The sequence below is a fragment of the Manis pentadactyla genome, chromosome 5 (genome assembly GCF_030020395.1).
Source record: "Manis pentadactyla isolate mManPen7 chromosome 5, mManPen7.hap1, whole genome shotgun sequence".
Taxonomy (NCBI): Eukaryota; Metazoa; Chordata; class Mammalia; order Pholidota; family Manidae; genus Manis; species Manis pentadactyla.
This window is the reverse complement of record NC_080023.1, coordinates 177,704,440-177,770,656: the sequence shown is the minus strand read 5'-3', so window position 1 is coordinate 177,770,656 and position 66,217 is coordinate 177,704,440. Positions and strand designations below refer to the sequence as shown.

The window sequence follows — 66,217 nt, the reverse complement described above, 5'->3', positions numbered from 1 at the left end:
CGCTTTGTTTCTATTTGAATGGTGAACACCCACTTGATACAAAATCCAATGTGAAAAATGTAGAGAAAGGAAGTTTCCTTGGTGTCCAGCCGCACTGTGTACTTCCAGTCTCTGTCGCCGAGTTTTGAACTTGGCATCTCTCAGAAGCCGTTCTCCCCTTCACTCCAGGTGCCTGCTGCTCTTCCTCTTTAACAGGCTGTCTTGGGAAAAACTCCATTTCAGAACATTTGCGATGTCTCCTTCTCCTCCTTGACCTCAGAGCGATCCGCGGCCCGGGGTGGGGCGGCACAGACCCCCTGCGATGGCCCTGGGGTGCACTCGCCTGCCTGCCACGATCAGGACAGGGGCGGCCGGGGGAGGTGCGCTTGTATTTGACCCAGGGCTGCCAGACTGCGGTTGTGGTTCTGGTTTCGACCCCCCACCCAAGTGCAGTGTCCGGTTCTGGGGCACTTAGGGGTCAGAGAGGTGGGAAACACTGTCGTGTATTTCTAATTTGCATTTTCCTCCTAGTGATACAAAATACAATTTTTTTCCAGTTTGTGTTTGGCTATTGATTCTCGTGACTTACCCCCAACCCCCATTAAAGAATCATTCCGTTTAGTGTGGCTGCCTTTCTCGTGGTGTGCGGGGTGTGCTGACCAGCGCCCGCCTGTCGGCCCTGTGAGATGTCAGTGTTTCTCGGTGTCCGTGGTACAAGCATTCCCACCATGGCCACCTTCAAGCCAGCAACCTAAAGCCCAAGCTGAGGAGGGAGGTAAGTCCGTGGGCTCGCGGTTGGGGGGGCAGGTGTCCCTAGAAAGGCATTCTGGGTGCCAAGGTCATGAACAAACACATTCTAGCTTGGTTTCTTCTAGTACTTTTGTGGTTGGGTTTTCTTCATCTTTTCTGCTTAAACCTTTGTCCCATCTGCTATTTTATTGTGGGTTGGTAGACATCCTCTCTCCCCCATCTTCATGATGCTGACCAGTTGCCCTAACAGAATTGTTAGAATTGCAACAGTTCTAACAGAATTTGTTGAATAAACCATCTTTCCCCAATGATCTGAAATGCCACCTTTCATCATGTATGGATGGACGCTCCATTCTGCTGCCTTGACCTGCTTGTCCATCCAGCTTTACAGTGTGTTGTGATATTTGGTAGCACTAGCATCCTATTACTCTTTTAAAATTAATTAATTAAGATAAAATCAACATATAACATCGTGGAAGCTTAATGTGTATTATTGTGTACAAGTATTGGCCTGATGCATCTATATATTGCAATGCGATCGACATCATAGCTAACATCTCTATCATCTCACAAAATGAATACTTATTTGTTGTGATGGTAACAATTAAGATCTTGTCTCTTAGCAACTTTGAAGTTTGTAGTGCAGTGTCGATGATCATAATCGCTGTGCCATGCATCGGGAGTCTGGCTACTCTTGTTTCTTTGATACTAGCTGCTCTGACTGGTGTGAGGTGGTATCTTGCTGAGGCTGTGGTTTGCGTTTCCCTGATTAGCCACGTGGAGCATCTTTTCATGTGCCTGCTGACCATCTGTGTATCTTATTTAGAAACATGTCCATTCAGATCCCCTGCCCATTTCTAAGTTGAATTATTTGCTTTTTTGCTATTGTGTTGAAGAGTTCTTATGTATGCTGGATACTAACCTCTTATTGGATATATGGTTTGAGAATACATTTCCCCATTCTGTAGGCTGCCTTTTCAAACTTCTCATTGGTGGTTTCCTTTGCTGTGCAGTTTGAGGTGGTCCCAATGTTTATTTTAGTGTTTGTTACTGGTGTTTTTGATGTCTTATCCATTGCCAAGAACAAGGTCAGGATCTTTCTCTCCGAGACTTATGGTTTCAGGTCCTATATGTAAGTCTGTGGTCTGTTTGGAGTTAACTTTTTATGAGTGGTGCAAGATAGGGGTCCAGTTTCATTATTTTGCATGAGGCTGGCTGGTTTTCCCAACACCATTTATTGAAGAGACTCTCCTTTCCCCGTTGTGTGTTCTTGGCACCCCTGTCAAAAATTATATGTATGGGTTCATTTCTGGGCTCTCTCTTCTGTTCCCCTGGTCTGCATCTGTATCTATGCCAGTGCCAAACTGTTTTGATCACTATAGCTTTGTATTATAGCTTGAAATCAGGTTGCATGAGGCCCCCAGCTCTGTTCTTCTCTCTCAGGATTGCTTTGGCTTTTGGGTCTTTCATGGTTCCTAATAAAATTTAGAATAGTTTTTTTATCTCTATGAAAAATGCCATTAGCATTTTGATCCAGATGGCACTTTTCTGTAGATCGATTTGGGGAGTATGGACATTGTCACAATATTAATTCTTCCAATCCACGGACATGGAATGACTTTCCATTTATTTGTGTTTTAATATCTTTCATCAGTGCTTAATAGTTTTTAGTGTGCAGGTCTTTTACCTTCTTAGTTAAATTTATTCTTAAAGATCTTATTACTTTCAATGCTATTGTAAATGGGATTGCTTTTTAAATGTCTCTTTCAGATAGTTTGTTAGTATAGAAATACAACTGATTTCTGTACACTGATTTTGTATCCTGCAACTTTACTGAATTCATTTATTCTAAGTTTTTTGGTGGCATCTTTAGGGTTTTCTATAAATCATTTTATCTGCAAACAGATAGCTTTACCTTTTCCTTTCTGATACAGATGCCTTTTATCTCTTTTTCTTGCCTAAGACTGAGAATGCTATGCTGAACAGAAATGTCGGGAGTGGGCACCTCTGCCTTGTTCCTGGGCTTAGAGAACAGGTTTTTAACTCTTCACCGTTGAGAATGGTGTTTGCTCTGGGCTGGTTACATATGGCATTTATTATGTTGTGTTCCTTCTGTACCCAGTTTGTTGAGCATTTTCATCCTGGAAGGATATTGTATTTTGTCAAATGCATTTTCTGCATCTGTTGAGAGGACCAGATTGTATTTATTTTTCACTCTGTTAATGTGTATCCCAGTGACTGGATTTTCAGATGTAGGACCATCCTTGCATTCCCAGGAGAGACACCACTTGATCATATGAGTGTTCCTTTTAATATGCTGTTGAAATTGGTTTGCTAATATTTGAGAATTTTTGCATCAATTCCCATCAGGGACATTGCTCTGTTACTTTCCTTTCTTGCGGTGTCCTCATCTGGCTTTGGGATCAGGGTGATGCCGGCCTCCTAGGAGGAGTTTTGGGGGTTCTCTCCCATTTTCTATTACTCTTCTTTGTAATGAATTCCCTGCGCATTCTTGCTCTTGGATGTTATGATTTTTTTAATGGAATTTAAAATCAGCTTGTCTGCCCCACAGTTCCTCTTAGTATTTTTTTTTTGTTATCATTAATCTACAATTACATGAAGAACATTATGTTTACTAGGGTCCCCCCTTCACCTAGTCCCCCCCACAAACCCCATTATAGTCAGTGTCCATCAGCGTAGTAAGATGCTGTAGAATCACTACTTGTCTTCTCTGTGTTGCACAGCCCTCCCCGTGTCCCCCCACATTATACATGCTAATCGTAAGGCCCCCTTTCTTTTTCCCCGCCCTTATCCCTCCCTTCCCTCCCATCCTCCCCAGCCTCTTTCCCTTTGGTAACTGTTAGTCCATTCTTGGGTTCTGTGATTCTGCTGCTGTTTTGTTCCTTCAGTTTTTCTTTGTTCTTATACTCCACATATGAGTGAAATCATTTGGTACTTGTCTTTCTCTGCCTGGCTTATTTCACTGAGCATAATACCCTCTAGCTCCATCCATGATGTTGCAAATGGTAGGATTTGTTTTCCTCTTATTGCTGAATAATATCCAATTGTGTATATGTACCACATCTTCTTTATCCATTCATCTACTGAGGGACACTTAGGTTGCTTCCATTCCTTGGCTATTGTAAATAGTGCTGCAATAAACATAGGGGTGCAGCTGTCTTTTTCAAACTGGGCTGCTGCATTCTTAGGGTAAATTCCTAAAAGTGGAATTCCTGGGTGAAATGGTATTTCTATTTTGAGCTTTTTGAGGAACCTCCATACTGCTTTCCACAATGGTTGAACTAACTTACATTCCCACCAGCAGTGTAGGAGGGTTCCCCTTTCTCCACAACCTTGCCAACATTTGTTTTTGTTTGTCTTTTGGATGTTGGCGATCCTTACTGGTGTGAGGTGATACCTCATTGTGGTTTTAATTTGCATTTCTCTGATGATTAGGGATGTGGAGCATCTTTTCATGTGTCTGTTGGCTATCTGAATTTCTTTTTTGGAGAACTGTCTGTTCAGTTCCTCTGCCCATTTTTTAATTGGATTATTTGCTTTTTGTTTGTTGAGGTGCTTGAGCTCTTTATATATTTTGGATGTCGAGCCTTTATCGGATCTGTCATTTACGAATATATTCTCCCATACTGTAGGGTACCTTTTTGTTCTATTGATGGTGTCCTTTGCTGTACAGAAGCTTTTCAGCTTGATATAGTCCCACTTGTTCATTTTTGTTTTTGTTTCCCTTGCCCGGGGAGATAGGTTCATGAAGAAGTCGCTCATGTTTATGTCCAAGAGATTTTTGCCTGTTTTTTTCTAAGAGTTTTATGGTTTCATGACTTACATTCAAGTCTTTGATCCATTTCGAATTTACTTTTGTGTATGGGGTTAGACAGTGATCCAGTTTCATTCTCTTACATGTAGCTGTCCAGTTTTGCCAGCACCATCTGTTGAAGAGACTGTCATTTTCCCATTGTATGTCCATGGCTCCTTCATCAAATATTAGTTGACCATATATGTCTGGGTTAATGTCTGGAGTCTCTAATGTGTTCCACTGGTCTGTGGCTCTGTTCTTGTGCCAGTATCAAATTGTCTTGATTACTGTGGCTTTGTAGTAGAGCTTGAAATTGGGGAGTGAGATCCCCCCCACTTTATTCTTCCTTCTCAGGATTGCGTTGGCTATTTGTGGTCTTTGGTGTTTCCATATGAATTTTTGAACTATTTGTTCCAGTTCGTTGAAGAATGCTGTTGGTAATTTGACAGGGATTGAATCAAATCTGTATATTGCTTTGGGCAGGATGGCCATTTTGACGATATTAATTCTTCCTAGCCAAGAGCATGGGATGAGTTTCCATTTGCTAGTGTCCTCTTTAATTTCTCTTAAGAGTGTCTTATAGTTTTCAGGGTATATAGGTCTTTCACTTTGGTTAGGTTTATTCCTAGGTATTTTATTCTTTTTGATGCAATTGTGTATGGAATTGTTTTCCTGATTTCTCTTTCTATTGGTTCATTGTTAGTGTATAGGAAAGCCACAGATTTCTGTGTGTTAATTTTGTATCCTGCAACTTTGCTGTATTCTGATATCACTTCTAGTAGTTTTGGAGTGGATTCTTTAGGGTTTTTTATGTACAATATCATGTCATCTGCAAATAGTGACAATTTAACTTCTTTACCAATGTGGATTCCTTGTATTTCTTTGTTTTGTCTAATTCCTGTGGCTAGGACTTCCAGTAATATGTTGAATAACAGTGGGGAGAGTAGGCATTCCTGCCTTGTTCCTGATCTTAGAGGAAAAGCTTTCAGCTTCTCACTGTTCAGTATGATGTTGGCTGTGGGTTTATCATATATGGCCTTTGTTATGTTGAGGTACTTGCCCTCTATACCCATTTTGTTGAGAGATTTTATTCCTCTTAGTATTTTTATTGGGATGCATTCAACTCATAGATAAATTAGGAAGAATTGGTGCAGTCATGTGGTGTTGAGTCTCATACGAGAATGCGATATGCTGTTCTGTTCTCAGGAGTGTTCTGTGTTTGGGAACACTTCAGCTTTCTTGCAGATTTTTTGTTGAGGTCATCCCTCCGTCTTTTGTTGTATGGTTTTTGGAATGTTTTCCTCTCCGGTCTCCTCTAAAACGACATCTGTGTATCCAGAGGCCCTTGAGTGATCATCAGTGGTGGGCCCAGCCAGCCTCCTCACTCAGACAGGAAGCCCCCATTATTGCCTTTCCCGAGAGGATGCTGACCCGGGGTCCACGTAGTGCATCTCCTTGTTTGAGGAACAGTATCGGTGTGTCAGTTACCTACTGCTGCATGAGAAATCATCCAAACCTTGGTGGCTTAGAAACATAACGAGCATTTATTATGGTTGGGAGTGGCTTAGCTGGTGGCTCAGGCTTGGGGTCTCATGAGGTTGCAGAAGAGCTGGGGCTCCAGGTATCTTGAAGAGGGTCCATTTTTGAAGTGACTCGCACACTTGCCTGACTTCTGGTGCTGTTTCTGGCAGGAGGCCTCGGCTCCATGCGGCGTGGGCCTCTCCCCAGGGCTGCTCGAGCATTCTCACAGCATGGCAGCCTGCCTCCCCAGAGTCAGTGGCCAAAGGGGCAAGGAGGACGCAATGCGAGCCAGAGGGGATTGTCAGGCTGATTTCCACCATCCCCACTGACGTGTTGGGGGTGTTGGGGGTACTCTGCAAGGATGTGAGTCCAGGCAGCAGGGGTCACTGGGGTCAGGTGGATGATGGCAGGGTTGGAGGGGAATTGGGTGCCTTGCTGCTGTCTGGCGGCTGAGCCCCCAAGAGTGACCAAGGGCCTGGGTTTCTTCAGCTGTGGGGCCGAAGGCCATGCGCAGGGAGGGGGCCGGCCACAGTGGTTCTGGCTCCTCCTGCTGCCTAGTGGCTGTATCTTTTCCTGCACAGTCCAGGCCAAACACCTTCGGTGCATTTGAGGGCTTTGGACGTAACATCAGAGGCCCCAGGCAGGACCCTGCCCAGGTGAGAGTCAGGCGCCCTCCCACCCAGACCATTCGGGGCCCTTCCTGCCGTGGGATGGTGCTGACCCGGGGGGGTGGGGGTGCGGGGCTCTCTGCTGTCCTGCTGGTGCCCTACTCTAGGGGAAAGGGCACCGCAGCCACCCCCACCGGCCCTGCAGGGGCACCCGCCACCTTCCTCTGGCCTCCCGCTGTTTCGCCCTCGCCGGCAGCGGTCCGCAGGGTCTGCGCGGTGGCTGCCAGCGGCGGGGTGGGTTCGAATCCCGCGCGGGGCAGTGGTCGCGGGCGCTCCGGGGCGGGAGGAGCTGCCACTGGGGGCGGCGCCGGGGGGCGGGGGCGGGGCGGGGGGGCAGTGAGGTAATTTCCGCGCTCGGGCGTCAGAGGCTTGAGTCACCCCGGGGCAGAATCGAAAGTGATCGCCGGCGCGGGCGGGGCGCGGCGGACCAGCTGCGGGTGAGCGCGGGCCGCGGGGTCTCGCCGCGCGCGGGCCGCTCCGGGCCGGGCCTCCCGGGACCCCCGCGGCTGGGGCGGGGGGCGGCGTCCCGCAGGGCTGCCGCGCGGCGCGGGCCGGTGGTCCAGGGTGCGGGGAGCGGATTCAGCGCCGGGTGGGTGGCGGCTGCCGCCTCGGGGCGCGGGGTGGGCGGCTGGCGGCCCCTGGACCCCTAGTCGCGAAACCTGTCGTCTCGTCCTGGCGCTCGGCTGCCGGTTCCGAAGGCCCACCCGCTTTGGGGTCCAGGTCCCTCCTGGACGTGGACTCAAGTTTCACTCTTTGGAGTGTGCGGCTGGGGGCTGACGCTGCACGGCATCCCGTTAGAGCATCCCTGCCGGGAGCCCCCCACGTTCTCCCTCCAGCCCCCTTGGGACCCACCGGGCTGCGTCTGCAGGAGCGGTTCCCCTCTCCAGCCCCCGCTGGGCGGGGGTTCTCCGCGGCGTCCCCTTTTCCTCCCAAGCTCTGCAGCTCCTGCGGTGGGCCGTGCAGGGCCAGCTTCTGCAAGGTTCCCCGCACCCCTTGCTGTCCTCTTCCTGGCCTCCCCCAGACGGCCGTGGGGTGCACCGTTCCCAGGGGCCAGCTGCCATCTCACAGAGAGGGGCTGTGTCTTTAGACAGGTCAGGAGACCAGGAGCTCGGAGGCCTTTGGAGGGCCTCAGGAGCCCAAGGGTCCCCAGGGCTTCTGCCCGGCCCCCAGGGGTCCTGTTGCCTCATAGGTCCTTTTGAGCAGGGCCAGAGACCCTTCAGAGGGGAGGGGTCTTGGCTGGTCAAGGTTAGTGGGGCCTGACCCCGTAGGACCTGATGACCCCCACCTTGGCCTCTTGCTTGAGGAGGGGCCGTGCGTCGGCGAGTACCCCACCCCCACCCCAGGGCCTCACTGCCCTCCGTCCTACCCCCTCCCCAGACAAGCCTCGTGGGCGAACAGCCCCGGTGGACAGCCGAGCCCTGAGCCTCAGATGCCACCCGGCAGAGCCAGGCCGGCAGCAGACATGGTGTCCCCAGGGTCCGGCCCACCGCCCAGCAGCCCCATGGCCACTGAGCAGCTCCTGGCCCAGCTGTGCGCCCGGGTGGACCTGCGCTTGGGCTGCTCCCGCTGCACCCAGCGAATCAACGAGAGCACCTACCTCCTGCGTGCGGTGGAGCACAGCTGCCCCCACGAGATCCTGCTGGCGCGCCTCAAGCGCACCACCCAGAGTGGGGACTGGCGCAAGGTGGCCCGCCGGCCCAGCTTCCCGCGGCCCGCGCGCTATCAGGTCTGCCGTTACTACAGCCCGGGGCTGGGCTGCCGCCGGCACTGCAACCGGTGTACCTTCGCCTGGAGCCCCGAGGAGGCGCTTGTCTGGACCTTCGAGCGCGAGCGCGGCGTAGGCCGGCTGTGGCTGAAGGCCGCCGTGCAGGGTGGCAGGGCCCAGGGCGAGCCGCACTGCCCCGCGGACGCCATCCGTGCGGAGTTTGGCGGCCACTTCCAGCTGCTCTGTTCCCACTGCTTCCGGCGCTGTCCCCCGCACCTCTGCCCCGTGGACCCCCAGGGACGGTGCCCCAAGCACGGAGCCTGCCCCTCACTCCTGACCCACGTGAGCACGGAGGGGCACCACAAGCAGCAGGTCGTGGAGGTGCGGCCGCAGCCTCGGTATGGTCAGCGGCTGGCGTACTGCAAGTTCCTGGGACGCGGGCGGCCGTGCCGACACGGGGCAGCCCGATGCCAGTATGCACACAGTGCCGTGGAGATGGCCGTGTGGGAGGCCGAGCAGCTGAGTGGGCTCCGGCGGGGGGACCTGCTCACGCCCCTTGCTCCCCCGGGGGATGGGCACACAGCCCCCTGCGGCCAGCTCCCTGGAGTGCAGCTATACTGCCACGCCTGCCTGGTCACCTGCCACTCCCAGGAGGCCTTTGAGAACCACTGCTCATCCCTGGAGCATATGCAGATGGTGGCCTTGGACCAGGTCGTGCTGTGGGAGCACCGCAGCCCACCCACAGGGCTATCCACATTCGAGCTCTGTCCCAGGTGAGGACAGTGGGTGTGGGATGAACCCACCTTCGGCTGGAACCTGGGGATCCCTGTCCCCACTGTGTGACCAGCAGGCACCTTGTCGGCCTCGGAGGGGTGGTGAGGGAGGTCCACTGAGGCCAGGCCTCATCTCATGGGCACCGTAGTGGACAGGACGGAGGTCCCTGTTCCCCCTCCCCGTGCCCCCTGCTTGGACTCTGTCCTGCCCCCCTGACCCATGTCAGTTTTGGGCTGAGGGGTCTCACCCCGTGTGGCCTGTTGGCCCCCCTCCTGCAGGCCTGCACTCTGTGAGTATGGGGATGTGTGCACCAAGGCCCATTCGGAAGCTGAGCTGCAGGAGTGGGTCCAGCGGGCACGGAACACAGAGCTGTGGGAGCAGGCGGCCTGGAGGGAGGGGCTGGTGCCCTACCAGGCGAGGCTGCTGGCCGAGTACCAGCGCAGTAGCAGTGAGGTCCTGGTGGTAAGTGGGGGCTGCGTGAGTGGGCCAGGGTGGGGGTGGGGCCGGGGCTGCCCCGCTGACAGCCAGGCCTCCCCCTGCAGCTGGCTGAGACTGTCAATGGCGTGTCTGTGTCCTGTGGCCAGCCCCTTCTGCACCAGACCCAGAAGAAGAGAACTCAGCACAGCTGGACGTTCACCGTCCATTCCGAGGTGAGGTGAGGGGTCAGCACAGCCCTGAGCTGGCTGGGGTCTGGAGTTAAGCCACTGGCCTGCTCAGCCTCTCACCCATGTCGTGTATCTGGGGCAAGCCCCCACTCTCTTGTGCCCAGCCCTGTGGGGCTATTTTGGGGTGTCTGGCACAGAGAGTGAGGACGAATCTGGTCGCCACCACATACCCCCAGTGTCCCATGCTGCGCCGTCACCTCGCTCAATGTCCACAGGGGCTGTGCGGGCAGGCTCTGTGACCCCACTGTGCAGAGGGGAACCCTGAGGTGCAGAGAGGGTGACCACGCTGCTGGGGTCACAGCTGGGAAGCAAAGGGGAGTACCAACGTGGGCCCTGGTAGGTGGGACAGGATTCGGGGGCCGCCTCACCACCCAGCTTCTCCCCCAGGAGCCCCTGCAGCATGTGGCCCTGCTCAAGCAGGAGCCAGGAGCAGACTTCTCGCTGGTGGCACCCTGCCTCCCACCGGGCCAGCTCTATGCACAGGGAGAGCGCTTCCGTGTGCCCGATTGCCCTGCCGCGTTCCGGGTGGGGGTGCACGTGCAAAGCACCTCCTTCGGCACCTTCGAGCAGTGGGTGGTCTTCGACTTCGGTCGCCGGCCAGCCTTGTTGCGGAAGCTTCAGCTGCAGCTAGGCCAGGCGCCCTGCCTGGGGCTCAGCGAGCAGGCAGCGCCCAGCCACACCCGGGAGCTGGAGCTCTGGAATGCCGGCAACCGCCGCGTGGTGCCTGATGTGGAGCTGACGGCTGAGCAGGCAGCCCTGATGGCCAAGTACAAGGTGCCCGCCCTGGCCCTAGAGTTCAGGCGCGGTGGCCTGGCACCCGGTCCCATCTCCCGTGCCAACTACCGGCAGAGGATGCACCAGTTTCTCTATGAGGAGGAGGCTGCCCAGCAACAGCTGGTGGCCAGGTGAGGGGCCAGCAGGTGGGCAGGGGCTGCAGAGCTGTGGCCCTGCTCAGCTGACCCGTGGACTCTCCAACAGGCTGAACCTCCGGGGCCCAGTGTCCCTGAAGACAGCGGTCCAGACGCCAGCCCTGGGCATGCTCTTCCCGCTGCCGGGAGGCCTGTACGCTGAGGTCCGCATCCCCTCCTCCATGACACCAGACACGGACCAGGGCTTTCTGCTGAGCCGGGCGGTCAGCACAGCCCTTGTGGCCCCTGTGCCCACACCTGATGACACGGTGTTTGAGGTGCGGCTGGAGACACGCGCCAGCTCAGAGGAGAAGTTCTGGCTGCAGTTGCCTGCTCACTGCTGCACGGCCCTGGGGCTGCAGCCCGAGGCCAGCCCAGTCCTGGAGGTGCAGTTCCAGATCGACCCGCTGACCTTCCGCTTCTGGCACCAGGCAGTAGACGCACTGCCCGACGAGCGCCTGGTGGTGCCCGACCTGCAGGCCTGTGCCCTGCCCCGCCCTCAGCCCACCCTGCCCACCCTGCACGGCAACCCCAAGCAGAAGCTGGCCGTGGCCTTCATCATGGGCAGCAGCCCTGGGGGCACACAGCCCGTGGCCCCACTGCTCATCTATGGCCCCTTTGGCACAGGCAAGACCTACACGCTGGCCATGGCCTCCCTGGAGGTCATCCGGCAGCCCCACACCAAGGTGCTCATCTGTACGCACACCAACAGGTTAGCGCACCCCTGCTTCCTGGGCCGGGGTCACCCCGGGAGAGGAAGGGCACCCGGCGCTGGGCTGGGCTGGTCCCCAGGTTCGCTGGAGGCCTAGGTGGCTGGCTCCAGAGTGGCGGAGTGGGGACTGGCTGGGCTCACCGCCTCTGGCTCTGGCACGCTGATCCTCCGGATGGCTGGTCAGTCCTGGGCTGAAAGGGACGGGGACATCTGTGCTTTAGGCCTGGTGTGGGGCGCCCTGTGGTTCAGGGTCTGCTGTTTGGGTGAGGGGCTGTGGGTGCCTCCACAGAGGCCCTGGACCAGGGAGACAGTCTTGGGTGAGGGTGTGGCTTAGCCCGCACGGCACTTCTGGTGGGGGTGCTCAGCTGTGGCTGTGACAACCGTGAGGTTCCCCTTTGGCGGTTTCTTGGTTACCTGCACTGCCTGCCGCTCAGGCACAGGCTCCCTGTCTCTGACTAGGGGGCTGACTGCTGGCTGGTCTGGGGATCCCAGGCCAGGCGGGTCTCTGTGGAGACACCCGTGGCTCTGGCATGTCCCCAGGATGTGCTGCGCCTGGGTATCTGAGGGCAGTGGGGCGAGGCCCTGGCAGCCTCTCTGCCCCTCCACTGAGCTCCTGAGAACTGGCTCCAGATCTTGATGCTTGCCTGCTGACAGCCAACTGGGAGCCAGCTCAAGCCCCCGCACCCTATCCCCCAGCTGCCCTGGGCACGGCCTTGCTGTGTCCTCGTCTGCCTCACCACAGGGCCCAATCCCTCACCTCCTCCAGGGAGCCCTCCCTGACTTCCCCAGATGCCGTGCCCAGGCTGGTGACCTCCCCTAGTTTCTCTGTGTCTATCCCCCCACTGACACTTAAGCCTTGTTGGGCAGGATGTGGGTCGTCTGCCTCATTTGAATTCCTGGCATCCCTGCAGGCTGGGCACACGGTAGGGGCTTCAGCAGACAGCCGCTGGTGCCCCATGCGCCCTTTTCCCATCAGTGCAGCCGACATCTACATCGAGGAGCATTTCCATGGCTACGTCAGCAGCGGCCACCCTGAGGCTGCTCCGCTCCGAGTGATGTACACAGACCGCCCACCCAGCCAGACAGACGCCACCACGCTGCAGTACTGCTGCCTGACCGCGGACCACCGCGCCTTCCGCCCGCCAACGCGGGCCGAGCTGGAGCAGCGCCGCATCGTGGTCGCCACCACGTCCCAGGCCCGCGAGCTCAGGGTGCCCGCCGGCTTCTTCTCGCACATCCTGGTGGACGAGGCCGCCCAGATGCTGGAGTGCGAGGCGCTGACCCCGCTGCGCTACGCCTCGCCCAGCACCCGCGTGGTGCTGGCGGGCGACCACATGCAGGTCTCGCCCCGCCTCTTCAGCGTGGCCAGGGCGCAGGCGGCCGGGCACACGCTGCTGCACCGCATGTTCCGGCACTACCAGCAGCAGCCGCACGAGGCCGCCCGGCGCAGCCGCGTCGTCTTCCACGAGAACTACCGCAGCACCGCGGCCATCATAGGCTTCATCTCGCGCCACTTCTATGTGGCCAAGGGCAACCCCATCCACGCCAGCGGCAAGGTGCCTCGCCACCCCCGGCACTATCCACTCATGTTCTGCCATGTGGCAGGCAAACCCGAGCGCGACATGTCGATGACGTCCTGGCTCAACACAGCAGAGATCGTCCAGGTTGTTGAGAAGGTGCAAGAGGTCTATGACACCTGGCCCCGCTGCTGGGGCACCCGGGAGCAGAGGCATATTTGTGCCGTGTCCCACGGTGCGCAGGTGAGCCGTGGATGTCTGGGACAGCCTTGTTCCTACCCCTGCCAGGGCACCTGGTTGGAGGGTGGGGACTCCCTCTGTGCTCTGGGGACCGCGTGCCCCGACTGGCATCCCACCCTGCTCATGAGCCCTCACGGGCCCTGCTTCTCTGGCTGCATGTCTGCAGGTGAGCGCACTGAGGCAGGAGCTGAGGAAGAGGGACCTGGGCCAGGTGTCTGTGGGCAGCTTTGAGATCTTGCCAGGTGTGTCTCGGCGCTGGGGTCAGGGCAGGGCGGGCCACCCCCAGCCCAGCTGACCGTGTCCCCTCACAGGGCGAGAGTTCCGGGTGGTGGTGCTGAGCACCGTTCACAACCACCAGAGCCTGCAGAGCCGGGGGGCGCCTGCCCTGGAGTTCTTCACTGATGCCCGCGTGCTCAACACCGTCATGACGCGCGCCCAGTCCCAGGTGGTTGCCGTGGGCGACGCTGTAGCCCTGTGTTCCTATGGGGCCTGCAGCAAACTTTGGAAGAGCTACATCCGTGAGTGCGTGGAGCACCACAGTGTGTGCCCCGAGGGCCTGTCGCTGGAGCAAATTGAGCAGGGTGTGGCCCACAGGCGGCGCTGGGCCCACTGCCAGCAGCCTACAGCCCTTCCAGCAGAGGGATCTGTGGCCGCGGTGGCAGGGGACACTGTCCCAGAGGAGAGAGCAGCAGGGGACCCAGCCAAAGAGCATGTGGCCACAGCGAAGGTCGAGCAGGGGGCAGTGGCCAAGGGGTATGCGTTCCTGTCCAGGATCTTGGCGGCAGGGGATGCGGCCGCACCAAAGGCAGAGGTTGGGGACACAGCATCAGCGTCTGTGGCCGCCAGGTGCCCTGCAGTGGGAGAGGCAGCCACAGTGCACGTGGAGGCGGGGGACGCAGCATCAGCAGGGACAGGGAGCACAGCCCCTGCGAACACAACGGCAGAGCTGATGACCCCAGAGAGCAGGGGGCCTGAGGACCCCGAGGACGCTGAGGACTCCGAGTCTGACTTCTGGCCTTCCGACGGGGAGCTGAATGCTGATGACTCTATCCTGCAGGAGCTCCTGGATGAGGCTCAGAAGGTGATGGTGACCGTCCGGGAGGACGGGCTGCTGGACACCATCGCCAGGCCTGCGTCCCCACTCCAGGCCCGGCAGTACGTGAACCTGCCACGGGCCACGCTGCGGCGGCTGCTCCACACACAGCCCGAGCTGTACCACCGCTGTGCCTTCGTGCAGGAGACCTTTGAGCGGGCAACAGCCATCCCGCTGGACAACGTGGGTCCTGGTGCCATCCAGGTTAGGGGCCGCCTGCGCTGCGGAATGGCCTTCACTGGGGACGAGGTGCTGGTGAAGGTCCTTGGTGGCGGCGGTGGCCCTGCAGGGCGGCTGCAGGGCTGCGTGGTGGGTGTGCTCAAGAGGAAGTGCCGCCAGCTGGCATTCGTGTGCCGCATGGACGAGTGGGATCCGCGCATCATGACGCCCCTCGACAGCTCCGTGACCAAGATCTTCGTGGCTGAACTGAAGGACCCCCTCCAAGTGCCCATCTACCGCCTGCTGCAGGGCCGCATGCAGCGCGTGGGGTATGAGCGGCTCACGGCCGAGGCCCGGCACAGCCGGCTCTTCTGGGTGCGCATGGTCCTGTGGCAGGAGCGCTTCTATTACCCCCTGGGCATTGTCCTAGAGGTGCTGCCTGAGGCCACCTCCTGGGAGCAGGGCCTCCGCATCCTGGACCTGGAGTTTGGCCTGAGGGAGCCCTCGCCAGACCCGGCCTTGGTCTCCAAGGCTCTGCAGAAGCAGCTCACAGAGCTCAGCAGGGCACCCGGCTGTCGGGAGGACTGCCGTGGCTTCCTGACCTTCACCGTGGACCCCCAGGGTGCCTGTAACCTTGACGATGCCCTCAGCGTCCGGGACCTGGGCCCCAGGTATGAGGTGGCCGTGCACATAGCCGACGTGGCCACCTCTGTGCCCAGGGACGGGGCACTGGACGTCGAGGCCCGCCGGCAGGGCACCGTGTTCTATGCCCCCAACCGAGAGCCAGTGCCCATGCTGCCAACCGACCTCTGTCAGGACGTGCTCAGCCTCCTACCAGGCCAGGACCGCTTGGCCATCTCCCTCTTTCTCACCGTGGAGAAGAGCAGCGACCAGGTCAAGAGTCTGCGCTTCGCACCCTCTGTAATCCGCTCTGACCGCCAGCTGTCCTATGAGGAGGCCGAGCAGGTGATCAAGGGACACCCAGGTGCCGGCCTTGAGCTGCCAGCCCGCCTGGACTCCATGGATGCCTGCCTTGTGGCCGCATGCCACCTTTCCCGCGTGCTCCGCCGGCGCCGTCTGGAGGCCGACTGCCACTACGAGCAGCCAGATGAGGACAGTGCTCTGGGCTTCCGTGCAGCCCACATCATGGTCAAGGAGTACATGATCCAGTTCAACAGCCTGGTGGCCGAGTTCCTGGTGGGCAGCAAGTCCACCCAGACGGTCACACCCTTGCGGTGTCAGCCGGCACCCAGCGGCCGCCAGCTTGAAGCCCTGTGCAGGAAGCACGGAGAGCTAGTGCCCCTGTCACTGCACCTCCGCCACCACCTGCATGGCTGCGGCCCCGCCAACACGCAGCTCTGCCTCCTGGCCTCCGTGTGGAGGCACCTCCAGCTTGCGGCCCATGCCCAGGACTTGGACTGGCTGGTGGACGTCATCACCTCGGATGACATGCACCCCTCACTGGCTCCTGTGAGCCTTGACTTCCGTAAGGCCCTGGGCCGCTCTGCTTTCAGACGCTCCGCTGAGGGCGAGCAGCAGGCAGCTGGCCACTACTCCCTGCAGGTGGGCTGGTACACGTGGGCGACCTCACCCATTCGCAGGTACCTGGACTTGGTGGTGCAGCGGCAGATGCTGCTGGCTCTGGGCCAAGGGGGCTCCATCTACTCTGCCAGGGAAATTGATGGGCTGTGCCAGGACTTCAGCCACCAGCATGCGCGTGCCCAGAGCTACCAGCGCCAGGCCTGCAGCCTGCACCTGGCTCTACAGCTCAAGGCCCAGCCACACAGCAAGCTGGGCTTCACGGTGGACATGGAGGCGGGCGCCCGCAGCTTCAAGCTGCTCTTCCCAGCCAACCGTGAGAGCCTGCCCGACCCCTGCCCTGTCCACTACCGCTCCCTGCAGCTGGCCGAGCACCCCCAGGACCTGGTGAGCCGGCCGGGCGTGAAGCTCACGTGGCGGCGCCGCATCTACTCGTTGAGGGAAGACGGGCCGTGCCCCCCACTGCCTGGCACCCTACGCGACCCCCATGTCTGGCCTATTGGTGCTGCCCTGTGGCAGCAGCTGCTGGAGCTGGTGGAGGAGCAGCGCTGGCCAGAGGCGGCTGCCCTGGTGCGGGAGCAGGGTGCCACGGGACCCAGGCCATGGGAGCTGGGGCGGGTGTGGCGGAGCCGTTGCGGCCACTTCGTGGAGGTGGCCCGGGAGCTGGGTGGTGGGGACACGCTGCAAGTGCAGCTGAATGCCACTATGCGGAGGGGGTTCCTGGTGCCAGCCCTGCAGCTGTGGACCGTCACACCTGGCCTCAGCCTCTGCCTGGAACACGTGGAGCGGCCAGGCCACTGCTTCTTGGGCTGCACACCCAAGGCCGGGCGGGACCTGTGCCACAACGTGGAGGAGTACATCTGCGTGTGGGGGCCCTTCAGCTGCCTGGAGTCAGCCACCAGCGCAGTTGCTGAGAACGACTCCATCACGCTGCAGCATGTGAGCATGTCCTGGGCAGTGGAGCGGACCACCTCGGGGCAGCTGCAGGGCTCCTTCTGCCTGGAGGCAGCCTTCCTCCGTGAGCACTGCATCGACATCAGTTTTGGCCACTGCTACCTCTGCATCCGGCTTGAGGGGCTGCCGGCCATGCTTGATGGAGGGGGTCCGCCTGCCGGCAAGCCCAGCAACCTCGGCCCTGCCCTGAACATTGACCCTGACACGTACACCTGGGTGGCCCATGGGCTGACAGAGGACAGGGACCCGAAGGAGGGGCGGGCGGACCGGCAGGAGGCCCCCAGGCAGGTACACTTCCTCATTCACCACATGGCTATGGAGAAGGTTCCGGAAGAGGTGCTGAGGCCCGGCAGCCTGTTCACCATTGAGGTGCTGCCCAAGCAGCTTCCTGACATGTGAGTGGCTTCCACGGGATGGGGGCCAACGACGGGCACGGGGTTGGGGGGTGAGAAGTCCCTGGGCCCCCTCTGCTGGGCGGGGGTGTGTGGCTCATGGGGCAGGGTCCTCCCCAGGACAGTCCTGTTGGTGTTCCAACGTCCATCCTCAGTGCCTTATGCCCCAGCCGTAAGGAAGAAGCCGTGCGAAGGCTGAAGTCTGCGTCCTCCCTGGTCATCAGCATCGCCTTGGGCCGGCCCATCCCCCCACCCCGCCACCTCCCTCACCAGAGGGCCCTCCGAAGAGGTAGGTGGGGGCCCTCCTCAGCGACCCCCAGCAGGTTCCTGGAGCTACAGTCCTTTAACATCCCCGGAGGCCGCCACAAGCTGAACCCCAGCCAGAACGGAGCCGTCAGGGAGGCTCTGAAGAAGCAGTTCACGGTCATCCAGGGCCCACCAGGTGGGGCACATGTCAGAGGAGCTGCGGGCTGCCAGGACGAGCAGGTGGGCCTCGGCTCACTCCGTACTCCATCCGCAGGCACCGGGAAGACGGTGGTTGGCTTCCACATTGTGTGGTGGTTTCACAAGTCAAATGAGGAACATGTACCATCCTGCGGCCCCCCCAGCAGGGAGAAGCAGCTGGGGGGTCCCTGCATCTTATACTGTGGCCCCTCTAACAAGTCAGTGGATGTTGTGGCAGGTGCGCTGGGTAGGCTATGTGTGGGCTCTGCCTGGGGATAATGGGCCCCAGGGGACAGTCACTCATGGAATGACTGCCCCCAGGACTGCTCCTGAGCAGGAAGGCAGAGCTGAGGCCCCTTCGAGTGTACAGCGAGCAGGCCGAGGCCACCGAGTTCCCAGTGCCGGGCATGGGCAGCAGGGGCCCCCCTAAGAAGACCCCTCGGGAGGGGAGGCCGAACCAGGCCCTCAGGTGCAGCCTCTCGGCTGTCTGTCTGTCTGTGCTGGGTGGCGGCGAGGGGCCTGACAGCTCTGAGCTGGGTGGGGAGCAGCACAGGGCCTCACTGAGGTCTCTCTCCCAGGAGCATCAGCCTGCACCACCGCATCCGGGGGGCCTGCAACCCCTATGCTCCAGACATCAAGGCATTTGATGCCCGGCTGCGGAAAGGGGAGATCTTCTCCAGCGAGGACCTCAGCTGGTCAGTGGCTGGGGCTGTGAGGGTCTCCTGGTACATGGGGGGTCCTTGCCTGACCAGATAGCATCCCTGCACAGGTACAGGAAAGTCCTGGGGAAGGCACGGAGATTTGAGGTGGACCAGCACCGTGTCATTTTATGCACCTGCTCGTGTGCAGCCTTGGCTGGCCTCAAGAGCCTGGATGTCCGGCAGATCCTCGTTGACGAGGCGGGCATGGCCACAGAGCCTGAGACCCTCATCCCCCTGGTGAACTTCTCTCGGGTGGAAAAGGTGTGTGAGGCCAGTGGTGAGCTGGGAGCCACAGGCAGGTGTCACAGAGTGTGGCTTCTGCTGCGCATGGTGGGTTAATGATGGCTGCAGGGCTGGGTACCTGTGCATCTGGGGGTGTGGGGATAATGCCTACCTGTTCCTCCAGGTGGTTCTGCTTGGAGACCACAAGCAGCTTCGGCCTGTGGTCAAGAATGAGCAGCTGCAGAACCTGGGGCTGGACCGGTCCCTCTTTGAGAGGTATCACCGGGATGCCTACATGCTGGATACACAGTACCGCATGGTAAGGCCATCCCAGCCTCTGCACCTCCACCCGAGGGTGGTCTGGGGGCAGGGACACCAGCGGTGTTGGGCCACTCACCTCCCTCTTTTGTCCACTCTGGCCTTCTCCTGGGGCCACAGTGGTGGCAGGTAGGAGCTCTTGACTCCAGGGCAGGTGGACAGGGGCCTGTCCCTGGCTCATGCCCTTGCTTTGCAGCACGAGGGCATCTGCACCTTCCCCTCCATGGAGTTCTACAAGAACAAGCTGAAGACTTGGCAGGGCCTGAGGAGGCCACCCAGTGTCCTAGGCCATGCTGGCAAAGAGAGCTGCCCTGTCATCTTTGGCCACGTGCAGGGTCATGAGCAGAGCCTGCTGGTGTCCACAGATGAAGGGAATGAGAACTCCAAGGCAAACCTGGAGGAAGTGGCAGAGGTGGTGAGTGTCATGGAGACCCTCCCTGGTGCCCCTTGGTTGGGGAGGGCTTCCTGGGGTGGAGGCAGAGGAGCTGAAGGAACAGGGGCGGCCCGGTGCCCGGGGTGGGGGAGGCAACGGAGCTGGCTTCACGGGCACCCCTCGTCCTCCAGGTCCGCATTGCCAAACAGCTGACCCTGGGCAGGACAGTGAACCCCAAGGACATCGCCATCCTGACACCCTACAATGCGCAGGTTGCTGAGATCAGCAAGAGCCTCGTGCGAGAAGGTGTCACTGGAGTGACAGTGTGCTCCATCACCAAGAGCCAGGGTGAGGCTGGCTCTGGGCCAGGCGACATGAGGGCCGGGGGGTCAGGAGGTGGGCATAGGCCAATCACCATGTCCCCCCTACCAGGGAGCGAGTGGCACTATGTGCTGGTGAGCACCGTGCGCACCTGCCCAGAGAGTGACGTGGACCAGCGCCCGACCAAGAGTTGGCTTAAGAGGTTCCTGGGCTTCCTGGTGGATCCTCACCAAGTGAACGTGGCCATCACCCGGGCCCAGGAGGGGCTCTGCCTCATCGGTGAGGGCTGCCTGGCTGGGTGGGCGGGGTTCCCGGGGGCGGGGATACGGGGCGGGGCTGCTCGGCTGGGCGGGGCCCCACGGGGGCGGGGCTGCTTGGTGGGCGGGGCTCCCGGGGCGGAGCTGCCCGCCCTGCGGGGCTCCCCGGAAACTGGGCTACTGGGCTGCTGGTCTGGGGGCCGGTGGGGCGGGGCTGGGGGCTTGGGGGCCACCGCCGATGCCGCCCTGTCGCAGGAGACCGCCTCCTCCTGCGCTGCTGCCCTCTGTGGCGCCGGCTCCTGGACTTCTGTGAGGCCCAGCAGAGCCTGGTGCCCGCCGACCAGGTGCGGGTCCGGCAGAGGCCAGCCGTGTCTTCCTGAAGACGGGACGGTGGAACAGCCCCAGCCCCGCCCTCCCGGCTGCCGTTGGGGGCCCCGCCCCGCGGAATCCGTGAGCCCTCCCTGGTCACTGCCGGCCCGTGTGGGCAATGACCGGGGGTAACCGCCCTGCTGACGTGCGCACCGGCTCGGGAGGAAGGAGGAAGCCCTGGAGGCGTCCCCACCCTCCCTGCAGGGCTGCCTTGCTGGGACGTTCGGTGCCGCGGGGAGAATCTCAGGTCCTCCGGACCAGCACCACACCTTCCAGGGTCAGGAAGGAAATCCTGCTGGGGCTGCTCTTTGGCTTTGGACACCACCCCCTGACCCTGGGTGCCAGCCACGGAGCTTAGCTTCAGTTCCTGTTTTTAAATAAGCCAGAAGCGGTGTCTTTTTTACTGGACCAGGGTCCTCTGCCCAAACTCAGGGCAAAGAGGCCTCCCAGGAAGAGAGGCCTTTTCTCTGCCGCCACTGCCGGTCTAACTCAGACCCACAGCTGTGTCCCTCAGGGGCAGCCTGCCCTGGCAGGGGAAGGGCAGACCAGAGCCAGTTGCCCCCACAGCCTCACCTAGACCTGCCCTTCCCAAAGGAGCCAGGTCGTGCAATACTGCGGGCGTGTGGGTAGGGGCTGGGGCCACGCCTCCCCTGGGTGGGCTGTCCTGCGCTTCCCCGCCTGATTGCTGCAGCCCTCCTGTGCCCTCAGACCTGCTCCCGGTCAGGGCCTGGGACAACCTGTCCAGGTATGTCTTTCTCTGTAGGGTCAAGGACCTTCACCTCCTCCTCGAGGTGCATTTGTGTCCTGCCTTCTCTGGAAATCTCTTGCCTTGCTACCTGACCTTTGCCCCCAGCCCACCCCTAGGCAGCTCTGACCCTGGATGTCATGCACTTCTGATGTCCCCTTAGCCTGGAGGATGCTGCACACAAGCTGTTAACCCCGGAGGGCTCACCACCTGCGGCTTTGCAGCAGGCCCCTCCGTGGGGTGTCTAGTGGGCCTGATTCTGATGTTTTCTACAAATCAAATTTCTACATTCCAGTTTTTGTATCTTTTCTTGAACTCTGTGTTAAATGATTGAATATTAATTTTATTATAAAGACTACTGAATGATTTTCTCACTTCTGGGTGTTTTGAGGATTAGGAGCAAAAGCGGGGGGTGGGGGCTCCTCTTGCTTTGAGTTGCAAGATGGCTGTTGAGGTCGAGAGGCAGGAGCCCGTTGTAGCTAGATGCTGGACAAGCAAGTGTAGAGAGGGCCGGTGTGCCCACGTCACAGTGGACAGGGCAGCATCGGGCTGAGGGCCTTCTATACCCGCAGAGGAAGCTGGGTGGGGCCAGCGTGACGAGGATGGGCTACTTATGGCTGGTGAACTGTGTCTAGGTGCTGTGGGGGGCACCCAGCCCTCTGAACTCTGACCCAGGCGCTGCTGGCCCCACAGTCCGAAGTCCCAGAGGCTGCTAACCTTGACAGCATCCTGGGTAGCTGGGTCTGAAATTACTTTCCTGGGCTCTTGTCACCTCACACCCACTCCAGGCCAAACTGGGCCGGTAGTATTTGGCTTGTGTTTGGCTGAGGCCCATTGCCTGCGCAGCACCAGCTGTTCAGAGCCTAAGTGCAGATGAGGTTATCAGATGGGTCAGGAGGTCACCCACAGAGACACGCCAGGGAAAAGGGGTCCCCAGGGTCTGCGTGTCCCACGTGCTTGCTGTGAGGTGGTGGAGTGAGTCAGGTGGGCTGGCATAGGGAAGTTTTACAAAGATGATGGTGAAAAGTGCTTGAATAGAGGATGGACAGGTGCCCTGAGACAGGAAGCAGGGAATCTCTTGAGCCTGCAGTCAGGGAGGGCTTCCCAGAGGAAGGGGTGTAAGGGCACACAGAAGCGGCTTGTGGGGCACTTGTGGGGCGCTGGCGGGGCTGGGCCTCGTTGAGGTAGGGTTGCTGGCTCAAGTCAGGGGCGCCAGTGTCCCAGGCAGCGAGAGAGTCCCAGCCAGAGGTAGAAAACGTGCTCGGGGCCACGCAGGCGAGCTGTGGGCGGGCATCAGTACCAAGGAAGCCCCCCGGTGGGTGTGCCCATGTGCCTCCCTAGGTGAACTGCCCGTTGGTGGGATGGGTGTGACCCAGACAAGCCCGACCCCCGGTCCTCTGGCTGGCTCTCGCCCCTCTCTTCTCCCCAGCCCTCTCCACCCGGGGCCTTCCACCCCCAGTCCTTTCTGAGGAGCATGACTCTGCCCCGGAGCCCTGGGAGCCTTGGGGTGACGACCCTGTGTGACACCCAGGAGAGAGTGCCCCACTGTCACAGGATGCTGCGGAGTGGCAGTCCCACTCCATCCCCTCGACGGCACGCAGGCGCTCCCGCCCAGGCAGAGTCCCCCCACTCCCAGAGCACGTGCCCATGGTAGGGGTGGGCTGCCAGGACCTTTCTGACGAATTTGGAGACCCTCTTTTGCTAAGCCCCATCTCTTTCAGTGGGGGAGGGCTCCCTGTTCCTGATCACCCTGCCCTGGCCACAGTTCATCTCCCTGGAGGGCCTGCCACCCCAGTGACCACCAGGAGCGTGTGGCTGTGGATGGGAAGCTGGTTATTGGTGTACTGACAGTGCTCCTGAGCTACAGCCAGGGTGCGAGGTGCTGTCCCTCCTGGGCCTGGACACAGCCAAGCAGCAGACGCCAACCTCCACCAAGAAGTGGACATGTACATGGGAGGGTGCAAGCTGTTGACCTCGCTGGTGATCACATCACCACACCAGAGGGCACGGACAGACTGCCGAGGATCCTACGAGGGGCTGGTCACCCGCATGGAGATGGTTACCCAGAGTTGCTGGGGAGGGACAGTGGGCTGCAGGGAGGGCCACCCGAATAGTAGCTGTGCACCAGGCTGTGTCTTGGGGAGGTCCCTGCCTAGAACCCTCACCCACCCATGAGGGTGCAGGTGAACTTCAGCTTCTTTCAGGAGAAACAAATACTATGTCCTCTTGGCCTTGAGCACCCTGACTCCAGCGAAGCTGGGGCCATAGTACTGCGGCCGTCAGGGGTATCATCCTCTGGGGGAACCCCACTCTAGGAGGCAAGGAAATACAGCCAGAGTGTACCAGGCACATGGCTGGTTGTGATGGAGAGGAGAAGATGGGAGGGACTGGGGTAGAGGCGGCACAGCCCGTCGAGCAGCTCTCATTGGTGGTGGCAGCCATGCCAGGGCTGACACTTCTTGCCTCAGGGGTTGGCTGTCCTGGAAGGTCCACCCTGGGGCTCCCCCTGGAAAAGGGGGCTGGTGCTCATGGGTGGGCTGGGCCGAGTCAGAAAAAACACATGTGACTGTAGGTTTGTTTCTTTAATTGTATGTTTATACTCCTCTTAATTAGTGGATAAATATTAGAAAATCATCGCTCAGAAGGTGTGGTTGGGAATGGGCCCAGCTCGCCCAGCTGACTGGGGGTGGGCCTTTCTGGGGGCCCCGACCCGGTCTGCAGCGTGAGGCTGTCCCGCCAGGGCTCGTACACCAGCATGTAGCCCTCTGCTCTCCTGATGGTGAACTTGTAGGAGCGGCTGGGCAGCAGGTTATAGATGTTGAAGGTGCAGGCAGCCACGGGGATGATGCCACACTGTGTGCACTCCTCCTGTGTCCGTGGGTCCAGCAGCTTAAAACGGAGCTCAAACTGCTCCGGCCCCGCTGGCTGGATGGTGACAAACCAGCGCAGGCTGACCCAGTCCTGGTGGGCCACCGACAATCTGCGGTCAAACATGACGGGCATCTTGGTGCTTAGCATGAGCTGGATGGGTGGGATCTTGGTGGAGCCGACGTCAGACACCAGGTGGTGCTTCATGTGCAGGCGCCCCGGTACCATCATGGCCAAGAAGCTGTCCATGACGGCCAACAGGTCTGCCAGCCGCTGCTCCAACAGCCCCCAGCCTGCCAGGAAGGGCTGTGGGTCAGGCGATTCGAGCAGCGCATCCAGCTCGGCACGGCCTTGGACCAGCTGCTCCAGCAGGTCCGCGAGCAGCAGGAGCTGGATCTTGGTCTGGGCAGTGCCCAGTTTCTTCATGCGCTGGAACCTCCAGGGGTCGATGTGCTGGAACACGGTGTTGGGCACCGCCAGTGGGTTCTGGTCGCCCAGGGCCAGGTGCTTGGGGAGGATCTCGATGTGGTAGGAGCATTTCCTGAGCAGATTCATGCGGGCACGATGGCGCTTGAGCAGATGGGGGCTCAGGTCAGAGCTTAGGAACTCGCGCAGAGCATGGCGGCGCTCCACGTAGGTCCGCCAAGCCTCTGGTTCCAGCAGCTGCTGACCCTCCACCTCTTCCACCTCCTCCTGGTCCGGGAAGGACTGGGGACTGTCCAGCTTCATCTTGTCTAGGCCCAAGCCTGTCACCTGGAAGTTCATGGTCTGGGAGTGGGGGTGGAGTGTGGGGTGTGAGCTGGAGCAGGTAGGCTGGCCTCTGCCACCTGCCCAAGGGCCCACTTGGGACAGTGTTTATGTGTGTGTGTGGGGTGACTTCGAGCCCGCTGTCCCCACGCTGGGCACTCTATCCTCCCCAGGGGGAGAACTGAGTGAGGAGGGCATGTTTGTCTGGGAAGAGGCTGATGGGGGGCAGATCAAGATAAAAGGGATACTGCACGGTAAACACTCTGCTGATGATTGGTTGTGATGACACAGGGCAGGGCTGAGACAGTGGGCTCTGGGGCTGACCAGAACGGCCGGGGCAGGAACCCAGCCACTGACCAACTGTGTGGCCTGGCAAAGGCCTCAGTTTGTCGTCTGAAATGGGGCCGTTGAGTCAGTGTGATCCTGTCTGGGCAGCACCAGGCCCCCTTGGGGACACCATGCCTCCCTGCGGGTGGGGAGCGGTGGGCCAGCGCTCACCCAGACACAAGGTCAGGTGTCCCCAAAGACGAGGCATGGGAAGCAGGGTGGCCCCAGGCTCCAGCTCCAAGGAGTCATCATACTAGCTCCTGTTTGCCCGGCCCCGCTGTACTGGGGGCCTCTGGTGCCCTGAGGCGGCACTGACTCCAGAAGAGAAGCCCACACAGGGGTAAGACCATCACCGCCTCTCACAGCTGGGGTGCCTGAGTCCAATACGCTTCTTAGCTGACTCCCCCAAGCCAGCGTTTGAGGCCAGCCATTGACCCCAGGCACCCTTTCTTTCTGTGCTGCCCCCCACCTGATCCTACCTCTCTCTGGGTGTCAGTGGGAGGGGGCTGTGCACCCCAGCAGGGCACAGCTGTAGTCCGGGGCCTGGCTGGCACACAAGGCCACAGGGCGGGCCCTGTTAGCTTGGGGCTCACTGGAGAAGGGCCCACAGTCTCGGCCACTACCCCAGGCCGCCCCAGCCCTGGGATGGCGAGGAAGACCTGTTGCCGGGATAGTTGTCTTCTCTTGGGAGATGGCAGTTTGGGCCAACAATCCTAGGGTTGCATGAACTGCAGACAGCTGGGAGGTGGAACGAATTGCCCAAGCTTGCACTGCTAAGTGGCACAGTAAGGTGGGGACCCAAGTCTGACTCCTCCCCAAAGGCCAGGCCTTGACATTCCTGGGGCAGAGTCAGACCAGGCCCTGGGCACAGCAGAGAGGGTATCTGGGGTGAAGTGAGACCCTGGGCAAGCAGAGACCCAGGGCTTCCGGCTCAAGTCCTGCTCTGGTCTCTGGGAGGAGCTCCTGCCTCTGGCTCTGGCTGCCCCGTCAGGGATGTTTTCCAGTTGTCAACAGTCTCCCAGTTGGAAAATGGCAGAGGGGCTGCTCCTGAACTCTGGGGAAGGGTCTGCTCGGCCTGCTGGCCTGCCCACCCGGACCTACACCCTCTTCGCCCCTGCACCCCGACCTTATGCACCCTTCACCTCTTGGGGGCCATCTCCCTGACACCTACCCCCACCCTCTGGTCCCCTCCCCAGGCCCTCGCCCAGCCTCGCTGAGCACCCACTTGCCCTCCTTCCGGAGTGGTGAGCTCAGCGGCCCACCGTGCGCCCTGCCCAGAGCAGCGTCCCGCGGGGTTGCCGCGTTGCCCGGTTGCCGTGGGGACCGCGGGCCTCTGTGACGCCCCGCCCGGTGGGGGGGGGCCGCCCTGGATGTGGGAAGACCCCGCCCCTCCGGGCGCCTCCACTCGCGGACTCCAGGGAGACGCTGCCTCGGCCGGTCCTGGGCCCCCGGCCCCGACCCCCGGTCTGGGGAGGACAGGATCCCCGGGCGTGACCCGGCTGCGACCTGGGAACCGCCGAGCGCGCTGCGCGGGAGGCCAGGCCCGGGTGGGGCTCCGCTGAGACTCCACGGAGGCTGCCGCCCTCCGCGCTGGGCCCTGCCCGGGGTCGGTCCGCGGCTGCAGCGCCCCCTCCGGGGGCTTCCGGAAGGGGCCTCCCACCCGGTGCTCCAGGCCCGCGCCGCCGGGGGCTCCTTGGAGGAGCGGAACCGAGAGAGGTGGAAGGTGGTTGATGCCTGTCTCTGCAGCTAGGGGACGGAGAGGAAGGGGACAGAGGGGGGACGACGGGGAAGGGGGGTGCAGCTGGTTCAAGCCGAGGGCCCTGATCTGACAGATGGGGTCTCCGCAGCTCAGGGAGTCTCTCAGAGGGGTCCTGAGCCCTCCAGCCACCCCTGTGACCCCCAGCTAGGCTCAGGACCTCTGAGACCTCTCAGACAGCTTGGGGTCCCGCGCCAGCTGCGGTCAGCGTTTGCCCCATCTTGGGGAGGATGGGGGAGGGAGGGCTGCCTTTGCCATCCCTGTCTCCACCTGCTCGGAGGTCAGTAGTGCGACCCTGCCAGGATGTCTGTCCCTGAGCTACCTTCCGTGTGTGTGCCCAGCTCTCCAGGTGACCCCAACTCCTGAGAGGAGGCTCCCGTGGCTAGGTACCCATTGGCCTGTCCTCGGATCCAGGCCTGGCCCTGGCGCAGGGATCCAGAGGGGTGAACCAGGCAGCGGGTGTGCGTGGGTGGTGGTCCTACCCCTCCCCCTGCCCTGGGCTCTAACTTACAGGGAAAGAGGGGGGGATGCTGTATGAAGGTCGGCGGGGGAGGCTGGCACCTGTGAAGTGGGGAGGGGATGAAATTGATGGAAGAGCCCCTCAAGCCCCCCCACAGAGGGGGCGCAGAGCAGCTCTCCCTGCCACCTCTATGGCCCCACACCCTTTTATTGTATTCTTGTTCCTCAGCTAATTTTTAAAGATTAAACTTTTAATTTTAAAGTGACCATAGATCCGTGTAGTTGTGAGAGATGAGCAATCCCTGTAGCCTTTGCTCTGGCTGCTGCTGGCTGGGCACCAGTGGGTCCCGACACTGGCCACGTGCAGTGCCAGCGCCCAGAACTTGGAAGAGAGAGCTGGGTAAAGAGAGGTGATGGGGGGGTTGGGGGCAGAGGGGTTGGGGGGGCCTGACAGAGGGGTGTCCTGTGGGGGTCCCTTGCAGCGCACTGTGCACTGGGGAGCGGGGGGAGCCTCTCTCCCTTGGGGGAGGGGCCTTCCTTAGACCCTGGGTCCTGGTCACCAGGAGATGGAGTAGGCATTCTTGTGAACCCGGTCCCCGCTGCCCAGCACAGGTTCCTGCTGGAAAATGTCCCTGCTATGAGCTCAGAGAGGGATGGATGCAGCCTGTTTCCTCATCTGTAGGAGGACGAAGACCCCACCCACCGCGGGGGTCTTTGCAGCAGTGGCAGGGTGGGCAGCCTTCTGCGCTGTCCCGATTCACTCTCTGGGCTGTTCTTTGGGTGACAGGAGGCTTGGGGACAGGGTGTGGGGACCGGGCCAGAGACCAAGGAGGATCTCTCCCCACTTGCCTGAGTGCCAGATGGAATGTACTGAGTTCCAGAGGCCAGGACCCTGTGGCTTTGAGGGCCTGGGACTGTCCAGGAGGAATCTGTGTCCAGGGCTCTGAGTGCTTGACCAGAGTGTGATCAGCGCCACAACCTGCAGAGGCTGCCCTGTGGCCACATGGGTCAGAGATGCAGAGTATGGCTTCCTAGTAGGAGAAGCAGTGCTGGTATGGAGGCTTTAAGAAAACCAGTGTGCAAAAACCCAGCCTTGCATGTGTTCGGGAGGAGTGGAGTGGGTGGTGTCTGGGGGAAGCATCAGGGGCCCCCCTGATTCTGTTTGTAAATCTCTCCTCATCAACACCACCCACCAGGATGATGTCAGTTCCACGGAGCCTCAGAGGGCTGATGATGCGGGGCAGCTCACGGTGTCCTGGCCACGTGACAGCTTGTCAGTTGAATGAACTGCTCACCCAGGTGTTGCCCCAGAAAGCCCCTGGGTGACCTCAGGGAGAAGTGACCCGCAGCCCTGGGGCAGGAAGGCAGGTGTGAGGCTTCTCATTGGCTGGGCAACCACTGCACTTGCTCATGGGATGCATTCAACAGCAGAGCATGAACATTCGGGCATCGATCTGGTGTGGGGTTTGGAGGGAGCACCTGCAGCGTTCATAAAAGGGGTTTGGGCTCAAGAAAGACCACTGGGTGCTAAAGGGTTTGGACCCAGACCCCACCCACCCATTTGGATCTGCCCAGCCCATTTGCGCCCAGGAGCAGAGGCCCACCTGGCAGCAGTTCGCCTCAGTGTGCAGGGGTCCTGGTGCTGTTCAGGCAGAAGAGCAAGGTGTACCTCGCCCGCACCCCTTCCCTGCCCCTGGCACCCAGTTCTGAGCCTGCAGCAGCCACGGGGGTCCTGAAGGCATATCGCCTCATCAGCCATGCACCTGTTGTCCCTAAGGCCTGCAATCCTCACCAACGTCCCACTTTATAGCATAAAACCAGGGGGGCAGAGAGCTTACCTCACTCACGAAAGCCTCACGAGCTGAGGGCGGGGTGACCGAGGCTGTGCCCCCTGGGCTTGAAGCCTTTGCTGTGGAGGCTGCAGCTGGCCTGTGTGGCTCTGCCCTGCACAGGGCTTTATGAAGTTAGATTTGGCCAACATTTAAAGAACAAGGTAGTTTTCCTCACAAATCCGGCTCACCACTAGGCAACTGATGGCCGGTGCTGCCCAGTGGCTGTGCCTTCTTGGAACCCGACCCTCTGAGGTCAGGGCTCAGGTGTGCAGTGCTCACACGCGACCCTGGCCTGGAGGGGCCGTCCAGCCCGAGGCCCATTCCCTGGAGGCCCCTCCCCAGGCCTGATCTTCCTGTCCTTCTGAGGCAAGATATGGCCAGAGGGGGTGCAGGATGGCACCCCCCCCCCACATCCCAGTCCCTGACACCGCTGCCCCAGAGCCCTTCAGCCATGCGGTGCCTGCACAGATTTCCAGGGTGCGATGGGACTTTGCAGCGCCGGGTACCCAAGAGCTGAGCATCAGGGACAGGGACAGACTCTAGGTCCTCAGGGAAGAGGGTGACTGTGTCTTCAGTGCAAGACTCTCTGGCCTGCCCAGTGCTGGGCTGGTGCCCATCACTCATGTGGCCAAGGCCACCCCTGAGATGCTCTCAGACCAACCGTGAATACCACGGCTCTGGGGAGTGGGGTGGAGTCTGGGGATTGCATGTCTGTGATCTGTCTGTCCCTCCTCTGTGGCCATGCTTCTCCAGGCCCTGCCCTGCAGCAGTGAGCAAGCACACAGGCATGGTGCATGCAGGTGGCGACTGTGCGCCGACGCTGCCGAGAGGGAAAGAGGCAGTGACTCAGGCAGGAATGGTCCAGCAGAGCTGGAACCTAGCACAGTGGTCTCTCTGAGACCTCCTGATCTCACACAGGTACTCGGCCCTGGCACTCTGGGGGGCTCTCATTCCGATGCTTGCTGAGTGGTCGCTGCCTGGAGGGCCCCAGAGGCAGTCCTGAGTGGGGCAGACACAGCCTCTGTCCTCCCGGAGCTCCCAGTGAGGACGGTGAGCAGAGAAACACCCAGAGGTCTTCTCGTGCTCGAAGGGGGTGAGGTGGTGCTGGGAGGTAGAAGGGGTCAGAGAGAGGCGTGTTCCCTGCTCCCCCCCGTCCACATCTACCCGTTCCCTCCTGCACTGGTCCGGGTATGGGGCAGACATGGCCCTGGCCTTTGGGACTGTTCCCAAAGAACCTTGTTTGGGGAGTGGATAGATGCGGGGAGCCCATCCATTCCCCCACAAAGTGCCCAAGACCCCTACGGCCAGAACAGTCTACAGGTGGGAAGTGGCTGGCACAGTTACCTGGCTGTTTACATGCCAGTCTGCAACCACGGAGTGAAGATGTAGGGTAGAGGCACTCCCAGTGGGCTCCTCAGAGGCGGTGACTTCTCAGCCCCGCCTCAGGGTCCCCAGGACAGGGTAGTCTTCTGGCACAGCTGGCACTGAGCAGGGCCTTGCCTAATCGTGGTGACATGATGCATGGGCCTCGGGTATTTGATGCAAACCCTAGACACGGCCCCTACCTCTCTTTCCCCTGAATGCAGTGAGTCAGCCTGGATGTCACGGTTATTGCAATCCCTCACACCTAGACGGATGGGGCACTGTTTCGGGGACCCTCAGGGGCAGAGATGCCTCTTCCCAGCCCCAGCACGCACAGAGATGGCAGGCTGGGTGAGGGCAGGCCAGAAGCTGGCTGGTGAACCAGGCCTGCAAAGCCAGGCCCCACTGCCCAGACCTGCTCTTGCACCAGCTGGTCCAGGCCTGAGCCCTGGGCATGTCCTCTGCAGGCCACTTCAGGACTCAGCCTCATTCAGGCCACCTCCAGCCTCCCGGGGGGGCCCCTTGGCTCCCACAGCCTCCTGGGGTCTTGCCCGTGGAAGGGGAAGCCTGTGTCATGGGCAGGTGCCTTCTGAGGGGACTCCAGGCCCTGCCCCACGCGGCCTTCTAGGTGCGGTGGGCGGGACCAAGCAGCCATCCTGACAGGGAGGGGCCCAGAGCCACCCCTGGTGTGGGGTGCAGACCTCACGAGCAGCTTCGGGAAGTGGCTGGCGGGGAGGGGCTGTCAGGAGCAAGAGCTGGTGGCGGTTTGCCTGGGCCAGAGGTGGAAGGGCTGACGGGGTGTCGTCAGCCCCAGACGCCGGGTTGGCTGTCCCCTGGGAGGACCCTTGGCCCAACATGAGTCCGCACTGCCCGCAAGCTGTGAGGGCCCCGCCCTGTCACCCTGCTCGCTGCCCCACCCCCCGGGAGCAGCCCCGAGAATGGCCAGGAGGGGCTCCAGTGGAGGTCTGGGGTGGGGAAGACTCCGTTTACCCTCAACCCTCGTAGGAGAAAGGCTGCCCTGGCTGGTGGGTCCCGGAGGGCTGTACCTCTCACTCCCAAACCAGCGTACCCCAAAATGAGTCTGCTTCTCTAGGCCTGGTGCCCAGCTGGGTCTGTCTCGGGATGGCATCCATACCCTCAGCCTCCTGGCCTGTCTGCCAGCTCCACCCCCTCCTGTCCCTCAGGCCTCCGCCCCCCACCTCCGCCCCTTCTACGCTTAGCCCCCTCCAGCCCAGCCCAGCCAGCCCAGCTCTGGCCCTACTGGTTCAGAACCCCTCCCCAGAGCTCCCCGGGGTGTAGCAGAGGCCTCCGTGCTGGGCCCAGGCCTGTCTCTGCCCCCTCCTGCCAGGCCTCTGTGGCACAGCGTGGCTCCCCAGCCCCTTCTTGTTGGGGCCCCGCCTTGTGTCGATCACTTTGAGTCCCACTTGGGTCCCCTGGGGCTCTTGCTGATCCCGCGCCCCCCAGGTGGTCTGAGAGCCGACCCGTGTGGCCCCAGGTCCCTGTGCGCCCACTCAGAGTGGATGAGGGCCATGTTCCCAGGGCTGCTCTCCACTGAGGGGGCAGGCCTCCTGCCACTGGGTCCCCGAAGGTCCAGGAAGCAGGAGGCTCCAGGGTGGAAAGCTAAGCTGTGGGGTTCCCCCACCTGGGCCTTGGGGAGCAGACGGGGTCAGTGGGGTGGGGCTGGGAGCTTTTCCAGTTTCCTCCCAAGAACATGGAGCCGGGGAGCCGCACCTGGCATGACTCAGGCAGACTGCTAGCCAGGATGGGGTGCCAGGTAGGGGAGTCCCAGGTGACGCCCACCACCCCGCCCTGTGCCCCGGTGTGGAGCTCCCGTCTCTGGAACCTGCCCCTGAGCTCAGAGCAGCCTCAGTGTGAGTGGCTTCATGGGGGCACCTCTGTAAGGGCAGAAAGCCCGAGGCTTGGGCCAGCCTGCACTGGGTAGGGCCCCAGAGGTGGACACGATGCTGGGAGCCTCTCCCAGCCTCTTCTGACCTCCTGCCCAGCCTGGCTCAGGCTGCCTCCTCTGGCGTCTTCCCAGCTGCTCCAGGACTCAGGCCTGCTTCTCTCGACCCCTGTTGTTAATCTCCGAGGTATGTGGGCCACGCCCAGCCAGGGGACACCCCTGGTCTTCCATGCCACAGCTGCAGTCCAGCTGGTGCACCTGATGCAGCTCACCAAGGGCCCAGGGTCCCCACAGGCCTCCCCTGTAGCGGCTCAGCAGGGTCCAATTTGGGCGGTCAGCCTGTGGCCAGGGCTGGTTGTTGGCCCATGGCTGGGGCTGGATTGGGGCCCCTGGGGGCTGCGGGGGACCTAGCAAGGCCTGGGTGCACCGGGGGTCCTCCACACTCTGGGCCCAGTCTCAGGGTGACACTCGCTCTCACATGTGTTATATCTCTAGCCTCACCCACCCAGGACATCTACTCCCCGAGCAGGGGCTCCAAGAAGGGACGGCGCCCCAACCCCCACGTCTGCTCCCAGAAGTCAGATGTCTGGTCCTTTGGGGTCCTGCTCTACGGGGGCTTCCCCTACGGCCAATGTCCCTATACAGGTGGGCCCCAAGGCCGCCCAAGGGAGACAGGGTCTCAACCAGGAAGGTGTAGGCTGAGGGTGTGAGATCCAGCCGAGCAAGAAGGCCTCGTCCACCTGGTGGGCACTAACCCTCAAGGGGCAGCAGGGCTCAAGGCTGCCCACTTGGCGGGTCTGGCCAAGGGCTGGGAGGAGGTCTCCTCAGGGGCCCCAGGCCAAAGCAGACAGCCCCGCTCAGCAGCCTCCTCCTGGGGAACGAGCAACCAGGAGATGCCGCAGCAGATCACGTGGTGGTAGCGACTGCCCCACCCCCTGCCTGCCCCCCAAGGTCTAAGCGCTTGAGCTGGGGCGCTGCGAGGACGGCCTTTACTGCGCTACAGGAGGACCTGGGTGCATCCTGCAGTGACCTGTGCCCCACCACGTGGCCCGGGCACTGGACGCCAGGCTGGCTGCTCCCCCTTTTGCTGGGGCGTCCCAGCGGGATGTCTGCCGCCAACATGTATGGGGTGCGTATGGCCCAGGCTGAGGCTCCTCACCACTGACTGCGGGGCCTGCTCATGGGTTGGCACAGAACGGAGCTAGGGCCCTCAAGCCCAGATAAGGGATCCCCCAGGAGGCTCAGATGCTAGAGAACCAGGGCTGGAGCAGTGGGGGGCTTCCTGGAGGGGGCTGTGAGGGGGCTGCAGGCCAGGCACCGCAGAGGGAGGAGGTAGGAACGGGCCCAGGTCACCTGGCTGTGGGTCAGGGCTGAGCAGGTCACAGCGGGAGCCCGTTGTAGTGCTGGATGCCAGGCTGGAGCAGGTCCCAGCCGGGCGGACAGTGAGGGCAGGAGGGCTTGGCCTGAGCCCCTTGGGACCCCTTGGCCGCAGACAGTGCCCCCTCTGTCCCGTCCTGAGAGAGCTGAGGGGCTGCCCCAGTGGGTGGGCCTGACGGTGGGGCTTGGGCTGGTTTCCTCTGGTTCTGGGGGTTCCTGACATGAGCAGCAGCGTGGGGCCAAGGGGCTCTGGTCACCAGGAAGGGCAGCACACCCCTTTGCCTCCCGGAGTTGCGGTGAATGCGGAGCGAGGCTGAGCAGGGGGGCCTTGGAGGGAGCGAAGGTGCCTGTGAGGCGACCAGAGGCAGGTGTGCGTGGGGCCACTGCTGCATTCCTGGGGCCTCTCATCTGCCACCAGCTGAACAAGTGTGGTGCTCCGGGGCTCTGGGAGGGGCTCTGGGTCCCGAAACTCCTGCTTCCTGGTGTGGCTCAGGCAGAGCTCAGCACGTGCGCCCAGCAACCTGCTGGGATCCCCTGGACCCAGGCTTGTGGCTGGCCCCAGGGCTGAGGGGACTGGGGTGTGTTAGGGAGGGGGGAGGGCTGGACACCTCTCGGTGGGGGTGGGGCATGGAGCAGATGCTAAGCTGTCCTCCAAGCAGCCTCCACCACCCCTCCCCTCCTGGTGGGAGCCCAGCTGCTTGTAGGCTGGCGAGCTGTATGCAATTCTGTCTGCAAATGCAAGGCGAGGGCCATTGCTCTGTTTTCAATAAAACAGAAAGTGCCGACATGTGGGTCTAGGATGCGACTCTCCCTGCGGTCGGTCGGTCTGCCCGACACTCCCTGGCACTTTCCTCGGACAGGAAGCTGGGACAGGCCCTGGGCTGGTGGGCAGACCCTGGGTCTGCAGGCCACCCTCCTCACCTCCCAGTTCCCATCTCCCAGTCAGGCTTCTTCCCACGGCGGTCCCCCTGCCCCACCATACTCATACACAGCCGAGCCCCCACCCACCACTAGGGTGGACCCCAGGCGGCCTGTCTGACTGGTTACCCCGTCCTCCCCACGGGGCTCAGGCCTGGCTATGTGGCTGGGGCACACAGTGGCTGCAGGTGGGCAGGAGTGGTGCCCAGGCTCACTGGGTCCTGGGCTGTGGGAGGTCAGGCACAGGCTGCCGGGTCCTCAGGGCAGAGCCAAGGGGCTTGGGGAGGCCGGGGATATCCACCCCACGTGTGGGCGGGGCTGGCCTGGCACCGCACCTTGTCACCAGGAAGTGGGCCTGCTCCTCTGATGGGCGGGGCTGGCCTGCCAGGGTTGGCCTTGCCCTCCCGCTGTACAGGGACAGGTAGCATGGCAGGCCAGGTGCTCCATCCTGCACCTGCATCCACCATGGTGTCCCAGGGCCACGCTCACCTGGGCCCCAAGTACGTGAGCCTCTGGGATTTCGAGGCCTGGACGGATGAGGAGCTGAGCTTCTGGACAGGGGACCTGTTCCACGTGGCCAGGAAGGAGGGGAGTGGTGGTGGGCCATGTGGCTGGATGCGGTGGGCAGGGCCCTGGCTGAAGGCTATGTGCCCCACAACTACCTGGCGGAGGAGACAGTGGAGTCTGAGCCGTAAGTGTCCCTCGACGCTGGGCCATGTGCCCTTGCCCCCTGGGCCCTGCAGCCCCTCAAGCTGAAGGGAGCCATCAGGACAGCTCTGTCCCTCTGCGACTGGGCCAGCCTCCGGGAGGCCGGGGAGGAGGGGGACCCATGGTTGGGGCTGGACCCCACCATCCTGGTTCTGGGAGAGCCAAAGGGCTTCCTCTGTGTGACATCTGGGACGGGGGCCTCAGAGGTGTGTGACCCCTCCCTCCCCTGGGCTCCCCCTCAGCCACTTTGTGGTGCCAGGACCCAGCGAGGGCTCAGCCATCTGCATAGGCTTTGGGGCGGCCAGCCGACAGTAGTGGGGTCTGCTCTGGGGTCTGCGGCAGGGACTGGGCCTTTTGGGGAGCAAAGCTTCACTCCCCTTCCAAACAACAGGAACCAGACATGTGACCTGGTTAGCCTGAGCGGGAGTCGTTGTCACACTGGGCCCCGTGTGGGCACAGCACCCCCACCCTGCTCCCATGGCTGCCCCGTGCTGGCAAGGCACCTGGCCTGACGAGCTCTGGGAACCTGCGGCCACAGGGCGAGCTGGCGCGGCACATCCGCGGAGGAGGCCCCAGCGGGAGGGCCCCGGGACCCTGTGCTGCCTGTGCCCCACAGAGGGGGACACCCCCGAAGCACAGTAGGGGGGTGCCTACTCCACCTTCTGGGTCACTAAGGCCATTCCTGATGTACAGATTTGGGGTCTACGCTGGGCAAAGAAGGGGCTTTGTGTCAGGGCAGCTTTGGGTCAGGGCTGGAAGCACTAGAAGGTGGAGGTCAGGTGAGGGGAGGGGATTCAGGGTGGGCAGTGCGGGGTCAGCACGGGGTCCACGAGGGCTCAGGATCATTCCTGCCCCTGCCCCAGGTGGTTCTTTGGCCACATATCCTGCTCAGAAGCCGGGCACCAGCTGCAGGCCCGTGGCAATGAGCCCGGAGCCCAATCGGGGGCAGCGGGAAGCCAGGCACTGACTACGTCCTCCCCAGCGCAGCTTCCCCGCCCCCCTGCCCCGTCTGCAGCCCTGCCCGCACCTGGCTTCAGGGTTCCTTGCCCCTAACCTCCCTGCATGATGAGAGCCTGGCCCCTGGCTGGTGTGGCTCCGACTGGCCGTGACATCCAGGACACACCCACCCTTCTCCGGGGAGCACGGACCCCTGCTAGTGGGCACAGACCGGCCCACCTGGGCAGCTTGTCCCAGAGCCCCCAGGTCTGGGTTTCCTGGTTCACCGTTGGGAGCGCCGCAGGGCAGGATGTGGGCATGGCACCTGCTCACGTGTGTCCCTCTCACTGCCCCCCATCCCCAAGCTCCCGTGTGCAACAGGCAGGCCGTGCGGCACTATGAGATCTGGCACTGTGCAGGCCGGCTGCACGCCGGCGAGGCTGTGTCCTTCCCCGGCTTGCCCGAGCCTGTGGAGCACAAGGCCCAGGGCCTGTCCATGGCCTGCGGCTGACCTTGCCCCGCGGGAAGGTAGGGCCACCCTGCCCCGCCTGCTCCTGCCCACCTGCAGCCCTCTCTTTTCAATGACACGACCTTCAGCTCATGCAGGGTGGGTATGGGAGACCCGGCCTGCGGACATTGGCCCCATAGATGTGGCAGGGAACACACCAGCCTTTGCTGGGCCACTCTCACCCCTGCGCCGGTGAGAGGTGAGCTGTGCTGTCAGGTCCTCAGTCTCTCTGGGGACAAGGACCATATGCCCCAACTAGCCCCCATGCAGTTTTGTCTAGAGGCACTTAGGCCAGTGCTGCTGGCCCAGAGCAGGAAGTGAGGGTGGTATTTGAAGGACACAGCAGGGACCACCGAGGCCGGGGGCAGCCCCTGGGACCCTCCCAGGCTGAAGGTTGCCCAAACTTGAGGACAGCTTGGGGACTTTGCCTGTGGGGTCAGAAGGGCAGTTCCTGGAAGATGGACTAGGTGATGGGGACAGCACCTCTGCCCTGCGTCCCCTGCCCGTCCCTCCAGCATGAGCCCAAGCCCCTGCCCCACTGTGACGACTGGGTGAGGCCTAAGAGTTCACGCTCTGTAGGAAGGGGGGGTCTAGTTACTTCGGGGAGGTCTTCGAGGGGCTCTGGAAAGACCAGGTCCGAGTGGCCCATTAAGGTGATTGCCCAGGCCGTGAGCTCTGCCTGACGCCACCCCTTCCCTCCAGCCCCACCAATGAAGATGCCTGGCCTCACCGGGAGCTGGATGTATGGGGGGGTAGTGGCCCGGCCTTCTCTACAGGCCACCCCATCGCGGCTGCTGCCCACAGCCAGCCTCCTGCACCAGCACACGCTGCAGGCGGAGATCCAGGCCATGAAGCAGCTTCGGCGTAAGCATGTCTTGGCACTGTAGGCCGTGGTGACTGTGGGGGACCCTGTGGACATCATCATGGAGCTCATGCCCAAGGGGAGCCTGCTGGAGCTGCTGCGGGGTGAGCAGGCCCTCAGACACCCAGGGTAAAGGGGACCCACGCTGACTGGAGGGGGAAGGAACAGGCACAAGGACAGAAAAAGGAGCCCAGACTACCCGAGTCGCTCCGTCACACACACACAGCAGCCAGGGAATTCTGCCTTTGCCAGCCCTTCCTGTTTGAGGAATGATTTGAAACACCTGTGATCCATGTGGCTTCTGTTCCCTGGAGGAATTCAGGCAAGTAGAGGTACATACCAATAAGCAAAGCCACTCAATTCCTATGCCACGTTAATAGGCTGTTTTGCTAAAGCACCAGGCCTAGCCTGCCCCTGCACCCGGAACACACAAGCATGGCTCTCACTTTTCTTGCCATCCCTCCTCCTGGTGTTTCAATGTACACGTATACACCCACCCACACCACGTGCATACATGCTCACAATGCAGGCACACCATCATGCACACTCACATGCTCACAATGCACTCGTATCATTGTGCACTCGCACACACATGCGTTTGTACATACACAGGATGTGTCTCATTGACTCTTAAACCTCATCACCTGTAGCAAGTCCCATTATTTGATTTAAAACCCAAAGACAATCTCTGCCTATTAGCTGAGGTGCCATTGCTTGCAGCTGCAGCCCAATTTGAGATGTTAGATTGGGAAGGAATGTACAATAGGTTAAGTGACATCCAGTACGTGTATGCGTCAATCTGAGCAAACATTTTTATATATGAATGTGTGGAATGCACCAAAGGTAAAATTTTTCACATTGCAAACAGCGTCCCATGCAATAAGCACTCTTCAAGAACGAGGGGTTTGGCGGCCAACATGTCACCTACATGTGCTGTGTCCAATTAGCCAGTTGCCTGATGAACCTTTCTGAGGTATTCAGTCATGTGAAGAAGGCTGTGATGGGCTTCTTTGTACTTTTATCTTTGAGTTCTTACCGCTTTAGTGTAGATTCCCAGGAGATTGTAGGGGTAAAGGGTACGTATGAATCGCGTTTGGGCTCTTGACAATTGCCTTCCTGAAGGGCTGCAGCCAGTCCACTGTTCAACCTTAAATCAGGTCAGCTGCCCTTTGCCCCAGAGGGCTTATCCCCCGGCTGGCCCTGCAGACTGTGATGAGAAAGCCCTGCCCATCTTGGAGCTGGTGGACATTGCATGGCAGGTGGCTGAGGGCATGTGCTACCTGGAATCACACAGTTATGTACACCGGGGCCTAGCAGCCAGGAACATCGTTGAAGGCGAGAACAGCATTTACACTGTCAGGGACTTTGGGCTGGCTGAGCTCAAGGTAGGGACCGAGGAGGTGTGGGGCTGTACGCAGGGCTTCCTCTGCGCAAGGAAGAGAGAAGGGAAGCTGCACGGCCAGAGGCAGGTCAGGTGTGCAGGAGGCAGGGCCAGCAGGCTCAGGGCTCCCATCCTCCCACCCCCCCTGCAGCTCCACCGGGGGAGGGGCCGATGTGGGGTCAGCTCAGGGCAAACTTTCCGGCAGCAAAACCCAGGTTTTTTTAATCACATAGTTTCCAAGCCAGGCGTGCCAAGCCCTGTGCACCCAGCACCAGCCACTGCCCCAGCGCCCACTGCCGCAGCGGGGAACCAAGCCAAGTGCACCTGTGTTCCCTGGGGACCAGTGAGCAGGGCCCTCGCCATTCACACTCGCAGCCCCCCACCCCGAGCTGCTTCCAGACCCTACCGAGTCTGAGGTCATGCCAGTGTGCCTGCCCGTGGGGGACAGTGCTCCCTGCCTGTCCTAACTGCCCCAGGGCTGCCTCCAGATTCAGTGGGGTGGGGCCTATTGGCAGGTTCATGGCACCTCCAGCTGATGGCCAGCGTCCAGGTCCCCTGGCTCACCAGGGTGCTGTTCTGACACTTCTAGAAGGGGCTCACAGCCATTTCCAGCCACCTGTTTTGGCACCTATGAGCCTTAAGTTGGCCCCATCTGTGCGCTCCCCTGCCATGGCAGTCACTCCCTAGTGGCATTCACACCGGCCCACCCTGGCATCCTCTGACATAACCCGGGAGGCCAGGCTTTCCTGACCCTGCCCCCCGCCCCCCCAATCTAACAGAAGTGGAGCCTGGGAGCCCAGGGCCTACCTGGCAGCACCTCTTTGGGGGCCCTGGGAGCAGCTGTGATGGGCACAGCGCCACAACAGCTGCATCAGGGCTGGTGCCCCGGGCATGCCCACGCTGCGGGGTGTGGGAGGGGTGCAGGCGGCCAGCACAGTGTGTCCAATTGCAGGAAGACATCTACCTTTGCTACGACCACAACGTACCCTACAAGTGGACTGCCCGGGAGGCACTCTCCTGAGCGCACTACTCCATCAAGTCTAACAGCTGGTCCTTTGGGGTTCTCCTCCATGAGATTTTCAGCAGGGGTCAGATACCCTATCCAGGGCTGAGCCCCTGGTGTCCTCCGCTGTGGGTAGGGCAGGAGGGAGCCATGGCCAGGATGTGGCACCTGCATCAGAGCGCTCAGGCTGCCTCCCAGCAGTCACGGTCCAGAGTGTAGAGCATGCTCCAAGCGTTCTGGGGGCCGAGGGACGGTGGGCTCCACGACCACGAGGCCTTCCTGAGGGTGGATGCCGGCTACCGCATGCCCTGCCCTGCGGAGTGCCCACCCACCGCATACACCGTACACAAGCTGATGCTCTCCTGCTGGCACAGGGACCCTGAGCAGAGGCCCTGCTTCAAAGCCCTGCAGGAGCAGCTCTCCAGCCTCACCAGGTACAGCCCACTTTGGGTGTGCTAATAAGCACGGCGCCTTTCCTACAGCTGCTGCAGAGGCAGCAGGGCCAGGCCCTGTGGAGAAGGGCCCGGGCAACCCTCTGCTTAACTGACAATTTGCCCAAGAAGACACCCACAGCTTCCAGAATCACGCTGGACCCCCTGGGAAGGCTCTTCAGGCCTCTCTGACCCGCCCCAACCTGGGGCAGAGGGAAGTGCACCTGCCATCTGTGGGCTCAGGCTGCCCCTTCCTAGTACCTGCTCCTGGACAGGCAGGCCCTTTCCAGCTGACCGACGCCAGCACACTCCAGGAGCTAACAGCTCCTTTCCACAGGGAATGAACCTGTTCCCAGGCCTGACCCTCCCTGCATCAAGGAGCATGGTGGGCACCTGAGTTTTGGCCCCTGCTTGGTTCCTGGACTTTGGGCAGGGGGCACAAAATCCTCACTCTGTAGAGACAGGGCCCCCGAGGCGGCCAGGGGATGGCGACCCGCCCTCCCTGGCTGCCGGGGGATTGTGCCCAAAGCTGGGCTGTGTTGGGAAGGCCCCTCACACCCCTCAGCCCGGGGCTGCAGACCTGCCCAGGTGTCCTACAAAGGCCTGGAAGAGGCCCCATTCTTTGGGAAGGTACGAGACAGTGTGGCCTAATACTCATCCCCATCAGCTGTCCCAAGCCAGCTGGGAGGGACGGCTTCATCAGGGCCTTCAAGTAGCAGCACGTTTCCCCAGCTGAGGCCTCCCAAACCCCATAGCCAGAGGCCCAACCTCCCGCAGGGGCCAAGGGCCGTCACTCACTGGTTGCCCTGGAGGCTTCTTGTCCAGCTTCTGGACCGTCTGCCTTCCCAGGCTCCCCAACAGCAAAAACTCCACTCCTCCCCAGGTGCCAGGTGCTGCACCTACCAGAGCATCTCACACATCTGAACCCGGGCCACACTTCAGGGTGGCCACTCAGCCAAGGGCCCCAGGAAGGCCACGGAAAATGGCAGCCCCGCCCCCCGGGGCACTCAGCTCACACACCACCAGGGGTGCTGGCTGCCTGGAGTTTATTTCCACATGGTGCAAGGCACACGGTCATGGGTTATCAGGAAGGCTCATGTGTGGCTTGGATAGTAAAAAGCAGGGTTCCCTTAACTTTCTTTTTGGTGTTTTGCTGTTCTGACATGAAAGGACCCCACTGCTGCAGCCTGCCTGGTCTACGGGGCGGGGCAGGGCTGGGGGGGGGGCGGCGGGCAGGGCTCTGGGGAGCCTAGCGCCTCCAGATGCCTGGTGGCTGGCGGTGGCCACTTAGGATGGGGCCCCCGTGTTGGCTTTGCTGGGCTGGCTGCCAGGCTGCTTCCTCGTGGCTTCCTGAACCAGGTCACAGGTGGTCAGGCCACTGGAGGACTGGGGAGACTCCGAGCTGGGGGAGAGTTTGCGGTCAGAGGCTACTTCCACCGGCCCCTGCCTCCCACCGGCCCCGGGAAGGTGGACTCACTGTTCTGGGGACTCCAACACGGTGGCCATGAATGGGAGAGTGGACTTCCCAAAAAAGAAGCTTGCCCACCAGTGACCCGGGTCAGCCTTGGGGAGACCTGAGAGAAGCAAAGTGGGCCGTGGTGCACTGCCTGCCCCTGGTGGGACCCCTGGACAAGAGGGGGCATGGACCTGCACTTACCGGGGTGGTGGGGGATGGCCTCCCCAGGATACTCGGCACTTCCGCAGGAGCTGTTACTGGAAGTGGAACCCAGGCGGCCTGGAGAGCATCAGGCAGACAGGGTCAGCTGCACAAGGGGCAGAGTCCCTGCCTGGCCCACGCACTGGCAGCACAGGGGCAGTGCCAAGCAGATGGGGGTTCTCAAGGCGCTGACACTACAAGCTGGGGCCGGGAGCCCTGTCTGGGGTCAGACCTGTCAGGGGGCGGGTAAGGGGCTTACTTACGCCGGTAATAGTCGTGGGTGGCCACGAGCGAGCCGCTGGAGGGGATGGCTGCCATGCTCCTGCTTGTGGCTGGTGGAAACCTGCGCACGCGGGGTCGGGAGCCCCTCTGGTCACCCGCTGCCCCTCGGGAAGAGCCTCCCCAGCCCGGTCGAGCTTCCTCCCGGGCCCCCGGGGACAGTGCCGTGCGCTCCGGGTCAGGAAGCGACGCTGGGTTTATTTACAGGGCGAGGCGGGGCTCCGGAACTCCCGGGCGCCATCGCCCGGCGGGGCGGGCGGCTCCAACCAGCCCGAACCGGCCGCGAGGGCGGAACAAAGGCGCTTTGTGCGCGGGGCAACCGGCCTGGGGTCCGAGAGCGGCCTGCCCGGCGCAGGCCGATGGCCAGCGAGCCTCGCGTCTGGGCCCCCGAACCCTGCTCCCGCCCAGCGCCCGGGCCCCGGCCCCTGCTCCGCGCCCGCCCCGAGCCCCCGCCTGGCCCGCTCGTCCCCCCGCCCGCCGGTCGGTGTGTCCGGCCAGCGGCCGCCCGTCCCCACTCGGGCACTCACCTCGGCGGCGACCCCTCGCGGGCCTCGGCGCACGGTCACGGCGGCGGGGACGGAGGCGCTAGATCACGGAACCCATTTGCAGCAGACACGGCGGGTGGCCGCTCCACGACCGCGAAGCGCGGGTGCGCAAGCGCGGGCACGCCTGTTTAAATAGCGGCACTGGCCCCGCCCCACCCGAGGCCACGCCCCTGCTCATGCTAGCCCCGCCCCCGCCTAGCAGGCAGGGCCGGGCCGCAGTCCCGCCCGCCGAGTCCGTCAGACCTGGGGCAGCGCTGGAAGCGCGTCTGGTCCTGGCCTGGCCTGGTCTGGCCCTGGAATGGTTAAATCCTAGGGCAGGGCCTATCCACCCACCTCCCCTACCCCGGAGGGTTCCCCATCCTGGAGCAAGGCGCCCCCCCATCCGTGGCCACGGGATGGTCCGCAGAAGATACTGGGCGTCCAGCACGCCGGCCCGGCGTCCGGTCCCTGCCGCCTTGCAGGGACCTCCCAGCGATGGGAAGCTGGAGAGCCCGCAGTGTCCGCTGGCCGCTGTGGAACCCACACCCCTTTTCCCCCAGCTCCAGTCTGCATCCTGCTGCTGGCAGGGTGCAGGTGGGGCACAGGGGAGAGGGTGTGGAAGGGACTCGGGAAGAGAGCTTATCTGAGTGGGTGGGGGTGCAGAGCTGCTGTAAGGGATGTTTCCAGTAGCTGGAGGTGGAGGCCCCCTGTCTTGGGCACCCCAGGATGTTCCTTCCAGGTGCCTGGGGCCGTGCCACGGCCTGGCCAGTCCCGAGGAGGACTTCCGGCCATGTGGAGATCAGCCTCCCCTACCTCCCCAGTCCCTCACGCAGGCCCGGAGCCCTGACCTTTCTCTGCAGGGGTGGGGTCTGCAGCCCTGGGAATCCCGCTCTTTGTATGCTAGGCCCTGGCTGGAAAGTTTCTTTCCCGGTGGTTGAGAGTCTCTGTGGGGACTTCAGGGAGAATCCCGGGGAAGGCCCCAAATCCTCCCTACCAGGGCCTCCACATCTTCAACCCCCTCAAGATCCAGCCATGATTCCTGGGCCCCAGTCCAGTTTTTCACTGGGCAGACTAGGAAACCAAGGTCCCAGGAGGGGAGGGGCCTGGCCACCCTGATAAAACCCTTTATCTGGCTGGGTGGGGGGTGGAGGCTGCCAGTCTTCAGACTGGCCTGTGTTGGGCAGTGGTGTGGCCGCTCAGTGCTGTTGTGCAAGAGCAGAGTGTCCAGGGGACCCAGGACAGGGAGGGGCAGTGACAGGACTTGTGGTGGGAGAGGTAGCTGGGCCTGCTCGCTGGGCGCTGAGTGGTCCCTGAGACGGTGGACGGCCCGTGCAGCAGGACAGCTCAGGCTTGTCTCACTCTGCAGGACCCTCAGCCTCAGGCGCTGCCCCGTCCCGTGTCCCTGTGGTCCGTGGCCCAGTGTGTGTCTGTCCTGGTATGCCCCTTGCATGTGCCTCCAACAGGACTGTAGTTTCAATGCCTGGGCAGAGAGCCCGGGGGCGGGGGAGCTGCCCAAGGCCTTGGACAGTTCCTATGGCCAGGAAGTGGGGTTTGAGGCAGGCAGTGAGGTGCCTGCTCTGAATCCTGGGCACAGTTGTTACTCAGGAGGAGTGAGGCAGGGGGGATGAGGGCAGGTGCCACCCTGGGGGGCTAGGGGGTGTGGCAATGTGAGCAGAAGTGTCCCAGCAGGCTGGTTGGGACCCCCGGGACAGACCCATCCCACAGGGGGCCTGAGCAGAGGGAGCTGGGACGTGGGGCTTCCCTGGAGAGCTTAGGGCCCCTGGGGACAGGAGGGTCAGGGGGCTTCTGCTGGGAGGGACTCGGGGCTGGAGGCTGTTACTGCCCTTGCTGCTGTGGCTTCTGGGTTGAGACCGTCTCTCAGCTCATCCAGAACTTGTGGGGAACCTACCATGTGCCAGGCAGTGTGGGCCTGGATGTGCAGAGGTGGGTGAGCGGGAGCCCCTGCCCTCAACAGGCTCGGCCCCCAGGAGCTGAGGGAGTGCTACTGGGGAGGCACAAAGGCTGGGGCTGGAGGAAGAAGCCTTTGTCCACTGGGCTATGTGTGTGGGAGGCTGAAGCCAGGTCCTGCCTCCTGGCGGGGAGCAGAGAACCAGGGGTCCATCCCAGTGAGTCCCCAGAAGTGGGTGCACAGTAATCACTGTGCAGCCTCACAGCTGCGGCGGCCCTCCTTCCACTGGGCTCACAAACAGTGCTGGGCCCCTGGGATGGCCCTGATGCCATCCAGATCTGCTCCCGTGGGGACCCAGGCCCTGTGCCTCCCTGGGGCTCCAGAGGCTGGCCCAGGCCTGGGCAGCAGTGGTGAAGGGATGGGGAGAAGGGAAGAGGGCCAGGCAGTTGGGGTCCTGACACCTGCCTCCAGCTCTCAAGATACCACCAGCATGCACCCCCAGGCAGCTGCAGGAGCCGTTCCTCTGTAGGTGATGTCACCGTCGACAGGAGATAACCTATCAGCTATATTCAATGGATGCTGATGATGTCAGGGTTGGGGGAGCATAGCCAGCAGCTATTGCTCCCACTGCATTACCTATAACATGGGAAAGGCCTAACTTGTGGGCTATTTTAAGGTGAAGACGCTTTGTGTGAATGCTTATACCATACCCAGCACATAGCAGGTGCTCAGTGAGTTAGATATGATCATTATTTATAGCACTTTTCACTACTGGAAATAACCTACTTTGTTTACTGTTGGTTAACAAAATCTAACAAAGTTCACATCTGTTCTGTCCTCATGGCCAAGGAAGGACCTGCCACGTTGCAGGCATTCAGTAAATGTATTTGCTGAAAGGGTGAATTACGTAATAAAAAATACTGCATGTTTCATCATGGAATGAGGGGTCAACAAACTCTGTCCAAAATGCAATTGTAGACCTGGAAAAACTGTCAGAAAGCTTCCGTGCTCTGGAATCCAACCCAAGGCATTCAGCAAACCGAAAAGCGTTTACTCATCAGAAACACTGAGCTTCAGGATAAAATTCAAAATTCCTCAGCATAAAAGCACCAGGAAACTCTCAGGCACAGGAAACCACCCTCAGCCGAATTATTTATGAATATTTTCTCCCATTCCCAGGTTGCCTTTTTGTTGCTGATAGTGTCCTTTGCTGTTCAGAAGCTGTTTGCTTTGATGTAGTCCCATTTGTTTGTTTTTGATTTTGTGTCCTTGTCCAAGGAGATGTGTTCAGAAAAAAAATGCTCATGTTTACGTTCAAGAGATTTTTATCTGTTTTCTTCTAAGAGTTTTATGGTTTCATGTTTCACATTTAGGTCTTTAATCCATTTCAAGTTTACTTTTGTATATGGAGTTAGGCAGTCATCCGGGTTCATTCATTTGCATGTAGCTGTCCCAACACCAGTTGTTGAAGATGCTGTCTTTTTCCCATTGTATATTCATGACTCCCTTATCATATGTTAATTGGCCATATATGTGTGGGTTTATATCTGGGCTCTCCATTCTGTTCCATTGATCTATGGGTCTGTTCTTGTGCCAGTACCAAATTGTTTTGATTATTGTAGCTTTGAAGTATAGCTTGAAATCAGGGAGCAAAACACCCTGGCTTTGTTTTTCTTTCTTAGGATAGAAGCAGAAATTTTTTAAAATGCCATTTATAATAGCTATCCTCTGCCCGTGAAACACTTAAGCATAAACCTAACAAAATATGTACAGGATTTTGTATGCTAAAAGTGAAATGCCAGTGAAAGAGATCAAAGAAAACTTAGTAAGTGGAGACTTAGCACAATACAGACATTGATTCCCTCCAAGTTGATGCACAGATCTGATGCAATTCCAATAAAAATCCCAGAAACATTTTTGAAGATACAAACAAGGAGACCCTAAAATTAATATGGAAAGCCAAATGACCTAAAAAATAGTATAGAGAAGATTTTTGAAAAATAGTATAGAGAAATGGCAAAACCTAAATCATTTTATTGAGGTAAAATTCCTGTAACATAAAACCATTTTAAAGTGTACAATTCAGTGGCAAACAGTTTCACAATGTTGTGCAACCGTCACCTCTAGAAAATGTCTAGTTCCAAAACATTTTCATCCTCCCAAAAGGAAACCCTGTTCCCATTAAGTGATTCCTCTCCTCTTCCCCTCAGCTCCTGGCAACCATTAATCACCTTTCTGTCTCTATGGATTTACCTATTCTGGCCATTTCATATAAATGAAATCATACGATATATGGTCTTTTGCATCTGGCTTCTTCCACTCAGTGTCATGTCCTTACGTGTCATCCGTGTATGGCAGCTGTCACAGTGTCCCTCTTTTTAAGGTGATATTCCACTGCATGTACCACAGTTGCTCCTCCACTCATGGGCCGATGAACACTTGGGTTCACTTCCACATTTTAACTATTGTGAATAAGCCTGCTGTGAACATGGGTGTACAGGTATCTGTGCAAGACCCTGCTTTTAATTCTTTTGGGGATGTACCCAGAATGGAACTGCTGGATCATATGGTAATTCCATTTTTAATGTTTTGGGGAATAGCCATACTGCTTTCTGTGATGGCTACTCCATTTTTACATTCCCACCAACAGGGCCTGAGGCTTCCTGTTTCTCCTCATTCCCATCAATGCTTTTATTTACTTTTTATAGTAGCTGTCCTGGTGGGTGTGAGGTTGGAGCTCATTGTAGTTCTGTTTTCATTTGCTAATGATCAGTGATGAGGAGCATCATTTCCTGTGCTTATTGGCCATTTGCATGTTTTCTTCAGAGAAATGTCTATTCAGACCTTTTGCCCATTTTTAAATCAGGTTGTCTGTTTTCTTGTTGGGTTTTAGGAGTTCTATATATATTCTGGATATTAATTCCTCATCAGATACATGATTTGCCAGTATTTTTTCCCATTTTGTGGTTTACCTTTTTACTTTGTTGATAGATAATAAGCACATGAAAAGTGCTCACCATCATGAGTTATTGGGGAAATGCGAGTCAAAACCACAATGAGATGCCATTTCACACCCACAGAATGACTGTAATAACAAGAACAGGCCACTAACAAATGCTGGTGAGGGATGCCCACGTTGCTGTGGGCACGCAAACTGGCGCCAGTACTCCAGAGCTTACTTTGGCAGAAGTTTAAGACGTTAAACATACACAGTCCCACTCCTGGGCATTTGTCCAGAAGAAGTTCAAAGTAACGTTCAAACAAAAACTTGTTGGCGAATGTCCGTGGCAGTTTTATTCATAAGTGCCCGAACTGGAAACAATTCAAATGTCATTCAGGGATGAATGGGTAAGCAAACTGTGGTCTGTCCAGTCACTGATGGAAAGGAATGATCTAGGCAACAGGCTGGATGGATCTCAAGGGTATTGTGTGCATGAAAGCAGCCACGCCCGGATCATGACACGCTGTTCGCAACTGACGCGGTCCTCAAGATGCAGCCATGGTGATGGAGAGCAGACCGGCAGTTGCTGGGGTGACAGGAAAGTTTGAGAGTAAGGGACAGCGGAGGGGGTGCTTTTAGGGGTGCGACGGTCTGTGTCCTGATTGGTGGGCTGCAGGAGTCTGTATGTGTGCTAACATTCTTAGAATTGTACACCTTCCAAAAAGTCAATTCTGTGTGTTCACGTGGGGTCCCCTCTGGACAGTGGTGGGCCACCCTCGGCTCGTGGAGGCTGCCACAGTTCCCTGACACACGGCCCCTCCGGCTTCCTCACACCCTGGGAGCTCACTTCTTCAAGGCCAGCAGGAGCATTGCTCACTCCAGTCAGCCAAGACACGGTCTTAAATGACCTATCAACTGAGGTCACCACCTTTGTCATGTTCTGCTGGCTGGACGCGAGCCACAGGTCCCCCTGCCCTCAAGGGGAAGAGATTATTCTAGGCATGACTCCTTCGGGTGAATCTGCCGTAGAATGAGATGGAACAAAAATACTGGAAGATGAAGGTGCTGGGAAGCACTGGCATTGGGCCAGCAGACTGCAGAGATCTTACTTTTTTAGGCAAAAAGACCGCAGCCTACAGGGAGACCTATTCCAGCCCAGCTAGGAAAGGTCAGAACCGAGTCCCATGAAGAGCTGGGGAGCTGACACCGACAGTGGGGCTTGGGAGGCACTTTGCACATTCCGTGGATTGACACTAACCAAGAGTGACACCGAGCCCTCGCAGGCCTGAGGCAGAGTGACTGCTGAGACAGGAGCCCGCAGCCTTCAGAGGGAGAGGGACACAGTCCAGAGTCTACGGACAGTGTTCAGCCCCAAATCACTCGATACGCAAAGAAATAAGATGTCCTCAGTCAAGGAAAGAAGGCAGTCCTCAATTTCATCTCGACTGAAATTCGCCACTGCCTGCCCTGCAAATGGATGTACTTACTCAGTGTAAAGGAAAAGTGCGTGAAGTGACTCTGTCTGTCATCACAGAGCAGGAATTGAAGGGTGAATTTAGAGCCAAGAGGTGGAAACGAATGACGGGCACAGTGCCCCATGGCTCACGGCCCTACCCCTATGGTGCAGGCCCAGCAGGGCAGCCTACAAAGCAGCATGCACAGGGGCCTGTGGCAGCTTTATTTGCAGCAGCTCAAAACTGGACGGAGCCCTGCGCTGCAGTGACGATGAAATGACCAGCGTGGACGGCCTCGGCCTGCTCTCCTCGCGATCTGGTCCCTGTGCAGTCTGTGCACTTCTCCCAGGTTAAGGACAAGGTGGGGCCCTCTGCCCTCGGGCCCCTGGGCCTTGTGGGATGGGAGGGTCTTTCCTGGGACGGTGGAGGCACTAGGCCCTCGCCACTGAAAGTCCCCCAGCTCATCCCTAAGACCCCTGAGGTCTCTTGTTGCTGAAGCAGGTTGTTCCCAGCTGCCCAGCTGAGGGAGGCTCTGTTCTAGGAGGGGAAACACCTGGTCGCTAATGAGCTCCAGGTTCCCTGGCAAATCCCACCCAGAGATGCCCCCAGCCTGGGGAGGAGAGGCTGACCAGCACTGGGCCTCCCCCACCCCCCAAGGGCAGGCCTCAGGAGGCAGTGCTGCCTCCCATTAGTTCCCAGGGGAGCCTGGTCCGGCTGTGGTGGGAGAAACCACATCGGTGCTGTGGTGAGTGCAGCCTCCCCACCTTCCGCCGGCTCCACAGAAGGCCAGCTGGGATGGGCAGGGGGCCTGCAGACCATCCCCAGCTTCTCTGTCTCTGTGCCCCACCACAGGGGCTTCCCCTCCTGGGTTAGAGATGCTGGCCCCTCCTCTGGACTCTCCGGTTGCCCCTAACCTGTAATGGACTGAACGGAGAAACCTGCCACCCCTTGTCCTGGTGCCAGGCTGGAGCCCCGACTCTAGGTGGCCCAAGGCACAGAGCCCCTTCCCTGGTACCTCAGGAGGTCAAGGCTGCTGGCAGCTCTGGGCTCAGGGCTTGTGTGGGCAGAGGTCTGGCCCTCGTGTTGGGGGCGAGGGCCCTCCCAAGCACAGGTGCCACTAACAGGGCTCCTGGGGAGAGAAAGCCTTCGAGGGAGGGGCCTGCAAGCTGCCCAGCTTTCACCATGGCAACGGCTCCCGTGAGCAGCTGCAGGTGCCCTGGGGCCAGAGTCTCTGGTGGGGTGGGGGTGGGGGGCAGTGCCCTGCCCCCTCTCAGGGCTTCCCTGGCGGACTCAGGTCACCTCCCAGACATGCTGGATGTGGTGGGGTGGCATGTTTGAGGGCTTGGATTGTGCAGTGAGTCACCCCAACTCCCCACTTCACTTGGCCAGAGACTGAGCACAGGACTGGTGCTGGAATGGCCCTTGGCTGGCCTTGGGGTACGGCTGCTGTGCATGTGCCCCATAGGCCCCCTGCCCGGTAACACTTCTCTGATTTAGAGGCCATGACCTTGCTTTTCTGGGGGAAGGTCCGCAGCCAAGAGCTCCTCTTTGCCATGGATACCACTTAATTTGCAGCCTCAGGGGCAGCTCAGTTCCCGGCATACAGGCCTGGCGACTGGGGGTTGGTGCTGTCCAGGTCCTGCTGCCCAGGTAGACTGGGAGACAAGATTGGATAGACCCACACACCGATGCCCTGGAGTCCAAGGGCAGCCTGTGGCCCATGGTCTGAGACACCCCAAGGCCGGAGAGCACCCTCGGCTGTGCCCCGTGGCCTCAGTCCTGCCGCCGAGCTGCTGTCTGGGTCCAGTGGGTCGCTGGCCCCCGGTGCTCAGGCAGCAGTGCCTTGGCTTTGGCCCCACAGGAGGGCACCGGCACAGGTGGCTAGTTGTGCATTCACAGGTTATTATTAACTGGCAGTGACATCACCAGCAGCCAATGGGAGGCTGTTTTATTTCCAGGGCTGACAGCTTGATAATGGTTAATTTTAGCTGGATCTTCTTTCCCCAGGCTGTGAAACCCCAGCTAGCAAGAGAGGGGGCTGCTTGTGTCTCCCCAAGCAGCTTGTGCTGGGCCTGGGGGCTAAGGGGCTGGTACCCCTCCCTCCTGTCCCACTCCCCAGAATGTGTGAGGCGGCACCAGGCTGGCAGCTGAAGCCCCTTCTGGCTCTTTCCTCCCCACTTACACCCTTGGCTGCTATGGGGCCACTGCGAGCAGTGGCTCAGATTTGGGAGCCAGAGGGCTGACCTGGAGGGCGGGTGTGACCTAGGCGGGCTTCTTTCTGGAAGGAACCCTGGCCTGGCTCAGGCCCTCCAGGCTGACTGCAAGCTCGGGCCCTCCTTTCTGTGTGACCTTGGGCACCATGGTTTGCCTCTCTGTGCCCAGGTGGCTCTTGGTCCTGGGGCTGTACTCTGTGAACTCACAAAGCTGGCACCTGTGGCTGTTTAGGACTTAGTAGTAGTAAGTGCTGTCAGTCGTTAGTAGTTGGTAAGTAGTTATTTGGTACTAAGCAGCTGTGGTTTGTATTTGTTTGGCACTGCTGGAGTGTTGTTATTCAGCGCTATAATCTTACTTAGTGTCATTACCCATGAGTGCCAAGTGTGTCCAGGTGGCTGAGTGGCCCCACAGTACAGCCCAGCTGAGTGGGGACACGGAGGCCCTTTGGTGAAACCACCAGAGATCACCCCAGAGACCAGGGTGGGTCTTTCCTGGGCAGCGGACCCCCTGGGAGGAGTGGCCACTGCTCTGGGCAGTGAGGCCTCTCAGCACAGGCCAGCCCCTGCCATAGGCGCCCAGTGCTATTTCACTGCAGCTGGCTGGCAGCTGTGGGTAAGCCAGGAGTGGAGGGGCGCGGCCCAGACTGTGGAGGGTATCTGACAAACACTCTGAGGCCATAGGCAGCCCAGGATGCTGGCTGCTGGTCCCTTGTGGGGATTTGGGGTGGGCCTCCTGCCCCGTTGGTCTGGCCCAGTGCGGCCAAGCAGTGTCTCCCAAATCCCGCCTAACCTTCAGGCAGGAGGGGACACATTAAATATAGAGACCAGCTGGGCGGGAGGTCGGGGGGTGTTCATTCCTTGCCAGGCATTTATTTTTAATTCCTGGCGCCTGTTTGCTGGTATCAGCGGCACTGGGAAGCGCCCAGTCATCCGTGAGCCCCTCCCTGCCCCAGGAGTCCCTCTGCCTGTGAGCACCAACCTCAGTGTCCTGGGGCAGACCCTGTTCCCTGCCTGAGAGATCCTCCCCCCAAGCCAGTGAGACCCGCTTGGACCCCAACCACTGCCCCATGGCCCCCTTGACTTCTGAGCTGCTGGGTCCCATCCGTGGGGGCCCCCGGGGCCATGGCCTCAGCCGAAGGAGCTGAGCACTGGGCCTCTGCTTTCACCCACTCAACACACAATTCTTGAGATCCTGCCCGACCTTCTCCCACACCCTTCAGTCACAAAAATCAATAGGACGCTCGTGTCTTCTGGATCCAAGCCAGATGGAGAGACAGCCATTGGGAGTTGTGACAACGGGCAAAGTGACAGGGCGGGAGTCCCGGAAAGAGGCCCGAACTGTCTCCACATGACCCCGGGCCATTCCCTTCCTTAGAAGCCGTTTGGCCTTTACCCTGGTCTCCCCAGGACCCTCAGGGACCTCTGCTTCCGACAGAAGGGCCCGTCTATGACCCGACACTCGGACCCCACCAGTCTGATTGCTTGGGGAGGCCGTGCGGGGGGGCCTCAGCCTGGAACTCTGGTTGCTGATTGGCACACTGCTTCCCAGGGAACCCAGCCCACAGGTGCACACACGGCAGACTTCAGAGGTATCAGTGGGCTCTGGGGGGCAGACTTCGGGCATTCCCTGCACAGACAGGGGCCAAGGGTGGAAAATGGTCCTTTCGGGGGCTTCAGAGGAAGGGTGGCCTTTGATGGAGCCTCAGGCCACTTGACCAAACTGAGGGGACCCTGGTGGCACCGTTCCTGGGCTGCACCACGGGGGAGCCTGGCTGTGGGGGCCTGTGGGGGAGCCCATGTGGCAAGCACATGGGGCAGGGGGCCTGGAAGCAGGCAGATTCTGGGGTCCCACCGGGAGGGCCTGCGCACCCTGGCCACAACCTGGGCGTCCTGGCTGCAGGACGGAGCTTCATTTGCCCACCGAGAACAGGCAGAGGCCAGGCCTCAGGCCGACCCCACAGCCCCTAAGGCTGCGGCCTGGCCCGCCCCGCCCCGCCCCCACCTGCCTTGAGTCCCTGCAGATCGGCCCCACCCCAGGGAAGCCTCTTTCCCCGGAGGGCCTTTCTGTCCCGGCCTCCTTCCGTCTCCCCTCTCGGTGTGCTGCGCCCGGCGTCTCCGTCTCCGCTTGCTGCGTCCTCAGCCTTGGGCCGTTCCTCTGCGGGCGCCTTTCTCCCTCCCTGCGCCCCCGCCGCCGGCCGTCGTCCCTCCGCGCGCCCCCTTCCCGTGCCTGCGCGCCTTTGTGGCTGCGTCCCTCGCGGCATCCTCCCCCGCGCCCGCGGCCCCGTGTCCCTGCACCCCTCGCGTCCCGCCCCCGGCCGCGCCCGCGCCCCTCCCCCGCCGGTACCGCATTGCCGTACTGCAGGGGCGCAGTGCATTGCGCCCGCGCCGTCAGTAGGTGGACCCCCTCCTGCAGAGATAAAACCGCCGGCGCCGGCGCCGCCAGTCCCTCTGGCTGAGACCTCGGCTCGGGGTAAGGACGCTTGGCCTCGGGGCCCCCCGCCCCGGCCCCCAGCTTTCCGCAGCGGGTCCCCTCCCCGGGGGCAGGTCCTGGACGCAGAGAGGAGCTGGGGCCCGGCGCCTGGCGAGGCTGCGCTGCTGGCCGCGGGGATCCGCCGCCCACCCCGGGCGCCCGGACCGGCGCTGGGGTCGGTCCTTGCGGGCGGCGGGGAGGAGGGTGGGAGCCCCGCGGCGCTTGTTTACGAGGCGGCGGCCGTCGCTGCTAGCCGTGACCTTGGGACCGCCCGGGGCCCCGCGGGGTTGGGGCAGGGTCTTCAGTGCTGGCGGCTGGTGGGGGTCGGGCCACTGGGGGTGCCCTGGCGACGGAGGCAGTGGAGGGGGTGGCCGTGAGACCTGGGGGCCGTCGACATCCCGCCCCCATCCCATGGCGTCCTGCCGGCGTTGGCACCCTAGGGTGTGAGATGGTGCCTGCTTCCCATCCCCCAGTCGCTTGTTTCCTCCTGGGCTGTCTAGGCTTCTCCTTTGACCTCCAGGAGGGGGCAAGGGCTGTGACCCAGGGTCCTGACCAGGAGAGAGAGGGTCCCACTCTAGCATCACCAGGCTGAGGGCATCTCTGTCTGGCACCTGCTAAGCTTGGCTGCTTGGGTCGGATTTTCTCTCCTCTGGACAGAGCAGGGACCCCCATCTCCCCACCCTACTGTCTGCCCCCTGCCCAGACTGGGGGAGGACCCGAGCTATTCTGGGCCCCTGATCTAGGCGCCATCCCCCACGGGAGCTCTGGCCCAGCCTGTCTTTCCTGGTGCCAGCCTGTTAGGCTTGGAGGAGAGGAAGATGGTGCCCTCCCTGCTTGAGACGGGGAATGAGGGGCCCTGGCTGCCTCTCCACCATGGCACCTCTGTGGGGGTGGGGTACAGCATCCCAGCCCAGGAACAAGCATCGGGGACAGGGTGTTGGAGAGCAGGGTGGGGTGACTCATCGCCAGGCTCCTGCCTGGTCATGGGCTCACCCAGCCTGGTGTTTCTCTGTCTCCAGATGGGAGTAAGCTCCTTCACTGGGGGAGCGCTGTGGGCCAACACTCAGACATCTATGCAGACTGGACCCTTTGGGCTTGCCACCTGGCTTGACGTACCAGGTGCAGGCTGGAGGGCCTTTTCCCTTACTGCAGAATGTGGGGACTGGGCCCTGGCCTTAGGGCCCTGTCTGTGGGCAGGGGGTGTCTTTGCTGGGCTTCCTTGGAGGTCCTCCATCACCCGTACCCCCGCCCTGACCCACAGAAGCACTGTTCGGCATCCTCGCCCTGTGCCAGAGCCCCCCCAGCCCCCGTCGTGCCAGCCCCTCCCCACACCCCGGGCAGAATGGGCAAGGAGAAGACCCACATCAACATCGTGGTCATTGGTCACGTGGACTCGGGCAAGTCCACCACCACAGGCCACCTCATCTATAAATGTGGGGGCATCGACAAGAGGACCATCGAGAAGTTTGAGAAGGAGGCAGCCGAGGTGAGCGGGCGGCGGGTGGGGAGGAGGCTCCCGCTTTGCCCCTGCCTGAGGACAGGTTCCCGTCAGGTGACCGGGCTGGGATGCCCCTGACCTGTGTGCGTGGCTCAGCTTACCTCCTCCAGGCCAGGGGGTGAGGGTCCTGCAGGAGGAGTATCTCAGAGGGTCCAGAGACGGGGCGGTGAGTGGGGAGCAGGGGTGGGGCCTCTCTCTGAGGATGTGTTCGGTGGGGCGGTGGGGTGGCATGATGGATTGCCCTGGTGGGGGGAGTGGCCCGGAGGCAGCATGTCTGCTCGGCAGGGGCCCGCGGCAGGCTCCGGAACACACTGCACTGGAGAGCCCTGAAGCCTGTCTTTGGGCCTGAAGCAGGGACCCTCACCACCCCACCCCACTGCCTGAGGTCTGGGACTGGAGGTGTCACTGCCCTCCCTTGTCCCAGGGCTGGGCCGAGACTCAGGGCGGCTATTAATAGCTGAGTGATGGGCACCCAGCCCGTCATCTCCATTTTCTCGTGCTGGGCTGGGGAGGTTGCTTGTCCAGGGGGTGCCCTTGGGGATTCCTGGCTGGCGGGTATGGACGGGTCCCTTTGCTGGCCTCTCCCCTCTCTCAAGTGGCTGAGACCTGTGCTGGGAGGTGTCCACGGAGTGGGGCTTTACTTTCTATGACCACTCCCCGAACCCCGAGCTCTTGGAGAAGCCCCCTTGCGGGAGGCTATGGACACTCTCACCCAGATGACAGAGGGACTGGGCCAGGGTCCTGGGGGCCAGCTGCTGGCCTGAGCTGAACCTGCCTGAGGAAAGTGCCTCTCCCTCCAGGCCTGGGCCCAGACGCTGCATCACTCCTTCCCTGCGGGGCTGGCCCTAGTGGGAGGCTGCCAGGGAGTCTGGTTCAGGTCTAGCTGGGTCCATCTGGGTGGCCCCTTCTGGGTGGGCAGCTTCCCTGGAGAGCAGGGCCCTGTCTGTGCACGGCCCTGGCCGGGAGCTTTGCCCACTGTGCAGAGACCCCCGTGCTGCCCTGACCACAGACCTGGCCTGGGGCCTGGGGGTCTCGCTGGACCCTCAGCACAGGTGTTTGCAGAGAGCAGCCTGGCCTTGCTTCCCCTGCTCAGGTTGGGGAATAAAGGGGAGGAGGAGCCTCAGAGCTACTTGGAAGGCTTGGCTGGCTCTAGAAAGAGCTGGAAAGCCAAGTTCTTCCTTGTGACCTCATCCGATTTCTTTCTTTTTTCACCTAAAAAAAAAAAAAAAGAAATCCCAGAGGGTTGTCAGCCAGCGAGTGATAAAATGCAGTGGCGCTGTCAGCCTCGGAGTGATGCCGGCATCTGGGGAGGGTCCCCGGCTTCAGATAAAGAGGAGCCCTCAGCCAGGGGGAGGGTTTCAATGTGAGGCTGCCCCGCTCCGAGGCAGCTCCCAGGCCCATGCACCACCTGCTGGTGGACGTGGGAGTTGCGCCCATTTAAATAGCAGCGACCGTCCCTGGGGAGAGGGACGGGCAGGGCAGGACCCAGTCTGAGTGTCCCTTAGAGGCCCCTGCGCCTGCATCCCTCGTTCCAGAGATGGGTCCGGAGTCCCAGGGTCCCATCAGGGAGGCTCTCTGCTGTGACATGCTGCTCTCTGGGGGACCCGCAGGCCGGGCGCCGGGTCCGGGTCTACCCTGAGCCATGCCCCACCCCTCCAGATGGGGAAGGGCTCCTTCAAGTACGCCTGGGTGCTGGATAAGCTGAAGGCCGAGCGGGAGCGCGGCATCACCATCGACATCTCCCTCTGGAAGTTCGAGACCACCAAGTACTATATCACCATCATTGATGCTCCAGGCCACCGAGACTTCATCAAGAACATGATCACCGGCACGTCCCAGGTGAGCCGAATGCCAGGGCCATGGGGCACAGGGCGTGGGGCACAGGGGGTGGGGCCTGGGCCCTAGAGTCTGGGAGAGGGGGTAGGTGGGTCTCCTCTGGTCCTCACCAGGGCACAAGGCCCCCCACCTTTCTTACCACTTGCCAAGCCTGTCACAGAGCCCCCCCCCACCAAGAATTTATTCAATGCCCCAGCATCTCAGGCATGCAGGGTGCCCATTAGCACAGCCAGCCATTGTTAGGGCAACCTTTGCACATAGAGGCCAGGATGGGGACACCAAGATGTGGGCAGAAATGCAGACAGACAAGCAGACGTCACCAGGGTGTTCACACAGACAGAGGGATGAGTTCCCACCACTGCTCCTAAGGTCGAGACCCCCTAGGCCCCAGGCCCCTGCCCGCTGTCCAGAGGGGCCTGGGCATATGGCAGGCATGATGGCATCTGGCTTGCTGGGCAGGCGGACTGCGCTGTGCTGATCGTGGCGGCAGGAGTTGGCGAGTTCGAGGCGGGCATCTCTAAGAACGGGCAGACACGGGAGCATGCGCTGCTGGCCTACACGCTGGGCGTGAAGCAGCTCGTGGTAGGGGTCAACAAGATGGACTCCACAGAGCCTGCCTACAGTGAGAGGCGCTACGACGAGATCGTCAAGGAGGTCAGCGCCTACATCAAGAAGATCGGCTACAACCCGGCCACCGTGCCCTTCGTGCCCATCTCGGGTTGGCACGGTGACAACATGCTGGAGCCCTCTCCCAATGTGAGTCCTGGAGCCCTGGGTCGTGGATCAGGCCACGTTGGAACTGGCCGCAGGGTCAGAGGGCCTTTTCTGGGCTCCCCTCAGCCTTGCTGCTGGGGCATCAGCGCCCTGTGGGTGTCCTGGGGAGGAGCCCTGGCTTCCTCAGGATCGGGGCTTTGTCCCTCAGCAGGCCCGCAGAGGCCTCGGAGTCCCCTCTCTGGCCAGGACACTTCCTCCAGGTCAACAATGCAGGGCAGCGGCTGTGGGGGCTCAGGCCATGTGCCCCACTCCCAGGAACTGTGCCGTAGAGAGCTGGTTTTCATTTCCCTGGGGCCTGGAGTGGGGCAGGCACTGGGCAGGGCTGAGGGCTGGCTCTCTGCGGTCAGTCGGGAAACTTGTGGCTCAGGCAGCCTGCATCTCAGGGAGCCTGGGGGGAGAGTGAAGGGGGACGGAGCCCAGAGCTTTGTGCTCTGGGGACACAGCTGGGAGCCTGCTCCCACTTGCTGGACTGCGTGTTTGCGTGTTGTTGGGTGGACTCGGTGGGTGATGGGTGCGCAGGCTGTGCCGTCACCCTCCTGGGGAGACTGACAGGACACCCCCACCCCCGAATGTCCCACTCTAGACCTGCTGGCACAGGGATTCATATGTTGATCTGGGCTGTCTGGAGGCCATGGTCTCTTGGCACGGACCTGGGACCCAGTGCCTCTGGCCCTGTCCAGGGCTCTAAGGGCCAGGGCCCTGGGGGCTGTAGAGTGGGGACGGGCTTGGGAGCGTCATGCCATCCTGTCTGAGCCCGTCTGCTCAGTCTGGGCTGAGGAGCGGCTTTGCTTCTTGCCTGTCTCCCCTTCCCAGGGTCTCTGTGCTGCTGCAGTGTGAACTCAGGTGAGGGAGGGCACAGCTGCTCAGTATCCTGATGGGCAGGAAAGTGACTTAGTGTGGGCAGTGTTGTGGGGCAGGTGGGACTCCTCCACCACGAGTCCTGGAGAGCCCTGGGGAGGCCATGTGGGCCCAGTAGGTGGGCTCTACCTCCTGCGGGTGCCTTCTCCCCCCCTTCCAGATGCCATGGTTCAAGGGCTGGAAAGTGGAGCGCAAGGAAGGGAATGCCAGTGGCGTGTCCCTGCTGGAGGCCCTGGACACAATCCTGCCCCCCACACGCCCCACGGACAAGCCCCTACGCCTGCCGCTGCAGGACGTGTACAAGATTGGTGGTGAGTAAGGGCGGGTGCACAGCCCACCCTGCCAGCTCTGCCCCTTACACCCCTATCCTGAGACCAGGTTCCCCAACAAGGAGCTCCTAGGCCTGGCGATTTCTGCCTCTCCCCAATGCTGCATACTTTGTGGGCAACCGTGCATCCATTCCCCAGTCCCCCATCCACCCATCCATCTGTCTGTCCATCCATCATCCTCCTTTCCACCCCGACACATCTGTCTGACTGTCCAGCATTTGCCAGGGTTGTCTTTTCTCCAAGTAAGTGCTCAGTCCCATGCCAGGACCTGGTGGCACAAGGTCGACCCCTCTCCCTGGGGGTCCCAGTCTTGTGGGAGACATGATCCACTCCAGGAATGAGAAACGGTATTTGTTAGATGATGCAGAAACTACAAAAAAGTGTGAGACCCATGAGGGGCAAGGGGGACTCCCAGTTGAGGGACTGTGGCCAGAGACGTCAGGAACCTGTGTGCAGGGTGGGGGTGTCACATCCATGCAGCATAGAGAACAGCCGCAGCCTCAGACTGTCATACAAATGCCACACGAGGCTCCATCACAGTCAGGAAGATGGGGGTGGAACCACTTCCACACCCTGGGGGACACCAAATGCCTGCAGGGCAGCCCCCCAATGTAAGCAGATCCAGGAGAAATTCTGGGGCACCAGCCTTGGGGAGCCCTCTGGGAAGGCAGCCGCATCCAAGCCCGGCTGAGCAACCCTGGTGGCTGGTCCTCCACCTGTACTCACACTGCTGCCTCATGGGGTCTCTCCTTGCCCGTCTCCACCTCCTCTGCCCCTGGGTTCCTTGCGTTCCCGGGACCTTTCTCTGGCTCAGTCCCTTTTCTCCATGGGGTCCACTCCTGTCTGGACCTCTCAGTGTCCGCTTTGTCCGGGCCACCCTGTCCCCTCACTCCTTCCATGTGGCCATGCCCCCCACCTGCCAGGGAGGAGCAGGGGCACCCCCTTGGCTCCCGCCTGCTCCTCACAATCCCCTTCCTTTACCCAGGCATTGGCACTGTGCCTGTGGGCAGAGTGGAGACCGGCATCCTCCGGCCGGGCATGGTGGTGACCTTTGCGCCCGTGAACATCACCACAGAGGTAAAGTCCGTGGAGATGCACCACGAGGCCCTGAGCGAGGCCCTGCCGGGAGACAATGTCGGCTTCAATGTGAAGAACGTGTCGGTCAAAGACATCCGCAGAGGCAACGTGTGTGGGGACAGCAAGTCCGACCCGCCCCAGGAGGCTGCCCAGTTCACCTCCCAGGTGGGCGGCTGCATGGTGGCCAGGCGGCCTGTTCCTGCCGGGGTGGTAAACGGGGCTGGCCTCTGTGAAGTAGCTGCCTGGGGCCAGCTGAGCACGCGACGGCCCTCAGCCTGGCGCCGAGGAGGACTCAGACCCCTCCTTTACAAATGAAGCCAGCAAGGCCTGCCAGGGTGGGGCCAGGGCTGAGGGCACACACCAGGAGAGCAGAGGCCTGGCGAGGCCCTGGCTCTGCCAGACTCATTGAGGTCCCACTTTGGACTTGAAGATGCTTTGGTTAATTTATTACCAGAGGTGTCTCTGTAATACCTGTATTCCCTACATTTTCAGTGCATGCCCTCTGATCACCTCTTCAGATGACAAGTTTTAAAAGTTGGCTTTAATGAGATGTAATTGAATGTCATGACGCACCTACAATTTAAGCATTCCCCTGCCTCCACTCTGGCCAGGGCTGATAGCGCAGGCTCTGCCTGCAGTTCCCCTTAAACAGGGCACTTGGTTGTTTATCTCTTGTGGTTTGCCAAATGCTTAATGAGGACCCCGGGGTCCAGGTCTGGGAGGTGGGCTCCCCACAGCATGGCCTTTCTCCATGCCAGCACTCTGGGCCCCAGGGACCCGGGAGGCGGACCTCTGTGACAGGAGCTTCCCCACCTTTGGTGCCCCCAGGGCCCACCCTGTGCACACCTAATGGCCTCACACAGCTGTGCTTACAGGTCATTATCCTGAACCACCCGGGGCAGATCAGCGCCGGCTACTCGCCCGTCATTGACTGCCACACAGCCCACATCGCCTGCAAGTTTGCCGAGCTGAAGGAGAAGATTGACCGGCGCTCTGGCAAGAAGCTGGAGGACAACCCCAAGTCCCTGAAGTCGGGCGATGCGGCCATTGTGGAGATGGTCCCGGGAAAGCCTATGTGTGTGGAGAGCTTCTCCCAGTACCCACCTCTTGGTGAGCTGGGCGGTCCAGGGAGGTGCAGCCCCGACTGAGGGCCCAGCACTGCCTTGTGGGGGGCAGGAGAGGGGGAGTGCCTTGCTTTGCTGAACTTAGAGCTTAGCCAGAGGCCCATGGCCTCTGTCTCATGGAGCACAAGTGGCCCCACTGGGCAGGCCTGGGATGGCATTGCCCTTGGCCCCTACCTGACTCACCCCAGGCCCATAGCTCGTCTGGCAGCAGAATTAGGTTTGACTGCCCAGCCCCAACTGGCCTGCCCCGCAGATACCCATAGGATGCCCCCTAGACATATATGGAGAGCTGCCTCACGCAGTGTTGCTGGCCACCGTCGTAACAGCTGAAAGGCGGACTCGGGCCGGGCGTGTCCAGAGGCCAGTTCACTGGCCATTTAGTTCCCAAGAACTTGGGCGAGTGCTACGTGCAGTCGTCCCTGCCACCCAAGAGCTTTCCAGACACCGCTGTTTTAGCGCCCCACGCTCCACGGGCTGGGGAACAGGCGGGAGAGCTGAGGACCCGCGAGGATGCTGCGGGCGCGAGTGCGCACGCGCGCTGCGTCCGGCCGGCCCTCACGCCCCCTCCCCGCAGGCCGCTTCGCCGTGCGGGACATGCGGCAGACGGTGGCCGTGGGCGTCATCAAGAACGTGGAGAAGAAGAGCGGCGGCGCCGGCAAGGTCACCAAGTCGGCGCAGAAGGCGCAGAAGGCGGGCAAGTGAAGCGCGGGCGCCCGCGGCGCGACCCTCCCCGGCGGCGCCGCGCCCCCGCCCCCGCCCCGCCCCCCGCCCGGCGCCCCGCGCCCCCGCCAGGCGCACGTTTGCACCTCCGCGTGCAGGAGGCTCTCGGTCAGCGACTGGATGCTCGCCATCAAGGTCCAGTGGAAGTTCTTCAAGAGGAAAAGCGCCCCCGCCGCCGCCCCGGCTTCCGTGTCCAGCCCCCGCCGCGCTCAGTGCCCGTTTTACCAATAAACCGAGCGACCCCAGAGCCGTGCGCCTGCTTCCGGGAGCCCCTTCCCACCCGGGGGGCCCCCTCATGCGTCACTGCTGCCGGCGACCGGACAGGGGTCCGCCTGCTCCGCCCAGGGTGGTCCAGCAGCAGCCCTGTCACCGCCCAGCTGCTGTGGCCTGGCCCAGAAGGCTGGACCCCAAGTCTGGCTGGTCTGCTTGCCGTGAGGGGCTCTGGGGGGCTGTCCCCACGGGGACAGCCAGACAAAGAAGCAGCCACTTGGGGTCCACAGAAGTGGGGCCGAATGTTTGAGACGGGGTCCCTCTGAGAGCCAGGTGAGAGCTCAGGGCCTCTTCCCCAGCAGCGATTGTCACACACTCTGTTCGTCGTCGGGTTCCTGGGTTCCCACACCCCTGGAAGCCAGGTCTTGTTCCCTTACCCAGTGGGCAGAACCACATCCATCCTGCCCCTCAGCCAGGCCCTCGGCATGCCCAGATCTCGAACCCCAGAACAAGCCCCGACCTTGGCCAGCAAGGATGGGGGTCTCCGGGCCCCCTCTGCACCGGCCATCCCTGCTCCCGGGGAGCAGCCCGCTGCCTGTGTGGTGTGGCTGCTGCAAGAGCTCGGGTGGCGTGAGCAGATTCCCCCTACATGCTCGGCGCGCACCGGCCTGCTGCAGCCAGGACCTGGGCTGCTGGCTTCCCCTCCAGGTGAGCAGCAGGCCAGCCACCGGGTCCCACAGTGTGTGCGCCTCCCAGCGCCGCTGCCCAAGCCACTCGAGCTGGCAGCTTACAACGGCAGACACACTCCTGCTCGCAGGCCAGAATCAGTGTCACTAGGACAAAATCAAGGCATTGTAGGGCCGCGTTCCCTTCAGAGGCTCCGGGGGTGGGGCCTTGCCTCCTGCATCTCCTGGTGGGTGGCTGGTGGTTGAGTGACCGTCTGCCTCCCTGGTCACGTGGCTTTGCCCCTTCTCTGTGTCAAATCTCCTTCGTTTTATAAGGTCACATGTGACTGCACTGAAGGCCACTTGGGCAATCCGGGATCAACTCCTCATCTCAAAATCCTTAACTTTGTCACTTCTGCACAACCCTTTCTTGCCACATAGGTCACATTGGGTTCTGGGGCTTTGGGGCCGTACATCTCTGGGGGCATATCTGGCCCCCTGCCCTGGGTGAGGATGGAGCAGTGCAGCTGAAGGAGGGTGGTGCTGCCAGCCTGAGGGCTGGTGCAGGCAGCTCAGAGGGGCCTCGGGGGCTGCTGTGGCTCCCCACCCAGCCGCAAAGCCTGGTGGAAAAGGAGGGGGACGAGGAGGAAGGCCCACGTAGCTGGGCAGGGTGTGGTCGGGGTTCTACTTCCCAGGGTCTGGGCTGCCCCACATAGCCTGCGGGGGGGTGGCCGGAGTAGGGAAATACAGTCACGTTTGGATTTCAGATAAACTGGCCAATTTTTAAATATAAATATGTCCCGTATAATGTTTATGCTGAAAAAGCATTCATTGTTATTTACCTGAGATTCAAACTTGGCCATGTTTATTACCTAGCGGCCCTACCCAAGCAGCCAGGTGCTTCCTGAGCCTGTGACCCATCCTGGGCCTCACCTGGGCCACCACTGCCGGTGGGACAGCCCAGTGTGACACTGCAGGGTCTGTCCTTACACACTTGGCCCAGTTAGAATTGGGGTCAACTGAAGAAACTTGTCAGCTTGAGATGGAGGAGAAGTGACAACCAGCCCCCGCTGAGGTGGAAGGAAGCCCCTTGCTCTCCTGTCCTGTTGTTGCAAATGCTGGGTCCCTCTCGGAACACTGGTCACCTGGGCGCTGTCAGTAGGGTGAGGCCACCTGCCCTACCCTGCAGAGGTCTGTGCTCAGGGCCTCTTGGCCTACCTTCCAGGTAGGTGTGTTTCTGGGCTGAGGGGCACAGATCCTTCCAGGCTCATGGACTCCCAGGAGGTGTGATGATACAGGTGGAACCGCCTTCTCATTCCTGCAAGAGTCGGGGGCAGATGAGGGTTACAGCTGTGGGGAGAGTCCAGGTGCCCTGGGCCTGCTTCTGGGGTAGGGTGATGAAAGCAGGCCCAGGGAAGTCCAAGCTCCCAGGTCTGATGCCTGGCAGAGTTCCACCAGGCAGCATCCCTGGTATCCAGCCCAAGGAGGGGCCCTCGGGCTGGGGAGGGGACAGTGACTGGAGGGGGCTGAAATCTGGGGCCTCAGCCTGAAGTGGACATGCAGTAGCTCCTGGCATCAACAGGGGAGCAGCACATGCAGGCACCTGTCCCAGGATTTTCCTGCTGACCCAGGAGGGGTGTGTATGTGTGTGTGTGGGCGTGTGCGCACACGTGCCTCCTGCAAACCTGAGACCAGGGCTCAACCACACGGGTGGGTGGGGGCCTGGGCCTCTGGGCTGTCCCTGGAGCTGCGCACACTCAGCCGAAGGGGCTTCTGAGGACAGGTGGGCACTAGCCACACCTTGGGTCTGAGACAAAGTGCCCTGTCACAAGGGGAGGGCTGGGTGAAACGCGGGCAGAGCCCTCAGGCACTCGAGACCCTTGGCTCTCACACCTTCGCACAGTGTCAACGTCACTGAGCCTATGACTTCAGCGCGTTGGACAAGAAAGCAGAAATACTTAAAACACAAGGATACTCAGGCCCACCTCACTGCATTATCACACATCACCTGGTCTCTGGAAAAGTTCACTGCATAGAAGCGAGCTAGAGCAGAAAGACAAGAAGACGAAAAGACGCACCTCAGTGTTATTGTGAAAACAGTGTTGACCTCTAGGACCTTCTGGAAGGTTCTTGGGACCCGGAGTTCCTGGCCCAAACTTTGAGGACCACTGATCCATGGCTCTTCATAGCAGTGCTTGCCAGGACGGAGTAGGTGGTGGTGTGGCTGTGCAGGGTGTGCCCTCCCTGGTTGCCGGGAGGGTTGGGTGTGCAGCCGCGAGTGCAGGCTGTGGCCTCCCACCAGCCTCTGCTCTCAGGCAGCCACTGGAACTGGGGCTTAGGATGGCAGTGGTGAGATGGAGGTTCAAGCTTGGGGCATGAAGGGGCTGGTGGCGGAGGGGCAGGGGAGCAGGTGAGGGAGTCGAGTCCACCCGACCCGGGGTGTGGGCGTCAGCGTGGGGAGCCTGATGGGCAGTCAGACAGGGCCCCACAGCCGGGACTGTGCCCCCTGGCGTGGGGATTCCAGCCTTGGCTCTGTGGCCCGAGTCGGGGACGCAGACGGGCACTCATGCTGGGCTTGGACACTGTAGCTGTGAGGAGGAAATGGCGGCCCAGAGAGGTGCCCTGCCTGTAGGGCTGGCGCCGGAGTCCGGGCTCAGTGAGGCAGCCCTGCAGCCGGCCTTGGAGTTGGGGCTTTCACCCTCTGTGGGGCTGGTGAATAATTTAAAGACGACCCTCCAGGACCCAGCTGACAGCTTCAATCTGTGCTTTGGGCGCCTCTGAAAAATTCATGAGTGTCTGGGCCTGCTGAATCTGGTCTGTCTCCTGCCCTTGTCTTCCCGGGCTCCCAGCACCCTCCCTCATGGTGGGAAGCACCTTTATACCCAGCCCAGGATCTGGGGTGGCCCTAGCAGTGACAATCCTTCAGACCCCACAACGGGATCCTGGGGTTTCTCACAGACTGGCTGCTCCTGTGTATGACAGTGAGAGCATCTCCTGGGTGCCTGAGTGTCTCTGAGGAGCACTGTGGGCATGCCGGATGACACAGATGCTCCTGATGCATGTGCCCAGCCTCGACTATGCTCCTGTGTATGACCTGGTGTGGAACTCTGCACGTCTGTGTGTGGCTGTGTGGGGTGTGGGGGCAGTGAATGTGTTCATGT

The 66,217-nt window shown here is 60.7% G+C and overlaps 6 protein-coding genes across 15 annotated transcripts; 4 read left to right on the top strand and 2 right to left on the bottom strand.

The window, feature by feature from the left end:
- The first annotated feature begins 7,093 nt into the window (after positions 1–7,093).
- HELZ2 (helicase with zinc finger 2) lies at positions 7,094–23,703 on the top strand. 9 transcript variants are annotated; one of them, XM_036901697.2, is made up of 20 exons: positions 7,118–7,169; positions 7,754–7,823; positions 8,110–9,210; positions 9,490–9,673; positions 9,754–9,861; positions 10,264–10,781; positions 10,855–11,496; positions 12,473–13,256; positions 13,420–13,495; positions 13,565–17,393; positions 17,546–17,832; positions 17,911–18,072; positions 18,156–18,303; positions 18,413–18,529; positions 18,604–18,796; positions 18,942–19,076; positions 19,272–19,490; positions 19,640–19,796; positions 19,881–20,048; positions 20,282–21,514. In XM_036901697.2, the coding sequence occupies exons 3-20, from the start codon at positions 8,162–8,164 to the stop codon at positions 20,404–20,406; spliced, it is 8,901 nt and encodes a 2,966-aa protein (XP_036757592.2). In that variant the 5' UTR covers positions 7,118–7,169; positions 7,754–7,823; positions 8,110–8,161; the 3' UTR covers positions 20,407–21,514. The 9 variants fall into 9 exon arrangements, with proteins under 9 accessions (XP_036757594.2, XP_036757592.2, XP_036757599.2 ...); XM_036901698.2 differs by lacking the exon at positions 7,118–7,169 and adding an exon at positions 7,208–7,321; XM_036901699.2 differs by lacking the exon at positions 7,754–7,823 and having other exon boundaries at positions 7,094–7,169.
- Positions 23,704–23,714: 11 nt separating this feature from the next.
- On the bottom strand, positions 23,715–26,720 carry FNDC11 (fibronectin type III domain containing 11). The gene is made up of 2 exons (XM_057503170.1): positions 26,308–26,720; positions 23,715–24,776 (listed from the first exon to the last, which is right to left on the bottom strand). The coding sequence occupies exon 2, from the start codon at positions 24,771–24,773 to the stop codon at positions 23,772–23,774; it is 1,002 nt and encodes a 333-aa protein (XP_057359153.1). The 5' UTR covers positions 24,774–24,776; positions 26,308–26,720; the 3' UTR covers positions 23,715–23,771.
- Positions 26,721–34,864: 8,144 nt separating this feature from the next.
- On the top strand, positions 34,865–41,392 carry PTK6 (protein tyrosine kinase 6). Its single transcript, XM_036901709.2, is given in 12 exon segments — positions 34,865–35,275; positions 35,278–35,380; positions 36,261–36,331; positions 36,334–36,391; positions 36,715–36,824; positions 36,827–36,861; positions 37,357–37,399; positions 37,402–37,484; positions 37,618–37,807; positions 38,910–39,088; positions 40,037–40,203; positions 40,336–41,392. Coding segments are annotated over 12 exon segments (1,470 nt in total). The 5' UTR covers positions 34,865–35,055; the 3' UTR covers positions 40,547–41,392.
- Positions 41,393–41,547: 155 nt separating this feature from the next.
- Positions 41,548–43,137, bottom strand: PPDPF (pancreatic progenitor cell differentiation and proliferation factor). The gene is made up of 5 exons (XM_036901708.2): positions 42,982–43,137; positions 42,439–42,518; positions 42,176–42,253; positions 41,996–42,092; positions 41,548–41,920 (listed from the first exon to the last, which is right to left on the bottom strand). Exons 2-5 carry the CDS (start codon positions 42,491–42,493, stop codon positions 41,806–41,808), a joined length of 345 nt encoding a protein of 114 aa, XP_036757603.1. The 5' UTR covers positions 42,494–42,518; positions 42,982–43,137; the 3' UTR covers positions 41,548–41,805.
- On the top strand, positions 42,492–54,342 carry LOC130684004 (basic proline-rich protein-like). The gene is made up of 4 exons (XM_057503296.1): positions 42,492–42,615; positions 42,662–43,103; positions 43,406–43,572; positions 53,636–54,342. The coding sequence occupies exons 1-4, from the start codon at positions 42,492–42,494 to the stop codon at positions 54,340–54,342; spliced, it is 1,440 nt and encodes a 479-aa protein (XP_057359279.1).
- Positions 53,825–62,428, top strand: EEF1A2 (eukaryotic translation elongation factor 1 alpha 2). 2 transcript variants are annotated; one of them, XM_036901706.2, is made up of 8 exons: positions 53,825–53,965; positions 55,227–55,451; positions 57,123–57,302; positions 57,759–58,055; positions 59,092–59,242; positions 60,246–60,502; positions 61,213–61,447; positions 62,036–62,428. In XM_036901706.2, exons 2-8 carry the CDS (start codon positions 55,308–55,310, stop codon positions 62,161–62,163), a joined length of 1,392 nt encoding a protein of 463 aa, XP_036757601.1. In that variant the 5' UTR covers positions 53,825–53,965; positions 55,227–55,307; the 3' UTR covers positions 62,164–62,428. The 2 variants fall into 2 exon arrangements, with proteins under 2 accessions (XP_036757601.1, XP_057359152.1); XM_057503169.1 differs by lacking the exon at positions 53,825–53,965 and adding an exon at positions 54,119–54,140.
- The last annotated feature ends 3,789 nt before the right edge of the window (positions 62,429–66,217 follow it).

Coding starts and splice junctions, on each gene's coding strand:
- PPDPF (XM_036901708.2), bottom strand. CDS start 42,493: ATGGCAGCCATCCCCTCCAGCGGCTCGCTCGTGGCCACCCACGACTAT. Junction 42,254..42,438: donor CACCCACGACTATTACCGGC/GTAAGTAAGCCC, acceptor GATGCTCTCCAG/GCCGCCTGGGTTCCACTTCC. Junction 42,093..42,175: donor GGCCATCCCCCACCACCCCG/GTAAGTGCAGGT, acceptor TGCTTCTCTCAG/GTCTCCCCAAGGCTGACCCG.
- LOC130684004 (XM_057503296.1), top strand. CDS start 42,492: ATGCTCCTGCTTGTGGCTGGTGGAAACCTGCGCACGCGGGGTCGGGAG. Junction 42,616..42,661: donor CTCCCGGGCCCCCGGGGACA/GTGCCGTGCGCT, acceptor GTTTATTTACAG/GGCGAGGCGGGGCTCCGGAA. Junction 43,573..53,635: donor CTGCTGCTGGCAGGGTGCAG/GTGGGGCACAGG, acceptor CTGCGTCCTCAG/CCTTGGGCCGTTCCTCTGCG.
- FNDC11 (XM_057503170.1), bottom strand. CDS start 24,773: ATGAACTTCCAGGTGACAGGCTTGGGCCTAGACAAGATGAAGCTGGAC.
- HELZ2 (XM_036901699.2), top strand. CDS start 8,162: ATGCCACCCGGCAGAGCCAGGCCGGCAGCAGACATGGTGTCCCCAGGG. Junction 9,211..9,489: donor ACATTCGAGCTCTGTCCCAG/GTGAGGACAGTG, acceptor CCCCTCCTGCAG/GCCTGCACTCTGTGAGTATG. Junction 17,394..17,545: donor CCCAAGCAGCTTCCTGACAT/GTGAGTGGCTTC, acceptor GTCCATCCTCAG/TGCCTTATGCCCCAGCCGTA.
- EEF1A2 (XM_036901706.2), top strand. CDS start 55,308: ATGGGCAAGGAGAAGACCCACATCAACATCGTGGTCATTGGTCACGTG. Junction 57,303..57,758: donor TGATCACCGGCACGTCCCAG/GTGAGCCGAATG, acceptor CTTGCTGGGCAG/GCGGACTGCGCTGTGCTGAT. Junction 58,056..59,091: donor TGCTGGAGCCCTCTCCCAAT/GTGAGTCCTGGA, acceptor CCCCCCTTCCAG/ATGCCATGGTTCAAGGGCTG.